General features: G+C 53.5%; 1 protein-coding gene across 1 annotated transcript; it reads left to right on the top strand.

Annotated features, from left to right (window-relative positions):
- Positions 1-3309: 3309 nt before the first annotated feature.
- On the top strand, positions 3310-41277 carry SLC7A5 (solute carrier family 7 member 5). The gene is made up of 10 exons (XM_080644551.1): positions 3310-4087; positions 18913-19038; positions 30450-30555; positions 31272-31316; positions 31771-31894; positions 32787-32890; positions 33272-33368; positions 34340-34489; positions 37265-37442; positions 38619-41277. Exons 1-10 carry the CDS (start codon positions 3538-3540, stop codon positions 38672-38674), a joined length of 1536 nt encoding a protein of 511 aa, XP_080500677.1. The 5' UTR covers positions 3310-3537; the 3' UTR covers positions 38675-41277.
- Positions 41278-60948: the final 19671 nt, after the last annotated feature.

Below are 60948 nucleotides of genomic sequence, written 5' to 3'. Positions count from 1 at the left end.
AAAAATTATGAACAACAAATACATATCTATCAACAAGCGAACCTAAAAATCAAGTGAATTAAAAACCTGAGGAACAGAATAATCTGGTGAATATAATAGAATCAGGGGCATAGAAAGGGAATGGACTGATAATTCTCAGGGGGAAAGGGGTATGGGGGGTTCATGAAGAGAATGGACAAAAATCATACACCTATGGATGAGGACAGTGGGGGGGAGGTAAGGGCAGAAGGTGGGGTGGGAAATGGGTGGAGGGGAGCTATGGGGGGAAAAAGGAGAAATAATTGTAATAATCTGAATAAAGATTTATTTAAAAAAAAATAAAATAAAATAAAAATCAATGGAAAAATATGTCTGGGTGGGAATTAAAAACAATAAATAAATATAAAATTATTTCTTTTAAATAAGTTTTTAAAAATTAAAAAAAAAGAGAGAGTTCAGAAAGTGGACAGAAAAACCTTGAAGGGCAGCTACTACATTGGCCTAACCTCCAACCTGTCTCCTGGCAAGTGGAGAACCTGTGACAGGTTCTTTTCTCCTCAGGTGGCCCAAAAGCCTCTAAGACTCCAAACCAGAGAGAGAGGCTTCCTCAGGGGGTTATAACCTACAGCAGATGCAGGTCTGCCTGACTGGAGTGCCATGTACGTTTTCCTCCAGGGCAGTTCAACTTCTCCAAAACCAATCCTTCCTGTTCCAAGAAGAAACGTTCCTCCCCAGAAGGCCAAGTTACACCCGAGAAAGAGGAACGGCTTGCTCCTACAAAACAGCAGCTTTCCCAGATCTCAGAAATGCAATTGGGTTCCCAGCTCAGCTAGAGCACCAAATGGGGCCTTGGAGTGTTATACCCCATTGTTTCATTCATGATCTATCACGAACATAGTTTTCCAGCAAAGGTGTTTTTAATGATCATACTGTATCTCACCATGCAGATATAGCAACATTTACCAAACCAAATCTGTTTGGTTTATATCCAATATTGACTATTATATTTTAAAGTTGTAATAAGCAACCGTGTACATAGCCAAAACACAGAACACTTCTTATTTCCTTAGAGAAATTCCTAAAAGTGAAATTACTGGCTAGACAGAACATATGATTTTAAGGCTTTTGATGGAAACTCTCAAACTTCTCCCTACAGAAATGTTCAATATATTTTCCCCTTTAGCCTTGGTGAGAATCAATGACATGACTTTCAATAAATTACTGACTAGTGTATGAGCAAAAAGCTCCTTAATGATGCCACCAGTAGATGGCACTCTTTGCTAAGATTTTAAGTCTTGGATTTCCGGCAAGGCTCTCAGTGCTTGATTCAATTTGCATCAGGGAAGTCAGATACATACATATCAAAGCAAATTTGCAGAAGGAAATCTAGGATGTTATATAAAAACCAATCAACAGTGGGATATTGGGATCCTGTGAGATCTTAAAAGCACTCTGGAATGTTGTCACCCTTCCAGCTATTAAAATCTCCTGCACCTTCCCAAGAACCTCGCAGGGGAGGCACCAACATTCCACGTGCACATGCATTCTCTCCACTTCCCTTGTTAATTTTTACTCCAGGAAAGCAGGATTGGGCCATCCTGGTTCCTTCTGACCGGCTTTCTGGGCCCTCAAGTACCCTTATCACTCACATATGTGATTACTGATCCTTCTCTCTTTGCTGGAGGTGGCATTCACTGGAGCCCAGTGCAGTGGCCCCTGCAGGTGTCAGCGCATGAATCCAGGCAGAGGTTCTTGGGACCTGGCCTTAGAGCTTTGCCAAATGATGCCCTTCTTTTTGAAACCAAAATCCATCCTGAGATTTTCAAATCTTAGCTGCTATAAATGACAAAAACTTAACAACAGACTGGAGGCGAATAAGCCACTGGAAGAAGGGTGGCAGAATGACTAAAAGTACACATAGGTTCATTATAAGGATGGAGTTCGAGCTCACTTACTGGTCAAAATTAAATCACTCCACTAAGCCTGTTTCCTCATCTACAACATGGCTCTAATGATAGTACCTACTCTTTTAAGTAAGAATTTGCATTCCAAGGGCTCAGCACAGTGCCTGGTACCCAATAAGGACTCTAAATTTGCTTGGCCATTGCAACCTCGCCTCCTGCCAAGCAGCACCCTCTGAAGGAACAGTGGAAAGAACAAGAGTAAAGAGATTTTTTTATTATTATTATTATTTCAAGCCATCAATTTAGACAACATCTTGCAAGTTAATATTTGTGTTGTGTGATCTCCCTGCTGTCAATATTTCATTCGGCTCTAACACTGCAGATGAATAACTGGCATGCTGGGGGGGTTGGGGGAGGGGGCCTCTATCAGGATGGGGGGGCTCTATCAGGAAGGTCCAGAATGACATGCCTTGGCTAAACTCCCCCAGAAGGGACTGAAGTTCTTTTCCAGTTCACATGCCAATTTAATCAGCAAGTATTTCTTTCTTGCTTCCAGGCCTGGAGTGACCGGTCATCCTGCACTCCCTCTGACTTCTGACCTCGCTCTGGCTACCTGGCAACCCTTCTTATCTAAGATGCCCCTTGTGTTCTTCAAGAATAACAGGATAAAGCCCCTTCACCTGCAGTCCGCCTTTAAATTCGTTGAACTTCCAACCTAGATTTGGGGGCACAGTTTTCAGGGTGCTTCTTCGGGAATCCCCCATTTTGTCAATTTAACTGAGCTTATGCAAATAGCAGGTTTCCCAAAACTTGAGTCATTGCTTTTCAAAATTGTATGCCCTGAACACTGTTCTTTGGCAAGGAGATTCCTGTTGGGATAAAATGGGAATTTCTTCGGCTCAGCCCAGTGATTCAGTACCCCAGACCCCGCAGCTGGACCATGAGCTTCTTCCAGGAGGGGCCGTTCTGATGCTCTTCATACCTCCCAGGTCCCCGGATGAGCAGAATGCGGGGGATTCTATTACCTTAGCCCATCAGGGACAGAAACCCGCGCCCCACCGGGCCTGGACACTCTCCAGGGAACAGGCAGGCCTCCTCTGAGCCCCAGTGTCCCCCTAAATCCCACCCTTTCTGCGCTTTGGCCTCAGGCCCGCCCGACTTCACCGCCTGCTTCCAGCCTGGGGCAAAGGTGGGGCGCCCTGACCGCCGAGTGGCATTCGGGCCCACGTGGGCGGTGGGGTCCAGGCCAGGACAACGCGGGAACTCTAGCGGAGGGCGAGGGGCGGGGCGGGGCGGGGCGGGGCGGGGAGGGGCGCCCCACCCTCCGCCCCACCTCCGGACCACGTGGGGCTCGGACTGCTCACCAGGCTGGGCGGGAAGTGGTCGGCTGATTGCACCTGCGCGGAACTGGAAGGCGGGGCCTGGTGTGCGGGCTGGGGGTGCTCGCGGCGCTGGGCGGTACCGGCCGGGGAGCCAAGCCCGGCCGGGTTAAGGCAGGTATTAGAGGTGGTGCGGGCTCTAGAGGTTGGGCGGGGCCAAGGCGGAGACGGGGCGGGGCCTGGCTTAGAAAAGCGGCGGCTGAGCCGTGAGGGCCGTTCTTCTCTGATCCGCGGCGCGCAACTCCTGTCTGCCCGACCCCCGGCGAGGCAGCAGCATGGCGGGCGCGGGCCCCAAGCGGCGCTCGTCGTCGGCCCGTGCGGCGGCCGAGGAAGAGGAGCTGCAGGCTCGGGAGCGGATGCTGGCGGCGAAGCACGCGGAGGGCGCGGGGAGTGCGGGGGGTTCGGGGGGCGAGGGTGTGACCCTGCAGCGCAACATCACGCTGCTCAACGGCGTGGCCATCATCGTGGGCACCATCATCGGCTCGGGCATCTTCGTGACACCCACTGGTGTGCTCAAGGAGGCGGGCTCGCCCGGGCTGGCGCTGGTGATCTGGGCCGTTTGCGGTGTCTTCTCTATCGTGGGCGCTCTCTGTTACGCCGAACTGGGCACCACCATCTCCAAATCGGGCGGGGACTATGCCTATATGCTCGAGGTCTACGGCTCGCTGCCCGCCTTCCTCAAGCTCTGGATCGAGCTGCTCATCATCCGACCCTCCTCGCAGTACATCGTGGCGCTGGTCTTCGCCACCTACCTTCTCAAACCGCTCTTCCCTACCTGCCCGGTGCCCGATGAGGCCGCCAAGCTCGTGGCCTGCCTCTGCGTGCGTGAGTACCACTGCGGGACCCGCCTGGGTGGGGTGGGGGACCCCGGGCCATCCCTCATCCCCGAACCCCCGGCCATCTTCAAAACCCCGGGCCATTTCGAATCCCCAGGCCATCTCTGCGGTTCTAGGCTAAGGTCTGGAACCCACGTGCGTCTCATTCATTCGTTTACACCTCACCTTGGGAATTCCGCAGTGACAGACAGCATGGTTCCTGTACCCAGCCTCTTGTGGGCGGTCCACTTCCCCACCTCGTCCATTCAGATTCGGTGGAGCTGAGCAATATCCCCTTTCTCTGGGGAGGCAACCACGTGGAGTGTGAAACGCGAATTTCCTACTTGCTGTTTGAACTCCCCAGTGCTGTTTATAGAGACAAATTGTGGTTTAAAAAAATTTCACTCATATCTCCTTTCCAGACCAGCTTATTAGGAATCAGCAGAGACTGACTCATACAAAAAACGTAGTGATAAAATTCTGTGTAGGCAGCAGTGTCGGAATCCCCTGAAGATTACCTTAAGTAGTAAAAGAAGAGTGCTTGACTGAAAATTAAATTTGGGTGTGGGGACTCCAAGTTGTGCTGACAGTCAATGGCCATAGTCCTAAGTTGGTGGGCACTGTGCTAGTATATTGGTAGACGTGGTCCTAGTATGTTGGTGGACACGCTGTTAGTATATTGGTGAGCGTGGTCCAGGAGTGTTGGTTTTAAATTTGTTATACAAAACTTCCTGGGGGCCAGAGACCAAAGAAAAGCTGACAACATCATTAGATTGAGAACTTAACATAGGAGGCACATCTTGGGCGTTGGCAAGACGACATAGCTATCATCTCCGCCATGTGGCAGGTGCTAAAGAATTATATAGGACAGGGCAGGGTGGAAAGGGGTACTGAGGTATGGCCTGCCCCAGATAAGGGGAAAACACCTTATTACATACTTGCCAGGGCAGAGCAAGGGCCGATTCCAGGAACCAGCACATTTGGAGCATAGGAAAGGGATCCGAGGGTCTATGAGGGGATTTATGGGAAGTAATCTCTGTTCTCCCCAGATGTAGCTGGAACTAGCATGAAGGTCCGGCATCAGTCAGGCCACGGTCCCCTTCATGGAACAGTCTCTCTTCCACACTACAGTGTTAGTATGTTGATGGGCATGGTCCTGGTAGGTTGGTAGGCATGTTCCTGGTATGTTCTTCACCTAAGAGTAAAACCAGGCTGGAGAAAATTGCTGCTTTGCAAAAACAGTTTTCTTATGGGATTTCTGGGGAAAAAAATAATTTGTACCAAATGTAATGTGATTTTTCTTAAAAGCCGTTGGCAGTTTTTCCGCCTACTTTTGGCCGACCTCTAGGGAGGCTTGCAAATGGAAGTGTCCTGCTTTCAGAGTTGCCACCTTGAGGATTTGCCCAAATCTCAGTCCTGCATGTAAGTACAGAGATAGCAGGGTACATGCGTGGTTTCAGATCCGAGCCGTGAAACTCAGGGCCTGTGTGGTTACTTGAAGTGGCTTCTGCCTAGCCATGCCTGCTGGTCTTACTGGGCTTGCAGAGCATGTGGACCGAGTTTCCTGCGTGGGGGCAGGTATTTTAGACTCTGAGACATGCTCCAGAAAGTGGTGTATCCTGAAGGCAGAACTCAGCGCAGCTCTGTTTGGCTGCTGGGATCACCTGCTTTCCTGAGAACCTGAACAGGCAGGCAGTCACCCGGGGTGAAGGGACAGTATTTGCCTTTGGGGGGCAGAGGGTCTCAATGAAATGAATCTCAGCTTTAAAAACTTTGGTCTAAATCTAGGAATAGTCATAGCAGTAGTCTATGTGCCTAGAATAGGAAAGCCTCTGGCTTCTGGTGGACTTTGAGATGAGGGTTTTATGGGATGATGCATTGGACTGGCTAAGGAAAAGTTCCTCTAAAGGCAAGATAAGCCCTAGCCAGTTTGGCTCAGTGGAGAGCGTCAGCCTACAGACTTGAAGGGCCCCGGGTTTGATTCCCATCAAGGGTTCATGCCCGCGTTGTGGGCTCGATCCCCAGTAGGGGGCATGCAGGAGGCAGACGATCAATGATTCTCTCTCATCATTGATGTTTCTATCTCTCTCACCCTCTCCCTTCCTCTCTGAAATCAATAAAAATATATTGAAGGCAAGATGCCATAAAACCCATTAGGAGAAATTTAATTGTCCAATTTTCATTACTAGATACGATATAATGTTTGGGCCCAGCATGTAATAGATAGTATCTTAAAAGGGCCCTCTCTCCAGTCTTTAAAAATGGACCCCTTACTTTCTTAAAGTTTTGGGTTTACGTAGGTAAATCCTCAGATTCTAGTGGGCTGCAGTGGATATACTGTCGCTCTGGCCAGGCTCCAGCTCACTTCTGTTCTGGCATTGCGGGCCTAGTGGAGCAGGTCATGCCAGTAGCACCCCTTCCCGTAGGAGTGAGGGCGACCTTTCCATGTATTGATCAGCTTTCGTAGCTCTTTTTCTTTGAACCTCGTGTATGAATGTGATACATGTGCGTGTACGTGTGTGGCTTTTTCTGATGGAAAGAGGATTTTCAGTGACACAGGGATGTACCGCCTGCAAGCTTACTTGGCTGGGATAGGAACATGGACTTGTCCAAGGCTGACAGAACTCAGCCTGCTGAACTGGCCTGGCTGTTCTCACCCAGTACAGTCAAACCTCGGTTCTGGAACATCTCTGATCTGGAACAATTCTGTCACGGAAAAAATGTCTCCCTTTTAGAAAAAGGCTTCAGTTCTCAACCTGATGACCCTTTCATGCTGTTACATCAGCATAACAAAAAGTGTCTCTCAGCCACAAACAAAGGAGAGAGGGTGAGTCAGTTTACTACAGTGCTGTGAATATTTTCTCCGTTTTTCTTTCTTTCTTTCTTTCTTTTTTTTTTTTTTTTTTGTTGTTGTTGCTTGTAAAATGGATGTTTAGCACAATTTTAAAACATAAAGAGGCCATCAAGGGTGCTGATGTTGCTAAGGGTGTGAAAGTGCTCATAAAACCCCGATCACAGGAATTGAAGAGGTAGAAAAACTGTTGTTGGTTTGGATAAAGGAAAAGCAGTTAGCCAGTGGTGACAGCATTTCTGAGGCAGTGATAAGTGAAAAAGCAAGGAAGCTGCACCCCTGGAATGAATGCTGGAAGTGATTAGTTTAAGGCTAGAAGGGGGTGTTTCGATAAATTTAAGGAGTGTTTGTTTACAGATTAAACAGCACATTAGACATGTACTGTATATAAGAAAGGTTAGCCGAAACCGGTTTGGCTCGGTGGATAGAGCGTCGGCCTGCGGACTGAAGGGTCCCAGGTTCGATTCCGGTCAAGGGCATGTACCTTGGTTGCGGGCACATCCCCAGTGGGAGGTGTGCAGGAGGCAGCTGATCGATGTTTCTCTCTCATCGATGTTTCTGACTCTCCATCCCTCTCCCTTCCTCTCTGTAAAAAAATCAATAAAATATATTCAAAAAAAAAAATAAAAGAAAGGTTAAAACAGGGAATCATGGGTCTGGAATGAATTAATTCAACTTACATTATTTCTAACGGGAAGAAATGATTCGGTTTTCAAATAGCCTTCCGGACCGAATTAAGTTCGAGAACCGAGGTTCCACGGTACAGTGAAAGGTTATGGTTGTTCAAGAAGGGGCTTCTGAGAAGGCAGTGAAAGTTCCTACAGAAAAGCCACAGAGTTCCTGAGTGCTCTTTAATTATCGCACAAAAACTGGGTTCCAACTCTTCCTTGATGACCAGGTGGAATTTGATATAAGACTGGGTTTACGTGGTTATTCATTGCTTAATGAAAACTTGTTAGTGGTTGTGAAATCAGGTGAGTCTGGGTTCTATGTGTGTGATGGAGTCACTCAGGTTGGCATTGAGTTCTTGCCAGCTGGGTTTGCTTGGGCAGTTTATCCTCCCTTCCTGGGCCACTTTTTTGTAAAATGTCTGGAGCGGCCCGGCTGGGGGCTCAGGAGGGCCGCCCAAGGGCAAGGACAGGGGCTTGTATGTGAGAGCAGCTGTGGTTCAGAGACACAGCGGTGGCCTCATTGGTCCTTTATCTCAAGGGAGACGCTCTCAGAAGGTATCTGAACAGGTCCTCTTCTTTGTAAGCTGAATTATGAAAAGGGCTTAGACGCGTAGCTGTCAGGGAAGTGGCCGCAGCAGACCGCTGGTTGCCCACCCTCCTCTCCCTCTCCTAGTTGGGTGAGGGTAGGACTGTGCCTGCTGGCACAGCCCCCCACACTTGGACTTGCTGGTTACTTGCGGCACTTAGGTTGGTCTACTGGTGGCTGAGAATGGGACTCTGGGTCACTGGGTCCCCTTCCTGCATGGTGGCCCCTCTTGAGGTCTGAGGAGCACTTTCTGTCTTCTCATGGAGACAGACAGTTGGCTAGGGCTCCCCTAGACTGATTTAGGCCCCCACCATGACCCTGACTTGGGCAGATACACATGTGGGGGGGGGGGGCACGCTCAGCTGTTGGTCCTCTGGGGACCCCTGGCCTGCAATATTTTCCACCTGGTGTCAGGTAAAGAGCCTATGCTGTGCGTGTGGACAGACCTGGGTTCTGTTTTGAGGAATTCACTGGGAATCCCAAGCCTCAGTTTACACGTAAGTGAACTAGGGATTTGTCACAGCTCTGCCTGGGTGTTTTTGAGGACTCTAGGCCATGGTGTATTTAATGATGGCACATGGGGACCCGGTCACACTGTGGCTGTGACTTACTCTCCACACTGCCCTGTCACCTATAACATCTTCAGCTGCCCTAGAACTTGCTCTTTTCTGGTTTAGGGAAAAAAAGGAAGAGGGAGGATGGCCCGGCTGGTGTGGCTCAGCAGTTGAGCGTCGACCTATGAACCAGGAGGTTACAGGTTCAATTCCTGGTCAGGCACATGTCAGGATTTCAGGCTCAATTCCCAGTAGGGGGCATGCAAGAGGCAGCCAAGCAATGATTCTCTCTCATCATTGATGTTTTTATCTCTCCCTCTCCCTTACTCTGAAATCAATGAAAATATATTTTAAAAAAAGAAGAAGAGAAGAGAGAGGGTGGAGAGGAGGGAAAAGCCCGGGGCTCGGCGGTAGTGGTGGTAGTGGTGGTGGTGGTAAATGCTAACCTGCTGTCAGCTCCTCCAGGAGGGGTGAAGGGCATAGATAAGGTGTAGGTTTGGTGTCTGTGGGGTGAGCTACGACCAGCTAACTTGCAGGTAAGTTGGTCAGTTGGGGTGATGACCAGAGTGGGGAGGGGAGACCATAACAGCACCTTCCATCCCCCAGTCTTCTAGCTGCCTGGCTCGTTTCCATCAGTGCCTGCCGGACAGTGACCCTGCTTCTGGGGGTGTGGGAACCCCTACAATGTGTCCAACACTGTGTCCCTAGGACTCCAGCCAGGCCTGTCACAGTGAGGCCTGGTTCAGGGTGACTGGCCGCCTGCCAGCTGCCAGGGCTAGGCTCCTTGATGTGTGAAGCAAAGGCTTCTGGGTGTTTCGAAGGAGCTGGTGATCCTAGAATCGCAAGCTGTGAGCTCAGTGCAGACGACAGCCCAGTAATTAGTCCTGAAATCTGACTAGCCCGCCAGACATGAAAGTGGTCCGGCCACGGGAGCTAGTCTGGCCCAGTCAGGACTGGGGCCAAATTCTGTGTGGTCCTTCACAGAAGCATTTGACCCCAGGGAGGTGGGAGCTGCCGGCGAGTATTTCTAACCCTTTTTCCTGGGTCACAGCGCCCTTTGATAATCCCATGGAATGTGCAGGCTCTGCCCAGAAATGGGTACCAGGCATGTTCACTACAAACTGTGTGGTCGTAGGGTGTTCAGGGCCCCTAAGGCCCTGGCCCAGGTTGGAAGCCACCCCTACCCCGGAGAGGGGCCCTCCTGATCAGGGCAGAAACAGATCCCACATTTTCTAGCTGGTGCACTTGGATTCCCCTCTTCCCATATGCTCTGCGCCTCAGCCTATGAAATCAGTGTTGTCATTCCCATTTTTATGGCTGGGGAAACTGAGGCAGAGGTGAGCTGGGAATGCTGTGCACCCTCCTCCACGCTGAACTGCCTTTTGTCATCAGTGTGTGGGGACACATGACCGAGTCTGTGGTGGTGAGGATGGCAGGCGTCAGGGGTCAGAAATGCTGTAAGATCCCACATCCAGGCATCTGGTTGGCCGGGGCAAGGACATGTGGATCTGAGGTTCCTTATATCCTGGATTCCTGGGAAGTGCTTTCTCCCCTGTCTGTGGGGCACCACACATCTTATATACTTTTCATCTTTCTATCAAAATTACCTTGCAAATGAGCTTCTAGGACAGGGTGAGCCAGTAGCCACCCTGTGGGTTCCAGCTGCCCAGCCGCCCTAAGTCCTGTCCTGTGGCCACAGATTGGCCTCCAGTTCCTGTCCCCTCCTTCCATGACTCACAGCAGGTGCTGGGGACTATTGGGGTGGGGCATGTGATTCTACACCCCAGTCGGTGTCACCTTCCAGGCTCTTGTCTGGATTATGGACAGGCGAGTTGCCCAGAATGCACCTGTTCCCACCCGGACTTTGCTTTATCCTGTTCCCACCAACAGGACTGCTGCCCAGTCCAGCAGCTTTTTGGCTCTGATGGTTGGGGTCCCATCTACATCATGGCAGGAGGTCCCCACCCAGCTCTGTCCTCGATCCAGGCAGGATCCTGAATTCCTGCTCTGGCTCTGGATCGTGAGCTATCCCATGCAGGACGTTTCTGGAGGTCAAGCCCACCCCTGCCCTCAGTGGATTTTGCCCGCTATGTGAAGAATTAGCACTGACTTCCCATTCGGGCTCTGGGAGCATGATACACGCAACTTGATCTGTGCTTTGAGTCACTCTGACCTTGGTTGCTGGCTGACATCTGTCGCTGCTGAGACCTGATCATCTGTAAGTCACTCAGAGTAGCCGATACCGAACTGAGGCCACTCCTTAGCAGACATGAGTTCCGTGGCCCACTGTGACCCTATGGCCAGCCTAGCCCTTTGTCCCCTCCATGTGAGTTGCCCAAGACCAGCACAGGATTCAGCCCTCAGCACTCACATGGGAGCGGGGCTGTCTTTTTTTTTTTTTTTTTTTTAAATATATTTTATTGATTTTTTACAGAGAGGAAGGGAGAGGGATAGAGAGTTAGAAACATCGATGAGAGAGAAACATCGATCAGCTGCCTCCTGCACACCCCCCACTGGGGATGTGCCTGCAACCAAGGTACATGCCCTTGACCGGAATCGAACCTGGGACCTTTCAGTCTGCAGGCTGACGCTCTATCCATTGAGCCAAACCGGTTTCGGCTGGGCTGTCTTCATCTGGTTCCCTTCTGGGGGACCCTGTCAGCCTGATCAGCTGGAAGGCCAGGCCTCTGCAGAAGGCTTAAGTGGGATCCTGGCTTTGTCCTCAAGGTAAATGGGAGCATTGTGAGTGTCCTGCAGTGGTAGAGGGAGGGGCTTCTCTGCAGTGAGCCTGACCCAGAACACGAGGGAGGGGGCTCTCAGCCTTCACTGTTATCCAGGATGGCAGGGCTCAGGAAGTCCAGCGCTGTCAGGTCCATATGAAGACCCTGTACTGGGGTGTTGGGCCAGGGTCTATGGAGAATAGGGACTGGGTCCTGTCCTGGAGTGGCCTTGCCCAGTAGGAGGGAGACACATGGAAGCACATGTTCTATAGCTCATTCAGGCCCTTTACCTAAAAGGGCCTGCAGGGGGCGGGGGCTGGCCAGCTGCCCAGGGTGCTTGGAGCAGGCACTCATGGGACCTTCTCTCTGCAAGTCCCACATGAACCCTTGGCCCAGAGAGCAGCAGACACCTGTCCAAGGCTCTGCTCCCTAACAACAGCCTGTTCAGACCTGTGGGACAGAGTCCCCCACCCACCCATCCCTTCCCCTTTGAGGGTGCCCAGTAGATGTGCATCTCAGGCATGCTCACTTTGGGTGGGACCCGATGGGGGGGGGGGGGGATGGGCTGCACCTTAGAATCACCTGATTAGGACTGATACCCAGTCCCTCTGAGACCTAGCTGTGAAGCACAGTATAGGTCAGGGAGCTGTGCTGGAGCCTGTCAGGGGCAGCCAGAGTTGAAGATCCTGGGTGAGTGGCACAGCACAGGAGTGGGACTTAGGAGACCTTGGCATACTCACCCTGCTCTGTGACTGCTGTGTGACTTTCAGCATGTTGAACAGCCTCTCTGAGCTCTCTACCCCAACTACCAAATGGGGTTTGAATATTGCACATGTCCTCTCACCCCTCAAGTACAGCGCCTGCAGAAGGTTTTCCCTCCTTTTTCTTTATTAGCACAACTGCTAGAGAAATCATTTGGGGAGGGTGGGGTTCCCACCCACAGATGTATGCATGTATCCCTCTGCATTTAGCCAGTGATGGAGACTTCTAACCACTGAGACCCCTGCACATACAGGTTTGGCTATTCTCAACAGATCTTTGCACTCAGCCATGACTAATCAAATTAACGCTAATTCTTGATGGGGTGCCAGACATCACGTTTGCATAGCTTACCCACAAAGCAGGCGGCAGGATTAGGATGAGGAACCAGGCTCAGATATGATAAGTAACCTGCCCAGGATCACACAGCATGGTCAGAACTCCCTCAGATTTTAGAGCCAGGGGGCGGGCCTCCCTCCTGTCCGTCCTAGCTGTTCTTGGGTTAGGGGGCCCTTTGGGAACCTCCCTGTTCTCCAGGACTCTTGCTTCCAAAGAGCCCAGTAAAGAGAGAAGTTGCTATTTGTGGGGTTTCCTGCTTAGCCCAGGACTCAGGGTGTTGGCAGATTCTAGAGGTGACTAATCTGCCTTTCTGGCGTGTTTTGAAATGAATGTGTCAGCCTTTTCCAGATGCTCGCTGATACCTCCACCCTGGGCTGGGTGAACTCTGTGTGGTTGGGCATAACCCAGCCCTAGTCAAAAATGGGAAAAATACGGAAACACATGTTCCTGGGCTGGTCACAGGCAATTTGAAAATATGCTGGCCTATTAGTAATATACTAGAGGCCCGGTGCACGACATTCGTGCACTGGAAGAGGGGGTCCCTCAGCCCGGCCTGCACCCTCACAGTCTGGGACCCTGCAGGGCATGTCTGCCTGCAGGCTTAGGCCTGCCCCGATGGGTCCTTAGTGCTGCCGCAGAGGCAGGAGAGGCTCCCACTACCACCGCTGCGCTCACCAGTCATGGACCGGGCTTGGTTGAGCGTGAAGGGGGCAGCTCCTGCATTGAGCATGTGCCCCCTGCTGGTCAGTGCGCGTCATAGCGACCGGTTGTTCTGGTCATTCTGCCATAACAGTTGCTTAGGCTTTTATTATATAGATTTTTGCAGAACTTAGCGAATGGAGTCGGGGAGGGGCTTGAGACCAGTGTGCCCCCTGGGATTTCAGATTTCATGTCCTGCCTCTCCCTCAGGTGGCAGCCTCTTGAATCGGAGCACTTCCCTTTGCTCCTAGAGAGACTGGGTGTGCCTGCTCCTGGGAATGGCTTCATTTCCCCTCAGTGGCCAGCCAAAGGGATGAGGACTGGAGCCACCATCAACCTGAGCTGCTCAGTATTCTAGTGCATCCTGGGAGTGAGGGCACATGGTTTGGGTTGTCAGGTCACGCACATTTGTTTTCTTGGGGCCCAGTAAAGGTGATTTATGCATCGGGAAGTTACCCCCTGGTTCTCTAACTTGGGTCCCCAGACAAGAGCCTTAGCATCCCTGGGCCAGAATGGCAGATTCTCAGGCCCCCCAGGGGACTGACACACCCTGGAGGGGAGACCCCTGTCTGTCATTAGGAGGGATGAGAGCATTAAGGCAAGAAATGAAGAAATGCTGGGAGAGGGAGGAGGGGCTACTTGTGGGCAGGGGCTTGCATGGAGCAGAGGACATCTGGACTTCAAGGGTCTGGAGAGGAGGGTTGATGACAAGCTACACGTCCAGTGAGCGCCTTCCAAACGCTTTGTGTGCCAGGTAGATTTGGATGAATAATGCAAAGGCAGGACAAGAACCCACAGAGGGACTGGGCACCCCTTTAGTGGTCAGCCCTGTTGGTGGCAGCTCTCCCAATCACCTGGGTCACACTGTCCCCTGTGCGGTCACTATCTGTCGTCCTAGGAGCCAGCCTACCTCTAGCCAGGACTCAGGGTCCAGATGCTCATTGAGTGCTGAGATGTCTGACAGGTGTGTTGGGGGGTCTGGCTCTAAGTCAGCAGGCTGGCTGTCTGCCTGAACTCAGGTCTCAGATCAGCCTCAGTCACAGTGGTCAGCGGGCACTGCTCTCTGGCCTGGTGCCAGCTGCTGCCCTGGGTAAGCCGAGGAGGCCAGGCTGGACCAGCTTCCTGGAACTGGCACAGCCTGCTGGCCACTTCCTTTTTATCTCAGAGCCCGTGGCAGAGCTCTGGGTCAAATGATACTCGTTGGCCTGGCAACTCGGCCCCTCCCGGGCAGTTTCCGACAGCCAGACCCCATCTGTGTGAGGCAGCACTGCTCATAGGTCTCAGACTGCCTTTGCCCCAAGAATTGGCCCTTTTTATCAAGGACCCTAAAACCTGTGTAGAAAGCACCACCCAGATGGGGAAGCAGAGAGAGTGGAGTATATCAAGTCAGACTGGTGGGTGGGGATCCCCAGAATACATCCTGCTCGGGTCAGGGAGAGTCCCAGAGGCGTTACCTAACAGGGTACCGAGAAATAACAGATTGAGGGGAGGAGCCACTGTGTGTCATCGAGTTTGTGCTCAGCCAGTGTCCTTGGCTCTTGTGGTCCTTGAGGGGGATGCGCTGCCCTGCGGTCTGCAGATGACTGATCAGAACTAAGCCACCCAAAGAGGCCAGGACCTCACCGCTGAGGCCAGGGCTGAGAGCAGGAGGCCCAGCCGAGGGGTCTTTCTTCACTGGGCGGCACTTGCAGCCTTTGAGGTATCCCCAACATGAGGATGGGGGTAGAAGCGGAGCCACCACAGGAGGAGGAGGGCAGGAGCCTCTCAGCAGAGGGATGGTGACTTTGCAGCGCAGCCTTAGGATTCCGGCCCCTTTGCTGAGGTGGAGCTGGATGCCCCTGTGGCCCGCTAGGTGGGTTATGTTACAGCAGGACAGGAAGGGGCAAACCGGAGGAGGACTGTGGAATGAGCCAGCACATACAGCCCAGAGCTGCCTTCTCTCCAAGGGGCCCTGGGCTTTATCTCCTTTGCCCCAGCTGTCACGAGCCAGCTATGCTTATCTGGGGGTGCTGGCTCAGAGAGCCCTGGAGAGGGCTGGCTTCTAGCCAGAGTGCCCTCCTGATAGCCACCCACCTTTATCAGGGGGTGGTGGCCTGTGCCCTGGGGTATCCCATTCTCTTCCTAACTGCAGCACAAGTACTTTCTCCTAATCCCCCTTCCTGGAGGGGCTGCAAGTTAGTATTCGTGGTAACAATACTAACTCTGCACATCCAGAACCTTCCAATGTGCCCATGAGCCCCCATCCTGCAGGGGTGGAAACTAAGGCTCAGAGGAGTCTGGCATCTTGTCCAGGTGGTGGAGTTTAAAGCAGGGAAGCTGGGCTGCAATCCAGCCATCAGCTCCTCCCAAGGGCTACTTTTGTTAAAGACACCGAGTCCTGGTGGATTCGCCTATTTACCTAAGATTATATTTCATTTAGGAAATTTTAAAAAGGAATACTTTGAGAACAATAAAGTACTTGTTTACTCATCAGCCAAAGTCAATGAAAAGGAAGATTTCATCATGTGTTTTGGTTCTTTTTACAAAGAAACAAATATTATAAAGTTCCCTTTGTTCCGTGATCCGGCCCCTTCCCCTCCCAGACTGTGACCGCCTGCTCATTGCCTGTCCACAATCTGGACATTTTTAATGTCCTGAGCTGGTACTGCATTTGCGGGGAGAGCCTCAGTGCAGAGGGGCTCTGACACCTGCTGGGCAGGGCTCAGCACATTTTGGCCGGGAACAGCTGGGTTGGATCTTGGAATGGGCTGGTGTGTGCCCTTTGGTACCAATGGAGGGGCTTTGGGGTGTCAGAGGAGGGGCCTCTGTCCCACCCTAGTGATAACTAAGACCCCCTCAGTATCAGTGACCACCACAGTGGAACAGCCCATGGGCTGGGGGCTCAAGGGCAGCATCAGAGTCCTCATCTGTGAAATGCAGAGCTGCCCCTGCTCACCACCGAGTGGAGAGACCCCAAATGGGGTGAGCCGCGCAGAGGTGACAGCCTGAGCCTCCTGCACTTGGTGCGGCTGTGCTGCTCTGGTTTGTGGGGCCAGGTCCAAGTGCCCGCCGCGAAGAGAGGACCAGCTTGTCTGAGGGCTGGTGGCAGCGGAAGAGCCACCTCAGGATGCAGAGGGCTTGGTCACACTTTCCGCGTCTGCCCTGCTTCCCTAGGGCGGGCGTGAATGGAGGAGTGATGCAATCTGCCAGCCTCTTGCAGCAGCCGGAAGGCTGTGTCCGCTTTGGGAGGAGGAGCCTGAGGCACTTAATTCAGGATTGTCTCACATAAGGAAATGGCAGGCTGTCTCAGGAAAGCCTTGGGGCCCAGGGGCAAGAAGGAGCAGACTAGAGCCTGGGCTTGCCCTCCATCCTGGATCCCAGCCACTGGGCAGATTGGACCAGAGAGCACTAGACTGGAAGCATTTCATTGGAAGCCCAGAAAAAGGGAATTACCCTCCTCTCCCCACCCACACTGTCAGTCCTGTGGGGATGTCAGAGGGCCCCAGAGACCCCGGTCTCAGTCCTGGGTCTCCCCATACCACCTTGGGCAGGGGGGTTTCTATGAGCCTGTTTCCTCTTCTGTGCTTGGAATGGCAGTGCTGACATGTATGCTTAATACAGGACAGCTCTCTCCCCATTGGTCCTGAGGGCCAGGACTGAGCATGTGTCCACCCCAGAGCCACACAGTGAAGGCCACGGGTACTGTTTGCCTCACGTACCCATCCACCCTCTCCTCTGAGCCTTTCAGCTCCTGCTGCAGAGGCGGCTTCAGCACTATGTCATAGACACTTTTGTCATGAGCCCCACATTGTCATGGCCTTATTTAAACTCCCACCACCCCAAGGCAGCTCATCCTACTATGAGCCTCTGACAGGTGGGAAACCACAGCCTAGGAGCCAGGGGGCTCCACCAGGGTCCCCACCAGTAAGGGCCACACCGGGTCCGGGTGTCACAACTCTCGGCTGTCATACCTGGTACAGGGGGACTTCTGAGTATTTCAGACTAGGAATAGTAGCCTAAAGCAAATACTTTCAAAACATTTTTAGCCTGAACATAACATACAGTCTCTGTCAGCCATTGCATCCGCCAGGGTTTAGAGCAGGGAAGGAAAACGAGGGGGAGGGGTTGCTATTAAACTCAGTTAATTTCCAAGAGAAAAGACAGGCCGATCAGTGAGGCCTTAATTCTATCCAGAGCACACTGGGAAGATTGCCTGTTTTCCTTCTACCTGAACTGATGGGTCTCATCCAGTTAATTAGCGTGGATTTACCTCTTTGGGGCCTAATCCTCAAGTAGTAAAATGACCTGTAATTACTCTAGTTGGGGAAAGATGCCACCTGGGGTCCCCCGCCCTGGGTTGGTTCTGTCTGGAAAAGAGAAAGGATGAGCAAAAGGCCTTTCCAGCCTTTCTTACCTTACCGCAGCCTTCTGAGGAAGTGCCGGTCATGCGGGGGAAGGGGGAGAGAGGCCCTTCCCATAGGCCCTGGCCATGCTGGTTAATGTTTAATGACCAGCCCTCCAAGAAAAAAAGGCCCCCATCTGTGCCCCTGACAATTCCTAGCAGAAATGCTCCCTGGGTGGCTGGTTTCTGGCACTTGTGTGCGGGGAGCTGGGATGAAAGCGTGACACCTCACCTGAGAGTGTGGCAGCTCGGCAGCATAGAGACCGAAGAGCGTAGCTGAGTTAGAAATGGAAAGGGATCAGTCTTGAGTGTTCGTTGCCTTCGTTTTAGTATAATTTTGATTCATTGTAAGTTTACGGAGTGGCTGTGCTCACAGCCAGCTCTTAAGATCCCTAAACACTTAGTGGCAACTCTTGAGCTTGTGTATCATCTCAGCCTCCACCGCTCCCTCGGCGAACGGCTGGGGTCTTACAGGCGCCCAGGCAGCGCCTGCTTTGGGCGCATTTCTTGAGCCTGGCTTAGCTGCCGCCCTGTCTTCTCCGTCTCCACCCCCACGAGGTTGAGGGAAGCCACCTGTGACTGGTGCGATTTTTCAGTTTCGAGGTACGCTGGTACAACCGCAGCAGAGCTGAAGCTCTGTGTGGTTTCCTGTACCAGCTAGGCTGCGTGCTGACCCGGGGCTGTGGCATGCACCTTTAACCCCCACGTCAGGTGTCAGAATTGCCCTCATGGTCCACCATTTGGCTTGTCACATGGATTTGTGTAATAGGATACTTCACTCACCTGATAACTCGTGGGATTCTAGAAGATTCTCCGGAAAAAAAGGGTTTCCCACCTTTAAGAAGTTTAATAGACTGTGAGTGAGCCTGATAAATTATGCTAAATGTTGAGTGGGTGGAAAAAAAGTGAAGGCATTCCCCCGCCAAATGGCAGGTTTGCTATTTACCTGCATTCAAGACAGTGCCCAACTCAAACACTTGACTCAGGTGTGTGGAGGGTGGGGGAGAGGAGGAAAGGTAGTTGCTTTGATTGTCAGTTCCTTAGGATGTTGAAATTTATTCATTTTTAAAAATCCTTTGTGATAGCCCAGGGGCACCTGGGATCACATCTCAAGAGCCTATGGTTCTCAACCTTTGACCTTGGGCCTGGAGAGCTGTCCATCCAAACAAGTCCCAGAGGATGAGACCCCACCAAAGGGTCTGGGTCCCTTCTCGGCCTGCCCGTCTCGAGTGCCAACCATCTGTCAGTGGGACTCACTCTGCCCTGTCTCCACAGTGCTGCTCACGGCCGTGAACTGTTACAGCGTGAAGGCTGCCACCCGGGTCCAGGACGCCTTCGCTGCCGCCAAACTCCTGGCGCTGGCCTTGATCATTCTGCTGGGCTTCATCCAGATCGGAAAGGGTGAGTGTGGCCTCTGGGGCTTCACAGCGGTCCTGTGAGGCCCTGCTGTGCCAGGGTGGAGGGGTCCCCCACTCTGAGTGCCCCCAGACCCACCAGGTTCTCCGACACATCACCTGCTCTGCACCCTCACCCTTAATAGAGGGTCCACCGCTCTGAATGCCCCCAGCCCTCAGGTCTGGCACACTAGCATGAAGGGTATCATTTGAATTGGGCACTGTGAGCTGGGTCACACCATTCCAGGAGGAGCACTGACATTGAGTTAGAGAGACTGAACATCACCCAACAAGTTAAATCTGTCCCAGAGCAGCAGGGAGAAACTGATTCACCCTGTTCTCCGAACCCCACTCTCCTATCCACAATCGGGGGCGGGGCGGGGAGGGGTAGGATAGTGTCATGGGTGCCCAGCGCATCGTGAGCGTGGCAGAGGAGCTATTGCTAGTTTTGTCTCCTGAGGTAGATCTTGCACACAGGAAGCTACACAGACTGCAGGTGGCCTACAGGTAAGTTGTAGCTGCCCCCAGGGGAGGATGTAGAACTGCCCAGTCCCCATTAGGGCCCTCGTGCCCATGAATGTCCCCACCCACCAGCATCCACCATGCTGACCTCTCCCCTGTGATCAGCACTTTGTTCCAGCACGTGTGGGTCGCCCATGCCATGGCATTTGGTGGCAGTGCATCTCTCACTATTGGGCCTCATTCCTCGAAAACATGCTGTGACTTGCTTATCACTCTATGGGCAAGGATGGGGTGGTCCCCCCGTTTCTGGCCACTGTGGAAAATACTGGCAGGAGCATTCCTGTAGGTGTCTTTTGGTGAACAGAATTACTTACTGGTTTCTCCTGGGGTGGGTAGACAGCAGGCCAGTATGGGCATTGGCTTGGAGTCTACAGATGAGCGATCCGCAGGGGCTTGTCCAAGGCAGATTCTGGGAGCCCCTTCAGAGGAGGTCACCATGAGGACACACTCAGCAAGGCCCCCACAGCCCTGTGTTAGGGAGGGGCAGATGGGCACCGGGGCTTCACTTTACATCTGAGTGCTGTTAGAAAGCTGGGGCCGCAAAGACCAGCCCCTGTGTCCCTCAGCTTACCAGGGGCTCTGCTGATCTCATGCAGCTGGTCCTGGCAGCAGCTCAGAGCTCTGTCACAGGGAGATCCAGAATTTGGGCCACTTCCAAAATCTCATGTAAGCACAGGGGCTGCACACCCCTCTCATGTTGACTCCTCTCCAGCGTGAAGCCTCATGCAGGCAGTGGCTGTCGTCTTGTCATAGCCCATCCTGTCTCACACTTTGGAGCTGTGAACTGTGTGAGTGGAAAACCCTTAAAGGCCCCATATCTGTGTCTCAGGGCTTCTGCCTGTGACACCCAGAAACCCATCCTAGTAGTTCTGGACTTTCCTCCCCCCTACTGGCCACATGGGGCACTGCACTGTACAGGAATCTGGGGTCCAGAGACCATGTGCAAGGGACATGCTCATGATTCAGGAGAATTGGGTGCACGTGGAGCTGCAGTGGCTGCCACATTGCCTGCCCTCACTGGTCCTCTCTCGGGGTAGAGAGAAGTTCACAGTTCTGGTATATGCTGACCTAGTCAAGTTGAAGCAAGAATCCAGATCATTCAGGCAGACCATCTTTATTAAATACATTAATATATGTAAAGCCTTTAGCATGGCACCTGGTACCTAGTAAGATCTAGCTCCCATAGCTACAATCGTTATCATCCTTGAAGGGAAAATTCCACCTGGTTTGCAGTCACTCTTTATGGAGGGTAGCCCAGGTCACTGCTTCAGAAGCTGGACCTCTTGGGAGCATGCGTCTGACCAGTGATGTCCGACCCCCCAGGAAGTCCTGTGGGTGAGCCCACAAGGCAGGGCTGAGATGAGCCAGAATCTTCTACTGCTGCTGCTCTGGGCGCTCCCACTGTGAGAGCCCTCCTGGGGCTCCAGGTTCCGGCATCTTCCTAAAGACAAGACATTTCTTACCCTCTATTTTTTGGGTCTCAAGGACCCTGGCCAGGGCTGAGTAACTCCCCAGCGTCATGGAGAGTGGTTAGGATTGATGGGTGGAAGAAAAATCCATCCTGTGTCCAGCTAGATGGGTCATTTGATAGAAGCCTTGCTTGTGAAGGCATTTACGTGGCTGGTATGATTAAATATAGACAGATGAGGAATGTGGGGGGAACCTGACTTTTGTAAAAACAAATTTCAGTAGAGAGCAAAGAGCTTTTGTTCAGCCTGAATACATAATGTGTTTATAATTCTGTTGCTGTTGCAAGCATCCACCCCGCCGCCACACGCCTGAAGCAGTTTCTTTCTGAACTCGGGATACAGTGCAAGGTCTGCAAAATTCCTGTCTCCTGTTTGTCTTGAAGAGATTTACTTTGTTCCCAGATGAATGCCTTCCTTTCCAGAGGACACATTGTTGAAAATGTTGACCCCTTCCTCCCACATTTGTCTGACTCTGTTTCCCCCTCGGGCAGTGAACCCGATCCCCGCGCCCGTGGATCCCCGTGCTGATGGAAGGAGGGCTGAATCATTCTGGCAGGGAGGGGCTCAGCTCCCTGTGCTCAGATTGGCTGCTGGCCATCCTGCACCTGAAGAGTGCGACCTGTTGTCTGGCCCACCGGCCTAGGCACTCTCTCCTTCACTCCACTCAGCAATAAAGCAGTCTTCCTAGTTGGCCTGCCTGACACCCAGGTGGGCACGGAGCTGCAGAAGGGGCTGGTGCATGGGGCCCAGCCCACCCAGGTTCAAGTCCAGCTGTTTGTTAGTCTCAGTCCTCTGTTGGCCTTGTTTCCTTATTGCCATAAGACCCGTGAGCCGTCCTGCCCTCCTTCTTCACCAGAACCTTCTGCGGCTCTGAGTGTGGCTCTGTGCAGAGACCCAATGAGGATATGGCCCTACCGTTCAAAGCTCACTCCGTTTGGGGACATCAGACTGAGTGAGATCTTGGGTGGGGGAGGAGCTCGGGCTGCCCCAGTGGCTGGAGGTGGGGGCCCCATGGTGCTGGATAAGTGGGCCTGTGTGTGCCATCTAAGGTGTCTGGATTCACTCCCAGCCTTTTCAGAAGGGGAAACAGCTCAGGTGGGCATTTCAGATCCGTGTGAGTGGGAGGGGCTTGGGTTGGGGAGGCCACAGAGAGAAGCAGGTGGACAGGGTAGGCAGAGGGCACTTTTCAGCTCAGGACGTACCTGCCAGCCACCTCCACAGCTCCGAGATCAGGCCATTCCCAAAGTGGAGCAGTTTTTCCAAGGCTGGAGGGTGAGAGTGGAGTGCGGAAGGCTCATCTCTCATGCCCAGGTCCCTTCTGGAGGACACACAATGGAACCCTTGTGGGTTTGCTCGGGCTGTGGCATCCGGTGGGAGAACAACTCGTGTCTCCTTGAGCAGTTACACAACAGATTGCATAGTTGTGCAGATAAAAGGTTCCACAAAAATGCTTTCTTCCCCTCCCACGTTGTGTCTGAGCAGGAAGTCACGGGAGGAGACTTGTCCCCTTCACCAGGGCCTAGCCCTCCAGCCTCCCCGGCAGCTCACACGAGCTCGCCCATCTAATAGGACATTGTCCCTAAGTGCCGGGAGACCTGGTGTGGTCAGCACCAGGAACGGAGGCACTTAGATCCTGAGTTGATTGTCTCCTGTGTCCAGTACTGTCCCCAAATTACTGGGGGGTGGGAGGTTGAGAAAGCACAGGAGATGCTGCTGGCTAGGAGCAGCCTTGCAGTAGGGAAGGCCCAGGCAGGCCTGTGAATGAGAGCGTGCTCCCAGGGCTAGAGACTGGTCTTTGAGTCATTTTAAGTTTGCATTTGGATCTTAGGTTAATTGGGTCAGGGCTCAGAGAAGCAGTGGCCTGTCCAGTCCCACATAGCAGTGTCGGCGACCCCACCTGGCCCATATTGGTGGGAACCGTGTGCAGGGATGTGAGCTCCCTCGGGAGAAGGCCCTCTCTGTCCCACCCAAGAGCTCAGTGTGGGGCTTCACCGGGGAGATGGTGGGAAAGGCCCACGCAAAGAGGCCAGGCTGGGAGGAGACGCCGGTCCTGGGAGGGTCTGGGGACAGCCCCCCTTGGGCAGGTCCCTTTGTTTACTGGAGCCTCAGTTACCTAATCTGAAGTGGCAACACTAGCAACAGCAGCCCCCAGGACACCTCGGGCCATCTCTTGCTGTTATGAAATGTTGCCAGGCACCTCAGTGGCCAGTGAAGGGCTGTCCTCCCTTGCAGGGAGGGGATCAGCATAGCAAGTGCTCCCGGGTCCCACCAGTGATAGAATCCATCTCGGGGATCAAGGTCACTCTGAGACTGTGGACACTGTAACAGGGGTGGGGTGAAGGGCTAGGGTTCTGTTCTCTGCACCAGTCCCTGTGCCCCAGAAGACAGGGATGGGGCCTCAAGAGACCCCTCCCCACCATGGGCCAGTCTGCCCCTCTGAAATGCACACAGTGGAGGTCATATGGTAGATATGGGAGCCCCCCCCCCCCCCCCCCGGGGAGCCCCCACCACCTCCAGCCGCCATGAGAGCAGTTGTGGCAGTGAAGCCATGATGGAGGAGGGCTGGTTGCTTTTCCTGTGGGTGTACTTTGATAATTTTTAATTGAGTCCTTCCGTGGGGCCTGCACGGCTCCGTGCTAATTTGGCATCCAGAATCATAACACATTTGCAGTCACATGCTTTGTGTGCTGCCCTCTGGGATGACATCAAAGGCCTGGAAGTTGGGCTCTTTCCCACTGCCGCCCTCAGCTCACTGCGCCCTCGGCGGTCAGCTGCACGGACAAAGCAGTTTGGGCCAGAGCTGCGGCAAGAATGGGGGTGCAGCCACAAAGCCCTTTGCTAGCACGATTCTCAGGGGTCTCCAGAATCCTCAGAAGAGGGTTCTTTCCAATTGGGAGTTGAGACTTGAAGCTGATCCTGAGGCCAAGGGGCTGGCTCCACCAAGAGTTTAAAAGACTACACCACAGACAGGCGGTGGCCATGGTAAACCAGCTGTCCTCCCCTCGGCCGCCCCAAACCCAGAGTCACTGTTCCCAGACGTCAGGCAGAGCCAAAGTAGAGCAGGCACTGGACCTAGTCACTCAGCCCAGGGTGGGGAGACAGATGGGGAAACAAGAGCCCCGGTGAGCCGGCCAGGGGGTGTGGCCCCTAGAGGGTGCGGATATCTGTGCTGTCTCTCTGAGCCTTCTAAGGGCACACAGAGCTATCTAACCAGATGGAACTCGGGGCACCACGGCCCCCTGGTGTGACCGGTCAGCCCACTTTACAGAGCATGATCCTGAGGCCAAGCACCTGATCGCTTGGCCTATGATTGCGAAGCAGAATCCAAGGCCATGACTGTTCCACCACATCCCAGCCATGACTGTGAGGCCCAGAGTAGAAACCAGGAGGTCTGACCCGAATGGAGCAAGGCCTGGTTGGTCTCTGCAGAGTGCTTGGGGTTGCTGTAGCAAATGACACAAACTGGGGGGCCCAAACAACACATTTCCCTCTCACAGTTCTGGAGGCCAGACATCTACAGTGAGGGCCGTGCTCCCTCTGAAACCTGTAGAGGAGGATCCTCCTTTGTCTCTTCCAGCTTCCGGTGGTTCCTTGGCTTGTGGCATCATCGCTCACTACTGCCTTCATCCTACATGGCCTCTTCCTGTGTCTCCTTTTTCGTGTCTTTTAATGACACTTCCATGGGATTTCAAGCCCACCCTGATCCATGATCTCATCTTGAAATTCTTACCTTAATTACATTTGCAAAGAGCCTTTTCTGGATCAGGAACATTCTAGGGGTTCTAGGTGGCCATGGATTCTGTTCAGCACACTCCATGATGTAAATGCCCATCACAGGGGACCCAGAGGGTAAAAGTGGGACCGAAGGCTGAAGGTTCCAGTGGTGAGTGCTCCCCCAGTTAGGGGGATGGCTTCCTCCTCATAGTCAGGGTCCTGAGTCCAGTCCTGGGAGGGGTGCCCATTGGCTGGCTGAGCCCTCACCCTCCTCAGGCTGTCACAGGAGGGGAAGCACGGGATGGGGGCCAGCCTGATCGGCCCTGAGGCTCTGGACATCCATCCCCAGATTGGGGATGTGAATAGCCGTGTGTGGGTTTCTCAGGCCTGGGGCCCAGGCAGAACCCTGCTGAGTATTTGACCAGGCCTTCCCCAGTGCACAGTGGCCAGGGGAGGCCTTGGGATGCAGGGACTGTAGGCAGCTGTTTGTCCTCTGCTTCGGGAACTGGGTAGTGGAGGAAGGGCGGATCCTGGTCCTATCCCTACATGCACATGACTATGGGTGCCCTCCCAGGCTTCTTCTATTGAGGAAGCTTCTCTGAGCGTGGGAGATTTCCTCCCCATTCCTGGATCAAAGATGCATGGCTGTGTCTGCGTGACAGTAATTTGGACTGGTTTTCTCTAAAATCAGTTCCCCAGGGCTTTTTGAAAGCTCCCACCCCAATTACTCTGGTTCCCAGCACAGTCTGTGACATTGCAACTTGCCAAAGGGCCCTGTGTCTGGCTGTTAGTTTTCTCATTCCTGGTGGCCCTCCCAGGAGATGCTGTTAATGGCTGCATTTTAGGATGAGGAAGGCAGGCTGAGATGCAAGGTTCTCCTGGGTGGGCAATGCAAGTTAGAGGCGGCTTTGAGGTTGCAGAAGAGCCCCCAGAAAAGAGGTGGTGGCACAGGGGACTCTGTAGTGTGACAGGAGCCAACTGCATCATACTCTGGGGTCCTGGGGTTCCCATACCCCTATGCCCCTGGTCCCTGTGGGAGGTCCTGCACTGCTCCTGTCCCTGCCTTCCCAGTTGACAGCAGGAGGGGGGCCGTGAGGCTAGAGCTCTGTGTAGAAACAAAGATTACGCCCCAGTTTGGGGTCCATGAGCAAGATGACTGGGAACAGTTAGTGGATCTGCTCTGGCTTGGGGAGTGGTGGCACATGGGCCAGGCATCTGCCCAGCGTCATCTTGAGTGGGGTCTCAGCGTGACAGTCCCCAGTGTCTCCACACGTCACTGCATGTGCCCTGGTTGTGGGGTGGGTGGGCAGTTGAAAACCGCTGTATGGAGTACAGAGTCTGCCCTCCCTCTGAGAAGGTGCCATCTCCGGTCTCTCCTCTGTGGGGGTCACTGGACATAGAGCAGCTGCTAACATCATTAAATGGAGGTATGACTGCCTCACTTGCTTCTTGCTCCCCTAGAAACAGGCAGGCAGTCCTCAGGCCCGAAGGCGAGAGCAGGCAGAGCCACTACTCCTGAGCCATCATCCCTAAGCTCCTGGCTGTGCCAGCCCCATGGGGGCCGGGCCCAGTGCCGAGTGGAACCAGCAGACCTGGCGCTCTCTCCGTAGCGCCCAGTGGGAGGGGGCAGCATGCTCAGCCAGCAATTGGTCAGGTGCCTGGTAGAGCTGTGGGTCTCTGGTTTGGGCCAGAATCCAGCAGAGACAGGCTGAGCAAACCCAGGAGCTCTGCCTCGGAGCAGCAGTTCACTCTCAGATCATTCCCCCTCAGTCCCTGGTGCTCAGTGCGGTACACTGTGCCTGTGCGAGGTGGGGAACAGTGAGGTGACAGGGCAGAGGCCAGCTCGGGAACTTGTAGCAGGTTGATTGGGGTCCAAACTAGCTGAATCCTTGACTGAGCTTTGCCAGCCCTCCTCCCACCCACCCCACCCCATGCCGGGAGAGAAGGGGGAGGTCTGCTGGCCAAGCCCAAGGTTGTAGGGACTGGAGGTGCTGGACATCTACTTTCCTCCAAGGGCTTTGGGAGTGAGGCGGTGGACAACTGAGGGAGGTCCTGGCAGGTTAACCCCAGCCATGCAGGTCCTAGGAAGGGAAGCATCATGGGCTGGTTGGGAGGGGCCTGGCTGAAGCCCCAGGTACAGCCCAGTGAGCTGCTTCCATCTGCGTTGGTTGGAGCAGCTAGTAGTATTTATTTACCTGCAGTTTCAGAGGCTGCAAAATCGAGCTGTAAGTCCTGGGAAATACCATTGCACAGCAGGAAGTCTAGTCCCCAGCATGACTGGCTCAGGGAGATGTCTGCATTTACCTGTCAGAACTGAACTGATAAACACCTTGATGAAAACATTGAAGCCACCCAGGCCTCGGGGCTGAAAACATTAATCCATACCTGAAAGCCCCAGGCTGTATTTCAAGCCTTGAATTTTATCCTTAGCTAGTGTGGCGGCCATGCCCGTGCAGCAGTGTCTCCAGCACACGCATTCGTGTATGTGCACGCGCACGTGCACACGCGCACACACACACACACACACACACACACACACACAGTGGTACTAATTCAGGATCATCTTTGAGGTGGGAGCCACCTTTCACAGTTGCACCAAAATCTGTATCCCAGCATATGGGAAAAGAAATATCTAATCTGAAAGGAGGTATAAAAGTCTATCCTAATAGGAAAATGGGGCAGATTACTGAGAAAATTTTAAATTCAAGGCAAGCTTGCATACTTGTAAGGAACCTTGATCATGAAAGACCTTTAGTGTTGCAGGTCTTTCTGCAAGGAGTTGTAAGAGCCTGACGCAGCAGCACCCTGTTGGGAATTGGGGGTGGGATATGTAATCTATTGGAGATCTAGGCTAACAGGAACAGCCCTGGGCAGCTCCTCCAGGCTCAAGGGGCACCTGTAGCATCCTGGGGTGGGGTGGCCTCTGGCTCATGCATGCAGTGCCCAGAGGTGAGGCCCATCACCTGGCTGGGCATTCACAGGGACTGTCCTCATGATCCCAGACGAACTGCATGCCAGCAGGTTCCCACACCCCTGGGCAGGAGGCCTGAGCCCCAGTTTCCCTGACTGGAGGACAGATGCTCATCCTCCCCACAGAAATATGTGGGCAAGGCTCTGGGACAGGCAGGGCTCTGCAGGCGCAAAGGAACGCACATTCCACAGGGAGAGCACCGGAGGGAGCACAGGGGAGCTCTCCTGAGGTGCTCTTGAAGGGTGCCCTGTCCTGAGCTGGCTCCAAGCACTGCACCACACACCTGGTCTGCTGATCACCTGGGGCCAGGCAGTGCTGGGCCAGGCCTGCTGACCACCCTGGGACCAAACAGTCCTGGGACCAGGCCTCCAAGACAAATCATATGCAGGCAGTTCAAGGGATGAGGTGCCAACTACCCTGGAGCCTGTTCTGGTCACAAGACCATGGCCTTGTGGGCAGGGTGAGGGGAGCTTGTGGATCCCAGGCTCATACCCCACGTCAGCAGGAGATGAAAGTCCTGAGCATACCTGTAGGGCTGGGACAAATAAGCTCTGGGACAGAATTCAGTGTCTAGGATAAGATGGACCCTTAGACAGCCCGCCCCCCACGCCCCCCCCCCCCCCCACACACACACACACACACATACCTCTGCAGTGTTTGCCACAGGAGATCGGTGCTGCTTTGAAGTGCAGGCTTCAATTAGATAAATGACAGGTTTTACGGAACCTCCCTTTCACAGGTCCCTTTGCAAACCTCACATGCTGTCACCCCGTCCTTTTTCAGGGTGACTGAGGCTGTCACCCTCATGGAAGGCATAGGCTCCCTTGGAGGCTTTGAGCCCCCATGGGCTCCCCTTACCCCTTTGCCCCACCAGGAACCTGCTGACCCACAGGGCAGTGGTGACATTGACTCACGTAGCACCCCTGGGGCCTTGGCCCAGTGGGACCTGGGCAGCGAGTGCTTCTCAGCAGGATAAGGACACAGACACACAGACCCTCACATGTGAAGCCACAGGACTTAATTAGAAACAGTTCCCAAACTAACAGTCTGCACCTGACCAAGAGTTCAACTTGCTCCCTCAGCGTCAGTGGGCAGGAGGCAACCTGGAGCCTCCGATCCCATTGGTGCCTTTGCTGTTGTTGGAAGCCCTCCTGGGAGGTGCATGCCTGTGCCGCACCCACCCCCAGAGCCAGGGGAGGCAGGCACTAAAAACCCATGGGCCAGGTGACCCTCATCAGTGGAGAGTGGAGAGCCAGCCACCTGACTCCTGGCATGTGTCTGTCGGCACCGGCTGATGGGCTGGCCCCTCCTCACAGAGTGAGTCTTTCCAGGCCTAAGTGCTCCTGGACCATGTTATAGATGATATAACTGGGACTCAGAGGGCCAGAAACTTTCCGAGTAGCCAGGGACCTTTTTGAGGCACCCACATTTCACAGAGCCTACTGTACTGGGCTGAATGGTGACCCCCAAAACACATGTCCACTGGAACCTGTGAATGTGCCTTTATTTGGAAAATATTCAGATGTAATCAAAGTAAAGATTAAGATGAGACCATCCTAGATTAGGGTGGGCTCTAAATCCAACAAGTATCCTTATAAGAGATGGGAGAGGATGCACAAGGAGGCCGTGTGAGGAAAAAGGCGGAGCCTGAAGTGATGTAGCCACAAGCCAAGGATGCCTGGAGCCCCTGGGAGCTGGCAGAGGCAGGGAGGATCCTCCCCAGAGCCTCCAGAGGGAGCGTGGCCCTGGGACGCCTGGATTTTGGACATCTGGTCCAGAACTGGAAGAGAAGCCTCTGTTTGAGCCCCAGAGTCTTGTGGTCATCTGCTAGGGCAGCCCTGAGAAACTCACACGTGGACCTCGCTGAGCCATGACGCAGATTAGATGGGTTTGTGTGTACATATGCCCCAAAACAGTGAGACTACAGTGCCATGGAATGTGGGGTCCTGCCCATTACAGGTAGAAATGATCAGCAGAGAAGTAGACTGGGCTGTCCAGACCCCATCTCCATATGTCCAAGAGCCCAGTGCTTTGTTGATCTGGATTGAGGACCAAGGCTGAAATCTGCTCCCCACCCCCCAACCACACACACCCCTGTCTAGAAGGTGCTCACATTGCACTGTCCTGGGAAGCGAGTTTCCTGGCATCACGGCACCATTGGCCCACACTGTCCTTTTGTTCAGCTCAGTCTCTGCCATGTTCCAGGGTCTAAGTCGTTTTCGGGTCTTTCTGTGCTCACAGCGCCATGAGGAGGTGGCATTCAAGAGTTTCATCGCACACACGAGAAGCCTGGTTTGGGTTTAGCAGCTCCTGATTCTCTGGGCACTAAGGGCTGGAGTGAAGCTCAAACCCAAGTCCCCCTGACCTGCAGCTCACGTCATTGGGTCTGCAGGGACCACGCTCTGAGGTGACCAGGACTGGTCACCCCTCCTGACGTGTCCCTGCATCTGCCTGGGCTGCCGTCCCCCTCGGATGGACTAGGGGCCCCTTGAAGGCTACATTCCTCCACATCACGGCAAGATCATGCTCACCTTGCTGGGGCTCCCAGCCCCAGGGTGAGTCAGGAATGTATGCGTCGGTGGCTCAGCAGGTGCATTTAATTTGTAACAGTGGAAAGCTTTCACCCCAGTATTTTTGTTTGTTACTGTAATTTGCTCCAGGAACATTCTGGAACTTGCGGCATGACCCCTGTGCAGCACTCTCTAACACAGAATACCTTTCTGTCTGTTTGGCCTTTGCCAGGTAATGTGTCCAATCTGGATCCCAAGTTCTCATTTGAAGGCACCAAACTGAACGTGGGGAACATCGTGTTGGCGTTGTACAGCGGCCTCTTTGCCTATGGGGGATGGTATGTTTCAGAATGTCTGGTTCCCTGGGCCTTGGGGGCACGGAGCAGGCCCTGAGGTGTCCAGAGATCTGACTCTCTCGGCCACTCCCTGGGCAGTTTTAGAGAGTGGCAGGAGAGCCTCTCAGAGCTGCTCGAACCCGACGCATCCGGAAAAAGCCTGGAGGACAGCGCAGCAGCCTGTGCTTTTCTCCCGTGTGCCCGGGGTCCTGGGAAGGGGGTCCTGGGAAGGTGGTCCTGGGAAGTGGTCCTGGGAAGGTGGTCCTGGGAAGTGGTCCTGTAGACAAGCCTTTGCTGAGGAGAGAAGCATTTGAGCTCAAAAGGCTGGGCCTGGTGGTTCTTAGCCTCCTCACCAGGAGCAGAGTGCCTGCCTACAGCTCCCCCGCCACCACACACACACACACACACACACACACACACACACACACACACACACACACTTTCCTTCCTGCTGGGCCCCACTCTCCAGCCAGATTATACTGGGCCACAAGAATGGCTGCCGTGTGGTGGGCAGGCAGGTGGTAAAGGTGCTGGAAGGCGGGTCAGAGAGGGGACAGGCCTTCAGGGGTTAGGGTTTTCCCAAGGGAGCAGGATTGGGCTCTTGCCCCCAGCTGCTCACTAGAGGGGCCCCAGGTGGTGGGGCTCCCCCAGGAATCTGTTCTTTTCCCTCTAGGACTCTGGGAGGAATGTATAGTTAAACTCTGCTCTCTAACTTCTAGGAATTACTTGAATCTTGTCACAGAGGAGATGATCAACCCCTACAGGTACATGTGTGAACAGAGACATTTTTGTTGTTATTTTCATGTGAGAGAAGGAAGAAGTCGGTTCAGCCTAAGAATTCATCCATGGGCCCAGCCCGATCTCAGATGAAAGCAGTGCAGGGCCTTTTGGGAGGGGCCCTGGGTTAAGATCAAGCTGGGCTGAGGTGGCACTGTGTGACCTTGAACAAGATTTCCCCTTAGAATAAGCAGGAGTGCCCATTTGACAGATTGGGGAGCTGAGACTGGGGTTGAGTCACTAACCCAGGTTCACATAGCTGCCCAACCCAGGCGCCAGCTTCCAGCTGGTTACCAGTGCCAGGGACCAGTGCTGGCAACAGTCTCTCTGTCACACCTCCCCCACAGTGAGGCTCAGGACCAGACCTGTGTGTTAGAGAGCCTTCGGGGCTGGTTCCGCCAGGAGCTGCACTTTGATGATGTGCCTTTTTGTTCCTTCCAGAAACCTGCCCCTGGCCATCATTATCTCCCTCCCCATCGTCACCCTGGTATACGTGCTGACGAACCTGGCCTACTTCACCACGCTGTCCACTGAGCAGATGCTGTCGTCAGAGGCCGTGGCCGTGGTAAGATGCCACCTGCCAGTGTTTGCGCAGGTTGCTGAGAGACCACGGCCCAGCCCTGCCGCCCTGAGCCTGTGATGTGGAGCAGACCAGGCCCCTGGTCTGCAAACCACTCTCCTGTGTGGAGGGGTTGAGCTGTGCTCTGCCAAGCCAGAAAGTGCAGGGGGCTGGGCCTCAGTCAGTTTTAAAGTCAATTCCGGGGGGTGGGGGTTGGGAGGATTATGGTGATGTGGAAGGTCCAGTCCTTGTAAGTGAGGCGTGAACCCAAGCACAGGGATGAAAGGCTGGGTGGCCTTCTCCCACCCACTGCCCACATGCATCCTGAGCCATCTCTGCTGGGCGTTCTGGACACGGGCTCAGAGCAGGGAGAGCAGCATCCCCAGGCCCCATGCTGGCAGCAGCAGAGTGCTTGTCAGCCTCCCACACCACAGTGGGGCCCTAAGTAGTACGAGCGGGCTTTTGAATGTCCTGCGGGACCCTGTAGGCTCACTTCCCATGGTGTCCTCACCTGCAGCTTCATCACCCACCCATTCCACCTTCTGAATAAATCCTCACTGAGCCTTGCTCTGGCTCGGGCGATGGGGACCCAGCCAGAGACAAAGCCGTGATCCCTCACAGAGCAGACACGGACGGGAAAGGCCAGGCACCTGGGCAACCTGGTGTAATGCCAGGGCGAGAGGTGCCAGTGTGTGGGGATGAGGAATAGGCACCATTGTTGTTCTAAAGATGACTCTATCCCTGGGATAGCCCTCACACCAGACCCCGGGGATCACATGCGCAGAATCCTCATGAAGAGTGTGCGGGACGCATGCAGACAAGTGGGCTGGGGCTGGGCCAGGCTGGGCCACGTGCTGGGCATCGGGCCCGGGCTCACTCATGTGCGGCATCTGTCTAGGACTTCGGGAACTACCACCTGGGCGTCATGTCCTGGATCATCCCTGTCTTTGTGGGCCTGTCCTGCTTCGGCTCCGTCAATGGATCCCTCTTCACGTCCTCCAGGTGAGCCCCCAGGGACCACGCTCCCACACTTGGGTCTGTGGGAGCCGGGGCAGGACCGGAAGGGAGGCTGAGCTGGGGGCCAGTGCTGCATGCTGCTTTTTAACGTGAACTTTAAAGGTTGTGTCTGTTTGTTATATTGAGTAATACATAAACATCCATGTAATAATACAGAAGTAAAGGAACCAGGGACTCTCCCCTGCCCAGAAGTGACACAACTGCTATATCCTTGTAGACTGTCATGGGTTCATTGCCCAGGGGGAAGGGGCTGCAGGTGAGCAAGCCTCTGAGCTCCCCATTGCCAGCTGAGTGGGTCAGGGAGACCAAGAGGCCCCTGCCAGGGTGCTCGGTGATGAGGCCGACCACCTGCTTTTCTGTCCACAGGCTGTTCTTTGTGGGGTCCAGGGAGGGCCACCTGCCCTCTGTACTCTCCATGATCCACCCGCAGCTCCTGACGCCCATGCCCTCCCTCCTGTTCACGGTAAGCTGGCAGCACCACCCGATGCCCTCCTTCCCCGGGAGGATTGCAAGTGGATTAAAGTGCAAGATTGGGGTGTTCCTTGGGCGGCGGGGGTGAGGCTGCAGGGTCCATCTGCGTGACACCCTCCCACCTTTGCCTGGTGTCAACGGACAGCAGACCCAGGCAGAGACTGAGATGCAGATAAGTTAGCAGAGTGTTTCCTTGTGTTGTGCCCTTGGCTGCCTGCTCTACTGAACAACAAAGGGCACTGGTTTAAGTTTTCAATTCCAAAAATAATACACAGTAGTTATAAAAAAATCCTTCAAACAATCCAGCATCTGTGGAGCAGAAGCTCTGTTCTCCCAGGGCAGTGGTTGTCAAACTGCGGCTCGCAAGCCACATGCAGTTCTTTGGCCCCTTGAGTGTGGCTCTTCCACAAAATACCACGGCCTGGGCGAGTCTATTTTGAAGAAGTGGCATTAGAAGAAGTTTAAGTTTAAAAAATTTGGCTCTCAAAAGAAATTTCAATCGTTGTACTGTTGATATTTGGCTCTCTTGACTAATGAGTTTGCCGACCACTGGTATAGCCCAACTCAAGGAGAGAGGGCTAAGCTCCACCTCGCAATGGGAGAAGATGGTCCCGGAACACGTTTGAAACCATGCAGAGCCCGGGCTCAGTTTTGAAACTCCTGTGGGTGCCTGGGGGTCTGGGGGTCTGGGGGAGCTCTGTGATGGGTACTTAGTTGGTTCCCAGTCATTGCTTCTACAAGTAACACTGCAGCGGTACAGGGTTTAGGCCTTTGTTCCCTTCCCGCTCTCAGTGGGGCCTTTGCTTTCTGAGAACTCGTGTGTTGCTCAAACTAGGTCTTCCTTTAAAGCAAGAGTGCACAAGTGCTGTCAGCCCTTGCAGACGGACGTATCGCAGCCCCGGTGGCCTCCATCCTCCGGCCGTCCTGTTCCTGGCTCATGCTGCCCCCTCTCTCTGCTTGCAGTGCCTCATGACCCTGCTATACGCCTTCTCCAACGACATCTTCTCCGTCATCAACTTCTTCAGCTTCTTCAACTGGCTGTGTGTGGCCCTGGCCATCATCGGGATGCTGTGGCTCCGATACAAGAAGCCTGAGCTGGAGCGGCCCATCAAGGTGAGGGCCCAGCCGCTGTGGGCGGCCCAGGTCTGGCACACCCAAGAGCTGGGGGCTCGGTAGGTCATGCGTTGGAGAAATGGGGTCCAGGTGTTTCTGGCAGCCTGTGTGAGAAGCCAGCTCTGTGCAGCCTCTTGGTTCTGTCCCTCCCGGCCTGTGCCTGGGCAAACCACCATCCCTCTTGGAGTTGCCATTTCCCCTCTGAACCAGGGGTCAGGATGCCTCCTGTAGAGAGTCCTGGTGTGCGAGTCAGCCAAGGTAAACATGTGACTGCTCCAAACTCAACAAGTGTGGAGAGTAATTAACTCAGCTGATGACTGTTTCTTGAGAACCTTTTGAGTACCTGTCAAGAGGGTGATCCAGGTTCTAGGGTTCATCAAAGTACAAAATAGATACCCTCCCAATCCCTGCCCTCCTAGAGCTTATATTCTAATGAGGGAGAAGCAATAAATAAGAAACCGAAGTGCCCAGCAGGCAGGTGATGAGCACTGTGGGGCGGACAGGTGGGCAGGGTGAGGGCCTAACTGGCGGGGGGGGGGGGGGCAGCTGACCAGGATGGGGATGGAGCCCACCATGTGCCCAGGGCGGGCAGCTGACCAGCATGGGGACAGAGCCCACCATGGGTGATCCTGAGAAGATGGCATGTGGGCAGAGATGTAGGGGCCATGTGTGTTCAGGGGGTGCTACCAAGGGTGTGAGGGGGAGACCATTTGGGGTGGGTGGGAGGTGACATCTGAGCCCGTAGGGTGTAGACAGGGCCAAGACCAGCTCTGCCTCATTGAATGGAGGAGTTTTAGCATTAGACTGCCTGAGGTGCCAGTTGGGCCTGGCCTAAGGTGAATACACCTCTCCTCGGGGACAGCTGCCCAAGGGTGACCTTGTTTCTCAAAAAATGGGGGCCAGTGAAGCCACGCTCCTGCTGGAGAAGCCCAGTGAGCACGTCACTGTGAACATGTCAGAGAAGGAGAGGGAGGAACTCATGGTGGCCACTGGCTCTTGTCCCTTGTCCAGTCCCTAGTGGCATTTGGCCTAGAGACACCTGTCCATGGGCCACATCCTTGTCCCCACCCAGCAGTCCCACAGAGGCCAGCAGGGCCCGCTTCCCCTCCTTGAAAAGGTTCGTGGGTACCAGAGCAACCTTAGTGCCCTGAGCACCTTGCTCCCTACTGTGGTGGGCTCCGTCCCCATGCTATCCTGGGCACATGGTGGGTTCTACCTCCATGCTATCCTGGGCACATGGTGGGTTATATCTCCATGTCACCTGTGCCTGTGGTGGGCTCCGTCCCCATGCTATTCTGGGCACATGGTGGGTTATATCTCCATGTCACCTGTGCCTGTGGTGGGCTCCGTCCCCATGCTATTCTGGGCACATGGTGGGTTATATCTCCATGTCACCTGTGCCTGTGGTGGGCTCCATCCCCATGTTATTCTGGGCACATGGTGGGTTATATCTCCATGTCACCTGTGCCTGTGGTGGGCTCCGTCCCCATGCTATTCTGGGCACATGGTGGGTTATATCTCCATGTCACCTGTGCCTGTGGTGGGCTCCGTCCCCATGCTATCCTAGGCACATGGTGGGTTCTACCTCCATGTTATCCTGGGCACATGGTGGGTTCTACCTCCATGTTATCCTGGGCACATGGTGGGTTCTACCTCCATGTTATCCTGGGCACATGGTGGGTTCTACCTCCATGTTATCCTGGGCACATGGTGGGTTCTACCTCCATGTTATCCTGGGCACATGGTGGGTTCTACCTCCATGCTATCCTGGGCACATGGTGGGTTCTACCTCCATGTTATCCTGGGCACATGGTGGGTTCTACCTCCATGCTATCCTGGGCACATGGTGGGTTCTACCTCCATATTATCCTGGGCACATGGTGGGTTATATCTCCATATTATCCTGGGCACATGGTGGGCTTTGTCCCCATGCTATCCTGGGCACATGGTGGGGCTTTGTTTCACTGTTAACCTGGGCTGGGGAGGGGCATGCAGTGTGGGCTGACCAGGTGGGACCCTCGCTTGCCCTTCATCTGCAGCGTGTGGGCAGATGGCCAAGTCTGTGTGTAGATAAGCCCACCCAGATGCAGAAGCAGGACATGGTCCTTGGAGCCAGGTTAGGCCGGGCTGGGCCGGGGGCGCCTCTGTGGCTGGTCTACCCAAGGCTGTGCAGACCGCAGTCAGCCTCCGCACAAAGGCTCTCTGAGAAAGCAGATGCCCCTCACTTACTAGTGGGTGCCAGGGTCTTCCCAGAAGTCGCCCCACCTTGGGTGACATTAGTGGGTGGGTGCTGGGCCAGGGTTTCTGCCCTGTGATGTGGGAACCAGCGAGGTCCACATCCCCTGACCTTGGGAAGCCTCGAGGGTTGTTTGCGTTTACTGTCGGCTCCGTCTGTGCTTTGGGTAATTACTGCCTGGCGCCTTGTGCTGAGGAAACGGAGAACAGGGGAAGGTTTCAGGTCTCCAGAGTCTCCAGCCGACAGGTCAGACTGGTAAATGCTGAAGAGGGAAACAGGCCCGAGTGACGGCCCTGGGAGGTCAGAGCCGTTCTTGGACCAGGTGGGAGAAATGGGCTTGGAGCAGGAGGCACAGGGTGTGCTCTGGGGGGTCCCATGGGAGAGTCTAAGTGGGCCTGATTGGGGAGATGACTCCATCGAGGTCGGGAGGGCGGTGGGAATGCAGCACTTTCAGCGGAGTGGACAGGACTGTGATGACAGGACGTGGGAGGTATGGGAAGGGAGCAACAGATGCCCATCGCTCCGCCCTCTGTCCCCAGGTGAACCTGGCACTCCCTGTGTTCTTCATCCTGGCCTGCCTGTTCCTGATCGCCGTCTCCTTCTGGAAGACCCCCACGGAGTGTGGCATCGGCTTTGCCATAATCCTCAGCGGCCTGCCGGTCTACTTCCTCGGGGTCTGGTGGCAAAACAAGCCCAAGTGGCTCCTCCAGGGCATTTGTGAGTATCTCCTCAGTGCAGCCCGACAGCTGGGGCCGCTCTCCTCCCTGCAGGTCCACCAGCGCCCCGCCCCAGCAGGCTGTCTGCTGTCTCCTCTAATCCCTTAGCCAGGCGTTCAGGCATTTGGCGTGTCTAGCGGTGACGTCTGGCCCAGGTATTTCAGGGATAAGACGCTCAGCTTGGCACCAGCTAATCTCAGAACAAGGGATTCCAGAAAACCAGGCCACTTTTGCCAAGTAACGAAATCCCAGTGCTGTCGCCAGCCTAAACACAAGGCTGACCCAGAAAGGCAGAGGCGGAAAAAGCAGGATCTCTGCACTGTGGTCACAGGGCCCACTAACCAGCACATTGAGGAGCCCGTACTGAGGCCGCTGTTAATAGGCCGGCTCCTGGCACACTCACTGGTGTTTGTAAGCCTGCACCCCAATCACCATGTCCTGGTGACTCTCCAGATTCTGATTGCTACCTGCCCTGTGACTTTATGTGAAACCTCCCGATCTGAACATGTGAAACACCGTCAGTCATTTTCAGCAGGCCTTAGCCTCCAGCCCAGGCTAGACTCCCTACTAATCATCTTGCAGAACACACCAGGCCCTAACGCGGGCCCTGTGTCCTGAAATCACCCCCACAGAGTGTTCATCTGGGCCCCTGGCACACACCCGCCTGCTCCACTCCCTCTGTGGACTGCAGGCACGAGGCTGTCATCTGGCAGTAGGGGGCAGCCTTGATTCTGCCCCTGGGTGTCTGCCACGCGGTGGTCCAGGTGTGGACACTCGGGAAGGGCCCTCAGCATTGGGACTTATTATCCCATTGTTGCTGCCATGACCCCAGGGTTCTGAAACAGGGTGGTGGGCAGGGCCAGTGCTCAACCTGTTGCCAAGTTCCTTGGCCACACCCCCAGGGTGACTTACAAAGCCACTGGGAGAAGCAGGCGTTCCTCTGCGGCCAACCAGGAATGAAGGCTGGTGCCCACCAGGAGGGAGCCTCTTGAGCCTGGTGTACACATTTTCATATCGGGACGTTTTACATAAAGTTCTGGGTTTCTGGCTTCTCTTGCAACCTTGGGGGTCTGGTGTCATGAGGTGACCTTCAGCTCTCGGCACTCGCTGGTGCCCCTGGCCCCCAGGCACATGCTAGCAGGACCCCCGAGTAACTCTGCTCTCCCCTCCCCTGCAGTTTCCACGACAGTTCTTTGCCAGAAGCTCATGCATGTGGTCCCCCAGGAGACCTAGAGAGAGGAGCCGGGAAGCTGGCGGTTGGAAAATACACGGCTATTGGAAAATACACGAAGATCATTTTAAAACAACTCACCCACCTAAAAAGTGACCCGTTCCATCATCCAGGCAGCTCAGCTGAGTGCTCCACACCGTTCCTCCACCAGGTCAGGTGCCAGGGCCACTGTGAAAACTGGTACGAATTTAGTCCCGGAAGACGAACTTCTATCGATACCTCCTCAAGAGTGCGAGGCACGAATGTTGAACTGAGAAGAAGCTGTGGACTTTTTGCCATGTTGGGCCCTTGTCCTTTCCCACCTTTGTTTATTTGTGGTTTTTTTCCTCCTTATTTTGTATTATTTTTTTTTAACTTAAATTTTGGGGTCAAGTTGACACCACCAAGATGATTATTTTTTAAAGAAATGGGGGAGGGCAGGTAGGGAGACTCTTGTCCCTTAACACTGCCAGCAGCGTGATGTGCCTCAGGGACCAGGTCCTGTCGTCGGGTGTGACCCCCAGCACCAGCTTCAGGCGGGAGGAGGGATTCTGAGAGCCTAACACTCCAGCTGCCAATAAGCTACCGAGACTCTGTCTTGGATTTGCACTGACAGATGTGTGCTTGGCTTCCTTAGTTTTTTTTGTTAGTAGATGTAGTGACATTGGGGAAACTAACCTTGGGCTTATGTCTCTGCCTTAAAGACCTGAAGTCAATCCTTCCCTCCCTGACCCCTAAAAAGATGAGAAAGTCTTGGTGAAACGGCCGTCTTTGGACAGGTTTGTTGGAGAGCAAAGGACTTGATACCAGCCCCAGCTCCACACAAAGAGCCAGTTCCTGTGCCTGGTGTTTGGGTGGAGCTCCGGGGAGAGGTCATGGGCATCGGGATGATCCTAGAGGTCCCGCCAGGACCACCAGAGCAGGGCCAGTTTCTGGGCTAGAGCCTCGTCATTCAGGATGCCGTGGGCTCCTGACTTAGTGCGTCCTGTCCTGCATGGCAGCCTGAGCAAAGGCACAAAGGCAGGAGGACTGGGCATCTCCGGCGGAGAGGGCCTCCCGCCCCTGTGCTGCATCCAGTTAGGGAGCCAGCTCGAGTTCTCTCAGACAAAGCCCCAGGCTTGAGGCCTGGAAAGAGATGTGACAGGAAGGCAGATGCCAAGACCCCTGATGGGCTTCTCATTCAGGTCCCCAAGGCAGCCCCTCCCAGGGTCCACAGAATTGGCCTCCATGGCTGGATGGCCACCCCAAGGGGCTATCTGGGGCTGGCTTCCATCTCCTGACCAGGGTGCCATCATCCCCTCCTGCCACCGACATGGCCTGTTCCAGACTCGATTCCAGTCAGCAGAGGACAGCCAAGCCTTCCTCAGTGCCCAAGCTCTGCACCTGCTCCTGAGGCCACCCGACTCCGGGGGTCTGACTCGCACCACAGCATGCCTGCCTTCCTCTCCAGAGAGGCTGCTAGCAGGCCTTGTCCTTGTGGCTCCTGTGGTGGTTTCCCGAGAGAGGCAGCTGAGGCTGGCTTTCCTGAGCTGTCACTCTGTCCAGGAAGCCATCCTGGGAAGCACCATCAGCTAAGGTCAGGTCCTCCAGGCCCCGTCGTAGTGCTGGGGCTCTGCCTTGGCCTCTGACCACTCACCTTCTCCCAGGGGGAGGTTGTACTGAGCCCTCAGGCATCAGACCTCATTGCTCAGCTTCGAATGGCCCATCCAGCCTGCTGCCACCCACCTGGGCTCCAGGGGCCACTTGGGATGCTGTGAGGGTAGATATGGCCTTGCAGGATATGGAAAACCAGGCGGTCCTGTCCAGACCAGAGTGGCCTCCTTACAGTGATCTGCTTCAGCAGCCTGCAAACGGGTGGGAACCCCCAATGTGTCATGGGCAATTGAGGCAAGTTACCCCTGCAGGGGTACACTGGGGCCCCAGGGTTCCCTTTCCATATGGAGGTGAGGGCTAGAGGGGGCACTGAGAGGTCAAAGGCAGTTCTAAAGTGTGGCTCTCCCCTGCGTCTGGGCTGGGACCTCTGCTGAGGGTGGCTTGGGGGCCCCTTCTGTGATTCCTGGCCTGTGTCGCCCAGGGACGCACCTGGGGAGGCAGGGACGTCAGGGCCGCATCCAGAGGTGCTTGCTGCAGGTACCCCGGGCCCTGCCGCGTTGGCATCTGGGAAGGCAGAGACTCCGCTCTTTCTGACCACTCTACTGACAAGTGTCCCGAGCGTTCACATTTGTGAGAGTTAATTTTTTTAACCAAACCCTTGCGTAACCAGCTAGCATTTGTTCAGGTGTTCTGCTGTTCGAGTTTGTCCTAAGCTAAGGTCTCATTAACGTAAGACTGCTGTCGGCGCCATGTTTATTTATTTGCAGGTCCAGTTCAGCCTGGCTTCTCCGGCATGTTGTTGCTGTCTTTGTGTCCCTGTCGGTGTCCCCGCCACGGCAGTGCTGTCACTGTGACATTGTCATTGGCCCGGCGGAAGACCTCCACCTTGTAATGACGTGCGCGGCTTCAATGTCTTTCTCTTCTTGTGTTAATGGCTAACCTGTAACACTTGGCTGGTTGGGGTAGGGAGTTCTGTTTTTCTTGTGGGTTGGGGCATTTGTTTTTAAAGAAAAAATGATCAGAATTATAATTACTGCTGGTGGCCTTCATGTTCTTTCCTTCAGCACCGAATATTGGGAGTAGGAATGTGCCCGGGGGTAACTCCCCTGGAGAGGGTTGATCCATCTTACTCACTCACTGAAACAGCCTCCTGGAGGCCGAACAATGTGGCCAGAGCCCCTGAGAACATGCTCACTGGTGACAGCTGGGAGGGAGGCAAGGAGCAGAGGGAGAATCCGGTCTACCTCCTAAAAGGGACATTGAAGTCGAGGCCAAGCCCCGAGGTGAGAAGAGCTTGGCCACTGGCCCACAGGTGACTGGTTGCTGCCAAGACCAGGAGGTCAGGGAGGAGACGTGCCAGCTTGGGCTGGGAGGAAGGGGCAAGCACATTTCCTCATTTTCAGGACTTCCGTGAGTGTCTGGTCTCACGCTGCACTGGGCTGAGTGCCATACCAGCTCTTCCATGGACAGCTCTCACTTCATTCAAGCAAACTCCATTCCGAATGTTGGTGTTTGACCAGGGCCTGAGGACAGGCAGGACCTGGGTGTGGAAAGGGTGTCTTGGGGTGGCACAGCGAGGGTGAGTGGACCGACCACAGGAACTGTCACGTGAGCCCAGGCCAGGGGCTCCAGCACACGAAGGCTAGACCTGGAGGCCTTGGGTATCCACAGAGGGGGCTTCTACTCCCAGGCATTGGGGCCACCAGACAGGCTTGGGGCAGAAAGTACCACCTAGAGCAGGGGTGGGAAACGTCCGGCCCACGGGCCATTACAGCCTGTGAAATCATTTGGTCTGACCCTGCTAAGGCATTAGGAGTGAGTAAAATGTTTGACCGAAGATAGCAGGCTAACTTTTAAGTTGGTAATTTTGTATGGCCCAAAAATGATATAAATATCCAAATGGGCCCTGGCTGGTTGGCTCAGTGGTTAGAGTGTCAACCCACAAACTGAGGGTCTCAGGTTCCATTCTGGTCAAGGGCACATGCCTCTCTGTTGCAGGCTCAATCCCCGGCCCTGATCAGGGGCGTGTGGGAGGCAACCAATCAGTGTATCTCACATTGATGTTTGTCTACCCCTCCCACTCTCTAAAAATCTATGGAAAAATGTTCTCCGGTGAGGACTGACCATATCTGTGTGTGTGTTTATCTCCAAATGGTCCTTGGCAGAAAAAAAGGTTTCCCACCCCTGACCTAGAGCCACCCAGGAGGTGCAGAGAGGCCTTGAGGGCCAATACCAGTGCTGCCACCATTTGTGAGAACGCCATGGTGCACAGGTCCCAATCACCAGGTACACCCTGCATACTGAACCCCAAAGCCAGGCAGGCCCCCAAATGAGCTCATGGGGGGGATTCTCCCCCTCCCTGCAGGCTGGGTGGGGAGTGGAGCTAACAGGTGGGAGATGGGATTGCATAGCCCTTGTGGGGAAGGGGCTGCCTGTGCAGACCTGATCGAAGCTTGCCTGTGTTGGCCACACCCACGCCCCCAGGGTCACATGCCCACGATGGTTCTCACTCCTGCCCAGGCTACCTAAGCATCCACTTTCTGCTAGAACTCCAGGAAGCCTGGCGAGCAAAAATTCCAGGGGCAGCTCTGTATGATGCTCAGGTCACAATGCATTGAGAAGTGTATTAAAATCTTACTTCCGTTGGCATGGAAGTACTTGGAAAACATAATGAAAGAGGTGTGAAAGATTAGGAACCACATCGCGACTGTTCTGCAGGCCTGGCTGGACCCAGCAGCTGGCCCTTCCCCCAGCTCGGGCCAAGCTCTCCCTCCACTGCTGCTGCTGAAAAAGGTCTGGACACTTGACAGGTCTCGGACCAACCCAAACCAACTACCCCACACGTGTGGTCAGCAGAGCTGTCCCAGCTCTTCCTATGAGGGGTGTAGAGAGAGAAGTTGGGGGTCAGAGAGAGCTTGAGACAGGAGAGGAAGGGATTGGCGAGGGGGGCGGTGCAAAAATGTCCACAGGGTGGGGATCCAGGGCACATTGAAACAACAGCCTGCAATTACTCAACCACTGTGAGTGGAGAGGGATGTGTTCGGAGGAGAAGGGGAAGGGAGAGGCAAGACTGGAATGCTGGCTGCAACAGGACAAGACTTCTTGTGATCCCCACATTCTTAGAAAGTTCTGCCAGGCTCACCAAGTTTGCCATGTATACGTGTGGAACTAGTGAAGGGGGGGAGGGGTCAATCCATCAACAGTGAGACAGGGTCATCTGACATTGCAAAGCCACCCTTGCCACGGCATTAGCCAGAACCACCATGAGAATGGGATTGGGCAGGCTGTGGGAATGGGAGTGACATCTCAACCAAGAGGGGGAGCTTGGGAACCTGGGAAGTCCCGGGCCTCAGGGAGAAATCGATGCTTCCACCTGGAGAGCTCCTCTGGCCATGCCCCTCCCTCTGCATGGGCCCTTCCATGCATCCTAAACAAAGACACTTCTCCAGTCTCTAGAGTTCACAAGTCCTGGTCGATCTCTGCACAACCTCCGGAGATGGACAGTGGGAGTTCAGGTCATCATCGGTCCAGTCCCCAGTGGAAGCCACAGGTTCTCACCCCAAGAGCTGCTGTTCACACGCATGGGGGCCGGAACACCTTCAGTCTCGTTCCCTTGGGTCCAGTTGCAGCAAGACTCAGTTCCCTCTCTCACAGCCAAGGGCTGACATAATCCTTCCTGCAAGTAGGAACGCAACTGTGTGATTAAAGTTAAATGCTTAAATCACATAAAACCCCCTGGGTGAACAGGCCATTCGCAGAACGGGTGTCGACCAGTTTCATTGGAGAACAAATCCTCTGGGTCAAAGAGGGGGCACAGAAGGTTCCAGAAATTTTCTCTCCCTCGCTGACCTCTATGCAGACTGCTGTGGAATGACACGTGACCCCCCAAGAGGGCTCTTACCCCTCCAAGTGGGGCTCCAGGACCCAAAGTCAGAGCATGGGTCCTGTCTGCTCACCTCGTGGTCCCAACCCCTCCGAGCTCTGACAGGCGGAGGTGGCGCCATGCTCCACGGAGCCCTGAACCTCTCAGAAAGGCCTCCATGCCTTTGACAGCTCCCGCCAGCCTAGAGATTGATAAAGGCACGTGGGAGACGTAGGCTGGACCTGGTCTACCTGCCGAGGTTGCAGGGGGCAGCTCTTCACCTTGAGTGTGTTTGCACAACCCACAAAGCTGATTTCTCTAGTTAGTGTTTTCCTAATGTGTCCGAAGGGCCCCACTCTGTCCTTCTGGGTGTCCCGAACATGGCAGCTGTCCCCACCCCACTCCTCTAGTTGCAGTAACATTTGTCCTGGGACAGCCCTGCCTCCCTCTCAAAGAGCCACGGAGAGGAGGCCTAGAGTTGCCACTTGTTCCATTGAAGCTGCTCCTGTTTTATTTCTGGGCTTGGCTTAGTCCCTTGAGTTAGGCTGCGAATTCCACAGGGAGGGAATGGTCAAATATAAACCAAATCTGGACGGAGTAAGGAGAGATTTATTGGAAAGGATCATTGCAGAGGGGATGGGCCATCGACGTTGGAAGAACAATGCTCTGACGTGAGATATGCAAGATGTGCAGCATCTCAGGGGCTGGTGAAGGTCTCTCTTCTATGGGCAATAAACAGGGTTGGGGGTGGGTAGAGGTTTTCTCCCAGGCCAGCCTGTTCCAGGAGGGGCTATCTACTGGATCAGGCAGCCAAGTTCACGGGTGTGGGAAGGGGAGAAGCCAAACCAGAGTTTGTTTTTATGGATCGGTGGGGATAGGTGGTTGAGCTCATCACTGCTGAGGCACAGAGGGAAGGTGAGTGTCCTGCAGTGGTAGAGGGAGGGGCTTCTCTGCAGTGAGCTCAACCCAGAACATGAGGGAGGGGTTCTCCGCCTTCACTGTTGTCCAGGATGGCAGGGTCCAGCACCATCTAATGAATGTGGGTTGTTTGTTCTGCTGTCCCTGGGCACGATGCCCCCACCCCAGCCACTTGCAACCTCTCCACTGACGAAGAGCCTTCATCGGGGCTGTAGATGTGGAGAGCCTGGCCTTGTTTTCCTCTGTCCCCGAGGACCTCCTGCTGACCTCAGTTAGGTGAGCTGAGCAGGGATCCTGAGTACCTGGGGCAGGGAAAGCATGTTTACCTTGTAACCTTTTGTTCCCTCTGAATTTAAATCAGGTTGGTGATTCACGCATTCAGAAAAAACATACTTGTAAAATTGGCTTTGGATATCAGCAGGCTCTCTGGGATGCTGGCGCTGGCCTGAAACTTGATCTAGGCGGGTGGAAATTCATTGCGCTGTGCACATAAGACTTACGCACTCTTCTACGTGGGTGTTTGAAAGTATGCACTAGATGTTTTGCTGCCTGGCCTTTGTCCTGATCTTGCTGTTTTTCCCAGGTGCCCTGCAGACGCCCATCTGAAGATGGGGGTCGCCATCCCTTCCTCTCCAGCCTTGGGTGTCTGTCTGACTTTGGCCTGGGACCCCTGACTCATCAGGAGCCATACTGAGAACCAGGAGTCCCAGGTGTGGGGAAGGTGGAGAGGGACCAGGGACTCTGGTGTGGTCAGACTCCCAGGCTGGTGGGGAACTTGAGTCAGCATAGGGGCATTCACAGGCCCTGGGAGTTACCTGCCCTCTCGGGTTGGAGCCTCAAGTCCAAGCTGCAAGAGGCTTTTGGGCCCGGATGCCTCTGAGAAACCAGGGAACCCAAATGTGTGAATTCACCAAAGTCCAGCCTCATTGATTCTGTGCCTCTGCTCCCATCTTGACGAGAACTCCCTGGGAGGGAGTGCCAGAGGCATCTTGGGACGTTACTGATGTCACCCCAGAGGAGAGAGTTCTGGTGCTCCCTCTGGAATAGCCTTCGGGGCTCCACACCCAGGGCCCCACCTCACTGCCCTGGGCTCCCGCTGAGTGACCGGCCCTGACTGGACTGCTCCTGGAGGCTCACTCACAGATTCCACGTGACTGCCAGAGGACAAGGTGTGTCTCCAGGCAACAATGAGTTAGAATCTCAAACTGGGATCACATGGCTGCACCAGGTCATCAGGGCCAGACCTTTGTTGTAAGATGGAGAAAATGAGGCCCAGAGAGAGGGACAGAAAGGCCCTCAGTCCGGGCAAGACTGTGAGCAATGGATGAGATAAAAAAAGTGCAAAGCCTGAACTCCTGTTCGAATTTTGCCTTCTTTATAAAAGAGAATGACCTCATTGTTTTCATTAAGTACATATTTTAGAATAGATCGTCATATGGAATCCCCAAAGTTCACAGGATATGCACTGCACGCAGGTTTCTGCTCTCCCTCCCTCACCACCACCCGCCGTTCTCAGCTCTCTTCACAGGGTCCCTGGGTCCTGTGGCCTGTTCAGAAGGGTGCAGAGCACCCCGGGGACAATAATGAAGTGCCTGTATGAGCCTAAGCACTGGGCTTGGACAAGTACACTCTAGGGGACAGAAAGAACTAGAAATGCCATACCCTCTGGAAGGCAGAAGGCCCTGGACAGGAGCCTCTGTAGCTGCTCTTTGCGAAGGGAAGGACGAGACCACATGCAGCCCCACCTGGGGTGTTTCCGGCCAGGGAAGCAACTAGAATGGATTCATGGAAGGACCATGTGTGAGTTTATAAAAGGAGGCAATGATCCCCTGGGCCAGTGGCTCTCTAGAAATACCTGTCAGGCTGGCCTGGATTTTCTTTGGGGAGTGGGGGTTGTGGGATTTGTTCCATTGGCAGATCCAGAGAATTGCAGCCCGTATGTGGGTTGTAGAAAGGTAAGGTTTCACAACTCCTTGTTCCCACAAGACAGAAAGGCTGGCGGCGATGGAAAGGCACATTTCATGCTGGTAGGTGAGCCACTGGGTCTCTGGAAGGTCACCCACAGAGGCCAATGAATGAATTGCTGTTCGTCTGTCCTCAGCCCTGTTTGTCCACCGTTTCTAGGCTGGACTTGAAAAAACACGAACAAGGTGCCAGGAGCAAATGTTTGAAGGACATAATGCACTGGCTGTTGCCTTTGAGGCAAAGGTCCACCTCCTTAAATGTTCCCAGGACCTTGCATGTTTGCTTCCAGCTGCTTTACCAGCCTTCGCTGAACCACCCTCCCCTTCCTTCTGCATGTCAACCCATGACGGCCTGGGACACACCCGCAGGGCCTTTGCACATGCTGCTTCCTCATTGGCCACTCTTTCCCCCCTCCCCCTGCAGTATGCACTGTGGCTGCTCTGGGCTGCAGAGCCCCTCTCTCTCTGAGCATGGGGAGCATGGGGAGCATGGGACTCCTCCGCCCCCTCGAGGTTTATAGAATGCTATGAGTCACCTATTGGCTTTTCTGTGTGAAATCTCAGCCCACCACCCTCCGGCCATGAGCATGTGAGCAAGTTGCTCCCTGTCTAAGCCTCAGTTCTCCCACCCATGAAGTGAGTATGGCAAGAGGACCCATCCATCTTCCAGGTGGGTGAGGGTGCAGGGAAGTGGCTCCACACCAAGCACACCCATTTTCACTCCAGAATCCGCCTTTCTCCCGACACCCTGGGCCCACTGCCTGCTCCGAGGGTGGAGATTGGCTCCTGGGCAAACGTTCGCCTCTTTGCAGCTCTGCTTTATCAGCTGCAGGTGCAAGGCTTAGTGAGCCCTGAGGAACATTTGCTGAGCCCTGGGGGAAGCTTCTGGAAGAGATGTGTTCTTTCTCTGGACATTGCCAAGTGCCCTCAGCGTGAGGCCTGAAACCACTACTGCTCTGGCTGCAGCTGACAAAAAGATTGACACACAAGGCTCAGAGCCCAGGGCAGCACGGGGAGAGGTCACCGGAAGCGCTCTGACCTTCTGGACCTTCAGTTGCAGAGATTACTCGAGCTCCTTCAGCCCACCTGCCCTGCTGGAGGCCAGGGGGTGAATGAAAGAGTCGTCATGAACCAAGATTCCCAGTGTGGCTTCAAGTACATCTGTGCCTAGGACACTGAGATAAGTGTCATCATCATGGCTGAGAAAGCTCATGTCCCCTCCAGGAGCTGCTCAGGATGACAGGTGGAGGCCATGGCTCTGTCAGGCCACTGGAATGAGCCCTGTTAGGTGCAGCCCAGATGCCCCATCAGGACTGGGCCTGGCCAGCCCGGTGGCCCTCCCAGACTTCCCGTTGGCTGAAGGGGCTGCTTGCCCATAGCTAACCCCCTTTCTGTGGGGTGCCAGCATCCAATGATGACTGGTGTGTGGAGGCCCCTTTAGCCCAATTTAGGACAATTCTTGGAGCCCTCTAGCCCCAGAGCTCCTGGGGGTGGGGTTGGCTGAAGCCTCAGTTATGACCATATGCAGCCGAAGGTCTCCTCTGCCCAGTGCCACCTCCCTCATGGCTGTGGTCCCTCAGGGCCACCTCAGGAAGCCCCCCATCACACCTCTGTCTTAGAATCTGCTTCCTGATAGGCCCCCAGGAGAGGCCACGCAGGCACCTCTCCGGGCCTCCAGAGAAAGGGGGTGGGCCTCTGTGCCCTGGTCTCTCTCCTCTCTGTCTTCACTTGAACACCTGCACAGTGGTCACATCAGAAGTTGGAGGAAACCTGGGAACATGGGGCTGGTAAAACAGGGTGTCCAATCCCGGCCCCCACGGCCCGCAGTTCCCAATGCTGGGGCTGGCACCCAGCCTCCTGTCGCCAGTGGTTCATTCCTGCTTTCTCTCTGTGTCTCCTCAAGGAACATCTATCTCTCATCACAATGAAGTGCTCAGGGCCACCACAAAGAACCTCACAGATAACAGAACTTGTTTCTGCTAAAGCCCTGAAGCCCACAAGTCAGGGTGTGGTGGGCAATCATTTATTCTTCTAGGAGAAATGAAATAAACTCGTTCATCTCAACAACCTGGACCAGTTTAATCCAGCTCCGTGCATATTTTTCAGAACTTTGCAGGTGGCAAAATTCCATTCGGATAAATCTCCCCTGGATCACTCATGTTTCTCAATCCCCTGCCCTCTCTCATCCCATTCTCTCTAATGGTGCTTGGTTTATGGCCAAGAGAACATGAGGTGTCCAATAGTAAGAATTCTGAATTTTCAGACCCTGCTTGGGAGAGGGTGTAGATGAGTTCAACCGTTAGCAGAGGTACCTAGTTAGTGTTAATAAAGGAAGGGAGCAAATGGAATTAGACAGTAAGCCTAACCTACGAGGGCGCTGAATCCACATTCAGCCTGATTCACTAGGAAGCTGCAGCATCACAGGCTCCCCGAGGACTGCTGCATCCTCTGCTGAGGGAGGCTAACCCCGAGCAGGCAGGGAGAATCGCTTCCTATCTCCCAGGGCGGGGGGGGGAGGAGGGGGGGAGGACCTGGCCTGGTAGTAGGGATAACATAGGGAGGAATAAAACAGTGGGGGAAATTCCTTCTATTGTGCACAGGCACAACAGAAGCCAAGATGGCATAGAGGGAGGTAAGTGCTTGCCCAGTAGAAACCACCTGATGAGGCAAAACTTTGAGGCATGCACACAGTAGGAGCCAAGATGGTGACCTTAAAGGGGAGGTGTATAGCCTGTGCAAAGGGTTGGATAGGATAAGGGACCCCAAAAGCCAGAACTTACAGAAAAGGGATTGGTTAGGGGGAGGGACCAGCACAAGCCCTCAAAGAGCCAGGAAAGAGATTGGTTAGTTTGAAAGAAAGCTTACCCCTTTTAAGCCCACGGAGATGCACTCAAAGCTTAACAAAGGTTCCTTTGCCCACCCGTCCCTCCCATTGTTCGTTCACATGCTCAGTTGCTATGTCTGGGCCCAAGCGCAGACCTTGGCGATGGATGTGCAGGTGGGGAAATGAGACATGGAGAAGCTGTGCATCTCTGGGTCCTGGCCCTCCTGGGCCTAATAAGCATGTGTGTGGGCTGGTGGCCCCAGAGGCTGGACTTCTCCTACAGCAGGACAGAGCTGAGCAACTTGGTCTGGATGTGACACTGGGCTCCTGGGGGCAGTCCTTCGTCTTTGCTCCGTAAAACCTGACCACAATTGCTCATGTCCTCCTATGCGTGGGTCCCTGAAAGCTTTTTTCAAAACTTCACAAGAAACTATGACTCCATGGAAGAATCCTATTTCCACTGGCTACATAACCCCTTTGGAAACCGTCAGGCAGCGTTTATTAGATCTAGTGAGTGACTCAGCAATTCCACTTTGGGGTTGGAGCCAACTGAAATATATGTGCACCCACACCCCAGAACACTGCGAATATACACAGTCATGCTGTTCACAACAGCCCAAGTCAGGAACTACCCAGAAGTTCATAAATTGTAGAAAGGAGAAACTGTGCTGTGGTCACATGCAGGGATAGTAAACAGTGATGAGCCCTTCCTGGTTTGGCTCAGTGGATAGAGCGTCGGCCTGCGAACTGAATAGGCCCCAGGTTCGATTCCAGTCAAGAGCACATGTCCAGGTTGTGGGCTCGATCCCCAGTGGGGGACTTGCAGGAGGCAGCCGATCCATGATTCTCTCTCATCATGGATGTTTCTATCTCTCGCTCCCTCTTCCTTCCTCTCTGAAATCAATAAAAATATATTAAAAAAAAAAAAAAGTGATGAGAATGACGACCTGGCTACGCACGCACGGCTACGCCTGACCTGGCTACGCACGCAGGGCCGTGTTGGGTGAGAGAAGCCTGTACCAAGGGCTGCCTGCTGTATGACCGCCTTCCCAGAAAGCGAAAACACTGGGGACACCTGTGGAGTGACACAGCAGGTGGCAATGGGGCTGCTGTAACAATTTAGAACAAATTGGGTCTTTTTTTTTTTTTTTTTTCCTAAATCTCACCTGAGGATATTTTTCCATTGATTTTTAGAGAGAGTGGAAGAGAGAGGGAAAGACAGAGAGAAACATCAATGAGAGAGAAACACATCAATTGGTTGCCTCCTGCACACGCCCTGACAAGGGCCCAGGCCGGGGAGGAGCCTGCAACCTGAGTATGTGACCTTGATTAGAATTGAACCTGGGACCCTTTGGTCTACAGGCCAACACTCTATCCACTGAGCCAAATGGGCTAGGACCAAATTGGGTCTTAAACAACAGACATTTATCCCCTCATAATTCAGAGGCCAAAAGTTTGAGATCAAGGCTTGGGCAGGCCTGGATCCATCTTGAGGCTCTAGGGGGGATCCTTCCTGCCTCTTCCAGCTTCTGTGGTTATGCAAGCCTTGGCTTGTGGCCACATCACTCCGGTCTCGGCCTCGGTCCTCACATGGCCTTTCCTCTGTGTGTCTATGTCCAAATCTCCCTGTCCTTAGGAGGACATTGTCATTGGATTTAGGGCCCACCCTACTCCATCACAACCTCATCTTTTCCTGGTTACATCTGCAAAGACCCTATGACCAAAGGTGACATTCTGAGGTTCCAGAGCATGTGAATTTTGGGGGTATGCCATTCAATCCAATATACACTTGAAGAGGAGTTCTGACTGAGGTGAGTTCCCAGGGGGCCTTCTGCGTCATGCTGATTGTGTTCTGGTTCTGGTTCCCTGGCAGTGGCCACTATGAAATTCCACCAAGATGTTGACACTCAGGATATGTCCCCAACGGTTGGGGGGTCTTGGGTGGGGATATATGGTGCTAGCTTGGATTGAAATGGTGGAGACACAGTGGGTTTTAAGAACTGGATGCAGCATGGAGTTTGGTTGGATGATGCAGACCAGATTCAAGCATTCCTTTCAGCCACAACTGTTGGTTAGATGACTGTACGGTCCCACAGTCTGGAGTCTAGGATTGGTGCAAAGAGAAGAGGGTTGGGTGCTATTCAAGGTCTCAAATTATAGAAAACTCTCTAGCCTCATAACTTTCACACCAAGATGGCTCAAGTCTGAGGTTTCATCATTGCGTCAATGTTTCTGTCCTGACTGAGGCAGCCACCCCCAGGGGCAGACAAATATATGCAAGATCCCTGGCAAAGGGACACTCCTAGCATCCCTGGCAAAGGGACGTGGCACGAAATTTTCTCCTGGATTCATCTGTCCTTTTCCCCTTGTTTCCTCAACTCATTCATCACCTGGTTCTGCTGCCTCTTGCTCCTGTGAAATGTCAGCTGCTAATCCACCACTTCTCAATCCTGGAGGCCTCCTCACAGGCAGATTAGTCAGCACTCGGCCTTGCTGCCCAGCAGGCCTGTGTGTGGGAAGAAGGGGGAGTAGGGGGAGGGCAGAGAGGGGAACAGAGAACTGCCTTCCCATGGGAACTTATTGGACATTTGCTTGATCCCCAGCGTGGGGGATACTCGGGGGATGATGTCAATCATGGACATTGGGGCTGATGAAAGCTGTAAGTTTGGATTCAAGCTATTGCAAAATGTTTAAGTGTTCCTTAAGAGAAGATGCAAAAATAATGCCATATTTTATGTGACAGGAAGAACATTCAGGAGTATCTTGCTTATAAACACCCTCTTTATTGCAATGGGGCCTTGGATACATCTTGACCCAGGGTGTCGGAGGCCTCCCTTCACGTGGCTATGGGTGGAGTTGGCCTAGTGGAAATGCTGCCAAATGAATTTATTATAAGCAGACCCTTTGCTTGAGGGGAGCCTGAGGGGGTGGCATTTTCCCTCGTGTGTGGTGGGCCCTCCAGGAGGAAGCTCTGGAGACAAACGCTTGCTGAGAAGAGTTTGCTCCTCTCGGGAGCCGCACTCAGGGTTTTCTTAAGTGATCAGGCCACATCACTGTGCCCATCTTCAGATTTTTTTTTTTCTCTCTCTCAGTGAAAACAGCATGTACATTCTAAAGGTTTCTGTGTCAGTGTCCTGCACTGCTATAACAAAGGACCACAGACAATGGGGCTTAAACAGCAGATATTTATCCTCTCACAGTTCTGGAGGCAGAAGTCTGGGATCAAGGTGTGGAGAGGGCTGCGCTCCCTCTGGAGGCTTAGGGGAGGGTGTTTCAGCTCCTGGGGGCTCCAGGGTCCCTTGGCTCGAGGCCGCATCACTCCAGTTTCTGTCTGTGTCTTCACAAGGCCTCTCCCCTAGTCTGTGCGTGTTTCCTTCTCTTCTCTTAAAGAACACTCTCACTGGATTTAGGGCCCACCCTAATCCAGGATGACCTCCTCTTGACCCTTACCTTAAGTACATCTGCAAGATCCCTACTTCTGAAGAAGGTCACATTCTGAAGTTCTGGGGGGACACGAGTTACTTTTTGCTGGGGAGGACACCATTAAACCCACCAGGGACTCCATGCCACTTGTTGCTGGCGTCGACCTCTCCTCTCTCCCAGTGTGAACATTTCCAAGGCAGAAATCCTGTAGAAATCCTGGCATTTTGGCCTTAGCAGGTTTGGCTCAGTGGATAGAGTGTCGGCCTGGGGACTGAAGGGTCCTGCGTTCGATTCCGGTCAATGGCATGTACCTTGGTTGCAGGCGCACCCCCAGAAGGGGGCGTGCAGAAGGCAGCTGATCGATGCTTCTCTCTCATCGATGTTTCCATCTCTCTATCCCTCTCCCTTCCTCTCTGTAAAAAATCAATAAAATATATTTTTTAAAAAAAAGAAATCCTGGCATTTTGTAAAATACCCATCAGCAAGAAGGCCCCACCCAGAAACTCGAACCAAAAATGTGCTTGTGCGTTGGGGCTGGGGGTGAAGCTGGGACCTCAGGAAACCTGACAAGGGCCTCCACCTAAACCAGAGTCTTCAAACTTTGGAGCCAAATGACCCTCCCTGCAAACAACAGCTAATGTGAAGCAGTGAGTAAAGCAGACAGGTCCAGTGGGGCCCTGGGGTTCCTGATGTGGGCTCCCCACCCCCACCTCCAGAGAATGAGGAAGGAGGCTGAAGAGGGAGCACTAAGCTGGGCTAATCACAGGCTCTCAGCCCCGACATTGAGCCTCTGAGCCTCTGTGTCCTGCCAACATGAGGGTGACCTCATGGGGCCACCATGTGGATGAAGAGCTAACAGAAACTTTGAGGCACCCAAGTAATATTCCATTTCTGGATTAGTATCAATTAGGTCACTTAGTTACAGAACCATACACCCAGACAGAAACTGTGGTCCAGGTCACCCTGAGCTGGGCCTGGGCCATCCTGGACCATCTCAATGGTCAGAGGGTGTCGGGCCCCACAGCTGGGAACATTGTTCCATACTCGGCTCTAGGACCAGGTGCATCCGTCACATTGTGCTGCTTTCTGTCATACTTAGAACCCACTTCCCTCAGGCTCCAGGTCCTGCTTCCCATCCTGCGAGCTCCCAGTGGGGTGGGCAGAGCAGGCTCAGATGGGAATTTTGCTTTGCCCCAAGTCTCCCTTCACCTGCCACCTCTCAGCCACTTAGGGTTGGCCACAGATCAGGTGTGCAGTTAGGCCACTCCAGACCTTTCTCTGATCCCACTGAAGCATCCTCACATCTTTTATCACAGACGAACGTATCCAGTCCAGGCCTTTCCTGTTTCACCTCTAGGATAAACACTAGGATAGGCCGGGTGTTAGAGGAGAGAGCTGGTTCATGGTGGCTCCAGAGGGAGGTTGGTGTGAGGGGATTGCCCCTTCCTTTCATTGCCCCTTCCCTTCATTGCCCTCTCAAAAGCTGTCCTACAGCTTCCAGGTGGGGCCAGAGGTGGGAAGTTCCAAAGGAGGAAGAGAAAGGGGGTGGAGTCCATACTCCACTGCCCTGCCCACGGCTTCCGGGTGGCCATGCTCCTCTGCTGCTGTCATGAGCTGAATTGTGTCCTCCAAAAATACAGCCACGTCCCACTCTGGATGATGTGGCTCAGTTGGTTGAGCATTGTCCTATGAGCCAAGAGGTTGCTGGTCTGATTCCTCAGTCCAGACACAAGCCTGGATTGCGGGGCTTGATCCGCAACAGGGGGTGTGCAGGAGGCAGCTGATTGCTGTTTCTCTTATCCTTTCCCTTCCTCTCTCTCTAAAATCAACAAAAACATATTAAAGGAAAAAAAACTAACATTTAAGTTAATTAATTAGAAATATGGCCTCGTTCTAATCCCTAGGACCTATAGACGTGACCTTATCTAATGTCATCAAGTTAAGATGAGGTCATACTCAAGTAAGTGGGCTCTAAATCCAATGTCAACTGTCCTTATAAGAAGAGGGGGATTCACCTGCTGGTGTGGCTCAGGGGTTGAGTGTCGACCTGTGAACCAAGAGGTCACTGGTTCAATTCCCTGTCAGGGTACATGCCCAGGTTTTAGGCTCCATCCCCAGTAGATAGGGGCGTGCAGGAAGCAGCCGATGGATGTTTCTCCCTTCCTCACTCTCAAAAATCAATAAACCATTTTTTTTTAAAAAAAAGAAAAGGGGGATTTGAGACACAGACACAAGGATGCTATGTGATGACAGAGGCGGAGATTGGAGTGATGTGGCCACAAGCCAAGGAATGCCTGGAGGCCCTGGGAGCTGGAAGAGGTAGGGAGGATCCTCCTCTAGAGCCTTGGAAAGTAGCACAGCCCTGCTGACACCTTGATCTTGGACTTCTGGCCTCCAGAACTGGGAGAGTGATAATGTCTGTTATTTAAAGCCACCCCATCTGTGGCATGTTGTTATGGCAGCCCTAGGACACTCCTATAGCAGTCCTCCTCACTAGGTTCTGGAAAACTCACTCCCCCCTTGCCCTGGTGCTCCTTCGTGTTGGAAGGTGCCTTCCCACACCTTCCTGGTCCTCTGAATCCTGTCCATGCTCTCAGTGCTCAGTGTGGACATGGGCAGTTAGGCCACTCCAGACCTTTCTCTGATCCCACTGAAGCAGGTGGGCCTGGGCCACCCTACATTTTCTGTGAGGGGCTGTGCTCAGACGGGCCTGCCCTCAGCCTTTCCCCAGTACTGAGAGTCCCCGTCACAGCTGTGTGGTCTTGGGCACACTTGAGGGCCAGGCTGTGGCTGCTATGGGGTGGGGGAAACACCTGTGTTCCCATGGGGATGTGAGAGATGGGCTGGAGGAAGTTGTGGCGAACCTGGAGCAGTTCTCAGCATCAGCCAAAAAGCCTATGAAAGATGCCACGGCCTGAGGACACCGTGTATCCACAAGACAGGTCTGGGGGCAGGAGTGCATTCGTGTCTTGGGGTTGACACAATAGATGACCACAGACTGGGGCTTACAACAACCTAAATGTTCAGGAGTCTGAAATCAAGGTGTCAGAGGGCCATGTTCCTCCTGAAGGCTCTAGGGGAGGGTCCTTTACCTCTTGTGGCTCCTGGGTGCTTCAGGCATTCCTTGGCTTGGGGCCACATTACTCCAACCTCTGCTTCAGTTCTCACACAGCCTTCTCTCTCAAATATGCGGACACCAGTCATTGAATTTAGGGACTCCCTAATCCAGAAAGACCTCATCTAAACTTAACTAATTACATCTGCAAAGCCTTTATGTCCACATCAGGTCTGAGTTTCTGGGTGGAGGTAAGTTTTTCGGGGACATTGGTCTTCCCACAATGGAGGACTATAACTCGTATTTGTAACTAGCTCCCTGCCTGTCTGTACAGGTTGTCCCGTCCACTCGCTGCGGAGCCCCAGGTCAGTCTTGAGCCCTGAAAAGCCCTGCTGAATCCAGCCTTGGCCAGGGCAGCCCCTGACCCCATGGGTCCTGGGCCTCCTCCTTGTTCCATCTGTTCCATGTGGGTGACTATTTTCAAAGGGGTAATATTCCGACCGGCAAGAGGATTAAGTGAGCTCTGATGATGCAGCAGATGGCTGTCACTTCACTGATGTCAGGCGGGTTTTGCAGGCGTCTGTGAGACTTCTAGACGATGATTTCAGACACATCATTGTGTGGCTGGAGACTCGCTGACCTCTGCCCATTGTTTCCTCACTATGTGGCACAGGGCCTGAGTGACGCTGCTGGTCAGACAAGGAAAGGGTGGGAAGTGGCAAAAAGTCCTGGTCCCAGGGCTCTCATCCACATCCTCAGGGCTGTGGGAGGGGGTCAGGGCAAGAGGGGACACAGGAGGGGTTTTCTCCACCAAGTGCAGTGCCCTGCGCCTCAGGGCCCCTCTCTTTCCTGGCTGTGTCCACGTCCCATGTCCTGGGATCAGTGTACTTTGTCAAGCACAGACGGTTCTCATCTTAAAAAGGGATTTCAGAACCTGTGGCTCAGAGTTCCACCTTCTCATCGCTCAATTTTCTGAGCTCAGCTTCAGGCATGAAACCATCTTGGTCCCTTCTCTCCAAGAGTTCCTTTTAAAAAACATTTTTAGCCCTGACCGGTTTGGCTCAGTGGATAGAGCGTCGCCCTGCGGACTCAAGGGTCCCAGGTTCGATTCCGATCAAGGGCATGTACCTTGGTTGCGGGCACATCCCCAGTAGGGGGCGTGCAGGAGGCAGCTGATCTATGTTTCTAACTCTCTATCCCTCTTCCTTCCTCTCTGTAAAAAATCACAATAAAATATATTAAAATTAAAAAAACCTCTTAAAAAACATTTTTATTTTTAAAAAAAATAAATTGAGATGTAATTCACATAACACATCATAAACCATTTTAAAGTGTGCAATTCAGTGGCATCTGGAGCATTCACAATGTTGTGCAACCACCACTTCTATCCAACTAGGACGTTTCATCACACAGTAAGGAAACCTCATAGCCATTAGCAGTCACTCCCTGCCCCTCTCTCCTTCCAGCCCTTTGCAAATACTCATCTCCTTTCTGTCTCTATGGATTTGCCTATTCTGGGCATTTTATAGACATGGAATCAACGCTATGTGGTCCTTTGTGTCTGGCTTCTTTCACTCAGCATAATGTTTTCAAGTTCATCCATGTGGGTGTCAGAGCTTCCTTCCTTTTATGGCTGAGTCATATGCCATTGTATGGCTAAGCTGCACTTGGTTCATCCATCATCAGTAGATGGACATTTGAGTTGTTGCCACTTCAGCCATTACAAATAGTGCTGATTTGAACAGCCATTTGTATTTCTTTGGGGCACATACTTGGGAGTGGAATCTCTGAGTCGCCTGACTTTCCTTTGGTCTGATCCCACTTTCATTGCTACCCGGCCCCATTTGCCTCCCCAAGACTCCTCGCTGCCTCTCTTGGAGAGAAAGAGAGCCTCGTCCACCCACCAGCCAGGTGAGCCATGTAGTGGGTGCAGGCATTCTTCCCAAAGCATGGGCAGAGGAGAGTCCAGAGGTGACTTGAATCTGAGGACCCTGCATGTAAAAACACTGAATCGTGTAGTGAGAACCTTCTGTCCTCATCAACCCCTTCCCAGCCTTTTGGCAGTGTCGAGAAAGTCCCAGTTACCTCCAGATGGACCTGGAATGCCTCTCTCACCTGATTTTCCCTGTCAGTTAACCTGGAGTCCCTATCCTTTCACAAATCGCCAAAGCCTGCTAGAATGTAATGTGCGTTTATGTTGTACTTGTTTTTACACTTACCTTCTAATAATGGCTGGTTCTCCCTTTAAGTAAGTAAACTGAGTCAATTAGAAAAAAAAAACACAAAACAGAGTAAGAGTACAATAGTGAGAAGAGGTAAAACAGCTGATTGAGTCAGGGATTGCCCCGGTTTGAGAAATCCCCAGGAAATCAGTCATAATGGACCGGAAGCAGGAGACTCGGGCCCCACTTGTGTTTTAATATTGTTTTAGGGTTTTCTCTCTTCTCTCTTTCTCTCCACACCCCCTTTCCTCCTTTCTCTCTTTTTTTCTCTCTCTCCCCTCCCCCTTTTCTCCTCCTTCTCCCCCTCCTCCTTCCCTTCCTCCTCTTCCTCCTCCTTCTCTCTCTCTCTCTCTCTCTCTCTCTCTCTCTCTCTCTCTCCCCCCTTCCTCCCTCCCTCCCTTCCTTCCTTTCCTTTTTCTTTCTTTTTGTAAAATTGCACAAAACGAAGTTCATTGTCTGTAGTGCATCACTCAATGAGTTTAGACAAACACATATACTTAGTAACCCAAACCCCATCAAGATATAGAACATTACTTTAAAAACTGCTCAAAAAACAGGTTCCTGGGCAAACATGCACAATTCTGGTCTGGCAGATCTTGGGCAAAGCCTGGGGGTCCATAGTTTAAGGCAGTGGTCGGCAAACTGCGGCTCGCCAGCCACATGCGGCTCTTTGGCCCCTTGAGTGTGGCTCTTCCACAAAATACCATGGCCTGGGTGCATCTATTTTGAAGAAGTGGCGTTAGAAGAAGTTTAAGTTTAAAAAATTTGGCTCTCAAAAGAAATTTCAATCGTTGTACTGTTGATATTTGGCTCTGTTGACTAATGAGTTTGCCGACCACTGGTTTAAGGGATCCCTGGATAGGTACCTTGGGGAAGCCAGTTGGGAGGTGCCTGTCTGGGTCACGGTCTGCAAGCCCAGCATGGACTCCTTCCAGGGTCTCGCCCGTCCCTCCCTGCACTCCACGCTCTCCTGCCCCAAGCCCCTCACGTGTCCTTCTCTGGCAGATGGCTGGTATAACCCACCACAGTCTAAGGACTGGAGCACCTGAGGGTTGCTATCATTCGAGCAGGACACAGTCACAGTCAAGTATGGAGCCAGGAACTTCTAACAAGATGCAGAGGCTGCACGGGGACATCTGGGAGCCAATGTGGACCCACAGACTCCTCCCCACACACAGGATTTTCAAATAATTTGCATTGACATTTAGAAAGTGGAATTTTTCACATTTAAAAGTAAACAAATTTCTGACTTTTTCTTTAAAATAAAATCAAGGATCTGGCCATTTAAGGTTCTCATTCTCCGGAGACTGGAGGTGCCTCCACCACCGCCTCCACCTGCCCACTCAACTCGTTTCCCTTCTGGGCTGGCCAGTGGAGACATGTGAGATTTCCACTCCTGACCACACAGACACCATTCCCAAGAAAACATCAATCCAAATAAGACACCACCTTGCAGAAGCCCTGCGGTTGCACGACGTGTGGTCCACGTGCAAACACCTTCTCCTTAACCTGGGGCCCTCCTGGAGCTAGCTGGGCAGAGACTACAGGCACAAAGATCCCACAGAGACCGTGGGGGAGGTGAATGGACTAATTCCTTTCATTTGCCAGGGGGCGCTGGGATCAAGACCATGGGATCGCCACTTCCCACCTCCGTGCCAATGGCAGACGAGCAACGGATTGATAGCACTCTTTCTCTAAACCAGGGTTTGGACATTTGGGGCTGGAAAATTCTTTGTGTGGGGTGGGGTAGAGTGGAGTGGGGCTGGGGAGGGCTGTCTATGTATGGTATGCATGTTGAGCGGCATCCCTGACCTGGAACCACTAGCTATCAGCAGCAGCCCGTTCCCAAGCTGTGACAACCAAAAGTGTCTTCAAACACTGCCAAGCATCCCCCTGCTAGAAAACGAAGCCCAGAGTTGATTTGAGCTGGTCCGGTGCAGCCTCTCTGTCATTCCTGGCGGCACAGAGTGTCCTGGTTTGTATATCCTTATTTTAGCACCGTGCCCCCTTCCCGAACCTCTGTTGCATCATAGCAGCAGGCAGAGAGCCACACTCAGCTCCCAGTGCCCTGCTCACAGCTCTTTCTTCAGGAGCAGTAACTCACAGACCTAGTGAGGGCGTGTACCTGTCAGAGCAGCTCCAAGGTGCATCTGGCCCCACTGCAACCCTCATCTCCACCTGCACAAGGAACAGCCTGTGCACGAAGGTGAGGCATGTTCTCTCTTTTTTAAAAAAATATATTTTATTGATTTTTTTACAAAGAGGAAGGGAGAGGGATAGAGAGTTAGAAACATCGATGAGAGAGAAACATTGATCAGCTGCCTCCTGCACACCCCCTACTGGGGATGTGCCCGCAATCAAGGTACATGCCCTTGACTGGAATCCAACCTGGGACCCTTCAGTTCGCAGGCCGACGCTCTATGCACTGAGCCAAAC

This window comes from Plecotus auritus (genome assembly GCF_963455305.1).
Source record: "Plecotus auritus genome assembly, chromosome: 10".
NCBI lineage: Eukaryota > Metazoa > Chordata > Mammalia > Chiroptera > Vespertilionidae > Plecotus > Plecotus auritus.
This window is presented reverse-complemented; position numbering and strand designations above follow the sequence as displayed.

Coding starts and splice junctions, on each gene's coding strand:
- SLC7A5 (XM_080644551.1), top strand. CDS start 3,538: ATGGCGGGCGCGGGCCCCAAGCGGCGCTCGTCGTCGGCCCGTGCGGCG. Junction 4,088..18,912: donor CGTGGCCTGCCTCTGCGTGC/GTGAGTACCACT, acceptor CTGTCTCCACAG/TGCTGCTCACGGCCGTGAAC. Junction 34,490..37,264: donor AGCTGGAGCGGCCCATCAAG/GTGAGGGCCCAG, acceptor CTCTGTCCCCAG/GTGAACCTGGCACTCCCTGT.